The sequence below is a fragment of the Labrus mixtus genome, chromosome 1 (assembly GCF_963584025.1).
Source record: "Labrus mixtus chromosome 1, fLabMix1.1, whole genome shotgun sequence".
Taxonomy (NCBI): domain Eukaryota; kingdom Metazoa; phylum Chordata; class Actinopteri; order Labriformes; family Labridae; genus Labrus; species Labrus mixtus.
Window position 1 is genome coordinate 4635431 of NC_083612.1, and position 70404 is coordinate 4705834.

At 40.6% G+C, this 70404-nt stretch overlaps 6 protein-coding genes across 7 annotated transcripts in view; 2 read left to right on the top strand and 4 right to left on the bottom strand.

Annotated features, from left to right (window-relative positions):
* The window catches only part of zgc:162297 (uncharacterized protein LOC555865 homolog), a 5420-nt gene extending 893 nt beyond the window's left edge, over positions 1–4527 (top strand). The window contains exons 2-6 of the mRNA XM_061050254.1: positions 1465–1547; positions 1629–1809; positions 2119–2269; positions 3217–3344; positions 4190–4527. Coding sequence (XP_060906237.1) covers positions 1465–1547; positions 1629–1809; positions 2119–2269; positions 3217–3344; positions 4190–4380 — 734 coding nt within the window. The 3' untranslated portion in view covers positions 4381–4527. The remainder of the gene's footprint in view (positions 1–1464; positions 1548–1628; positions 1810–2118; positions 2270–3216; positions 3345–4189) is intronic.
* Positions 4528–4656: 129 nt separating this feature from the next.
* On the bottom strand, positions 4657–8174 carry si:ch211-260e23.9 (uncharacterized protein LOC555795 homolog). The gene is made up of 3 exons (XM_061051436.1): positions 8037–8174; positions 7786–7948; positions 4657–5741 (listed from the first exon to the last, which is right to left on the bottom strand). The coding sequence occupies exons 1-3, from the start codon at positions 8158–8160 to the stop codon at positions 5513–5515; spliced, it is 516 nt and encodes a 171-aa protein (XP_060907419.1). The 5' UTR covers positions 8161–8174; the 3' UTR covers positions 4657–5512.
* A 5852-nt stretch (positions 8175–14026) lies between these two features.
* Positions 14027–15857, top strand: LOC132985093 (protein C19orf12 homolog). Its single transcript, XM_061052677.1, has 2 exons — positions 14027–14237; positions 15243–15857. Exons 1-2 carry the CDS (start codon positions 14078–14080, stop codon positions 15506–15508), a joined length of 426 nt encoding a protein of 141 aa, XP_060908660.1. The 5' UTR covers positions 14027–14077; the 3' UTR covers positions 15509–15857.
* Positions 15858–20317: 4460 nt separating this feature from the next.
* Positions 20318–40839, bottom strand: LOC132988231 (AP-2 complex subunit alpha-2-like). Of its 2 annotated transcripts, XM_061055916.1 has the most exons (23): positions 40585–40839; positions 37525–37593; positions 35152–35294; positions 34843–35036; positions 34248–34377; positions 33744–33845; positions 33524–33632; positions 31092–31242; positions 30561–30729; positions 29491–29628; positions 29223–29405; positions 28993–29090; positions 28345–28576; positions 26938–27105; positions 26560–26649; positions 25390–25523; positions 24547–24629; positions 24340–24430; positions 23929–24051; positions 23725–23841; positions 23042–23111; positions 22235–22369; positions 20318–22102 (listed from the first exon to the last, which is right to left on the bottom strand). In XM_061055916.1, the coding sequence occupies exons 1-23, from the start codon at positions 40649–40651 to the stop codon at positions 22025–22027; spliced, it is 2874 nt and encodes a 957-aa protein (XP_060911899.1). In that variant the 5' UTR covers positions 40652–40839; the 3' UTR covers positions 20318–22024. The 2 variants fall into 2 exon arrangements, with proteins under 2 accessions (XP_060911899.1, XP_060912556.1); XM_061056573.1 differs by lacking the exon at positions 26560–26649 and having other exon boundaries at positions 40585–40838.
* Positions 40840–43553: 2714 nt separating this feature from the next.
* On the bottom strand, positions 43554–52729 carry LOC132991663 (apoptosis regulator BAX-like). Its single transcript, XM_061060887.1, has 6 exons — positions 52606–52729; positions 47092–47140; positions 46762–46920; positions 45538–45670; positions 44238–44342; positions 43554–44124 (listed from the first exon to the last, which is right to left on the bottom strand). The coding sequence occupies exons 1-6, from the start codon at positions 52673–52675 to the stop codon at positions 44026–44028; spliced, it is 615 nt and encodes a 204-aa protein (XP_060916870.1). The 5' UTR covers positions 52676–52729; the 3' UTR covers positions 43554–44025.
* A 1884-nt stretch (positions 52730–54613) lies between these two features.
* On the bottom strand, positions 54614–67460 carry LOC132990870 (apoptosis regulator BAX-like). Its single transcript, XM_061059741.1, has 6 exons — positions 67311–67460; positions 60722–60770; positions 60389–60550; positions 57905–58037; positions 56605–56709; positions 54614–56491 (listed from the first exon to the last, which is right to left on the bottom strand). Exons 1-6 carry the CDS (start codon positions 67378–67380, stop codon positions 56393–56395), a joined length of 618 nt encoding a protein of 205 aa, XP_060915724.1. The 5' UTR covers positions 67381–67460; the 3' UTR covers positions 54614–56392.
* Between the last annotated feature and the right edge of the window lie 2944 nt (positions 67461–70404).

Here is a 70404-nt window from a genome sequence, read left to right on the forward strand (position 1 = left end):
GCTGCCTTCTATCATCAAAATGGATGAGTTTTTAAAAATGATGTGCGGATAAAGAGATGAACTATTCAGACAAAACTCATTTTTTGAACCTTGTTTATTTCTTCTGTAACAATGGGCCTTTTGGAATGTGTGTGTGTGTGACCCGCCTCAGCTCCAGCACTCAGCCTGTTAGGTTGACTCAAAGTTAGGTTGAGACAGAATTTCCAGAATGGAGATAGCCATCAGTAGGACTCTAAAGCCCCCTGCAGTTACATCACTCAGGCTTCATCCTTTAATATTTACAGTCTTTGGTCATTCCTCACTCTCTCTCTCTCTCTTCCGCTTTCCTGCTCTGTCACTTCTGCAGCCAGCCTCAAGTAGACATTTGAGGAACTGCAATTTTTTTAATGCGCTTCCACATTGGCTTCATTTTTCAACACTGTAAATTGCAGCTAGCGTTGGCCACAGCAAATATTCATGGTGAGGGATACATTTGACTTTTAAAACACAGCAGAATTAGATCTTCTGTTAGAAAAAAACATTACTTAGAAATTTAGGACAAGATCAGCAAAAAAGTTAAGAGGTAGCTGTTTGTCCACAGGGGGCGCCAAACAACACACATGTAATGAGATGGAATGCAGGAAATAGGTCTCTCTAAATGTTGTATATTACATTATTGTATTTTTTTACGCCTGGATTTAAGTGTAAAAAGCAATTTTCTGATGCAGCAAGTCTAGGTAATGTTATTGTAAACTCTGTGACTGTTGGTGGCAAGAAAATGTCTCTCTGTCCCAAACACTCGGACAGAAATTGGGAAAAGGGCTTTTGGGTATTCTGCACCCTCAGCCTGGAATCTGTTGCAGAGTGACTTAAAGCTCAAAGAGCTGGTGTCCTTAAATGTTTTAAAATCTAAAATAAAAGACCTGGAAGCAGATTCTACAGGATGTCGATGTTTTAGCTCGGCTGTTTGAACAACTTATTCCCAGATATGACTCATAGACGGTTCTATTTTAATCCAAACTTTAGTGTTTTGTAAATTGTACTTTGTGTCTCTCTTTGTATTTCCGTCTGTAACTTTGTGTTTGTGCTGCTGCCTGTCTCGGCCAGGTCTCCCTTGAAAAATAGGTTTTTAATCTCAATGGGACCAACCTGGTTAAATAAAGGTTAAATGAATAAATACAACAAATTCAAGCAAAATATTCCCAATGTTGTCTGAATACAGTACTCTGATAAAGTTACCTAACTTACTATTGCCTGTAAGTGGCCATGCAAATGAACATAGTTGATAAAAATGTCTAATGTTCATTTTGAACTGTAGATGAGTCAAAGTGTAAATAGAATTAAACGGAAATTGCTCAGGTTAAAGAAAGATGTGCACAGGAAATGGTTTTAGTTAAATAGCACCTCTTCAAACGAGTGAGCTATAACTGTGATGCATCGTTGTCTAATCTAATGTATTGTGATTATGTCCCTCGTCCCACTCAGGCACCCCCCTTGGTTGTATGAAAATGTCCCAAATCAAAGAGGAAGCGTGCAGGGAGGCAGAAATCTACCGCGATGCAGGGATTGTGAGTTATCCAACGTTGTCTGAACCTCTCACATATTTGACGTCAGTAACCACGGCTTTACACCCGCTCTTTTTTTTTCAGGATGGTTTGATCATTGAGAACATGCACGATATCCCGTACTCTTTCTCTGTGGGGCCTGAGGTGTGTGCCTGTATGACTGCAGTGTGCTCTGCTGTGAGAGGGGTCTGTCCGTCCCTGCCGCTCGGAGTCCAGATACTGTCCTCTGCGAACCAGCAGGCCCTGGCTGTAGCTCTGGCTTCAGGTTCTTTCTGGGGTTTTTTTAACATACATTTTTGTGTTTTTGTGATGTGTACGATTCTTTAATAAGCTGCAATCTAAGCTTTTTAAGGACAGAACCAGGGAGGCCTCCAATCAGGTTTAATCAAAAGCAGCCAAATTATAAACCGAGTCTTTCTACCAAACAATACAGCAGCTGGTCACCCTCTCTGATTTCAGATGTATTTTTCAGTGTGTGTTTTTCTGCACACTATTGTTCAAAGGTCATACGTTCACTTGTATGTGACACAGGTAAGTCCACCTTGGTGTTACAATGTTTTGTGTTTGGTCGCAGGTCTGGATTTCATCAGAGCTGAGGGTTTTATTTTTTCCCACGTGGCCGATGAGGGCTTCCTGAACGCCTGCGCCGGAGACCTGCTAAGATATCGAAAGCAGATCGGAGCTGAGCATGTGCAGATCTTCACTGACATCAAAAAGAAACACAGGTGAAATCATCGTCCCAACAATTCACAATGCTTCACATAGAATCACTCCTATTGAACTGATATTATTACAAATGAATACAGTCCCATCCTGCTTGTCAATGATGATAAGTAGGAATAGTAGAACAATCTAACGTAGAGAATAAGATGTCTTTCGATCCGTCAGTTGCCTCAAAATTAATTACCTTGACCTTGTTTTTCAACTGAGCCTTTTCAAGTTTGGGAATTTTTAATTTTATAGGTTAAGCAAATCAAAACGTGGGCGTGTATTCATCACACTGCTGAAAGTAAAATCACCCTAGTTGAATCATTTAAGTGCACAGCCTGTTAAAGGAGAACCATCTAAATTGTATTACTGAGGAGTCTAACCCAGAGGATCAATAAGCCGGACCAGATTACTTTTACAAACAGATCCTTTGGGGCTCTGATGACCTTGCAGTGATGTCGTGCTCCATGCAGGCGTCCCCGGGTTCAAATCTGACCTGCAGCTCCTTTCATGTCATTCAGCACTCTCTCTCTCTCCCGATTTCCTGCTCAATCTACTGTCCCCCCCCCCATAACATAAAAGTCTAAACAAACACATTTCTAAAGCGGTCATGACATAGCAGTCAAAAACTGTTTGCTATTCCAGGTTCACACTTGACCTAGACAATGATGTTCCCGTCTTTAAAACCCACAAAACACCCACAGTACACTCAAAACATGACACGTTGGTGTTTGCAATTTTGAAATAATGTACATAATGAAATCTGAAGTTTTGATTGACAATCATAGAAAGATTTTCTAACAGTTCACTATATTTCTTGGTGCCAGTTTTCTACTTGTAAGTAGTTTCATTGTTTTTCTTTTTCTCTTAATGTGTGTGTGTGTGTGTGTGTGTGTGTGTGTGTGTGTGTGTGTGTGTGTGTGTGTGTGTGTGTGTGTGTGTGTGTGTGTGTGTGTTTTCTCAGCTCCCATGCGCTGACATCAGACGTGAGCATTGAAGAGACGGCGCGGGCCGCAGAGTTCTTCCTCTCAGACGGACTCATCATCACAGGGACGGCGACAGGAGTGCAGGCTGACCCGAGGGAGCTCCGAGGTAACGCCACAAAGAATACACACTTTATACAATCCACAGTCACATGGTGCTGACGCTTTGAGCATGCATTGCCAGGCACTTACGTATGTATTCTAAATGATCTTATTCATTGAAATCTTTAATGCCTTGAAGTACTTAATTTAAAATAAAATAGATCTGAGAAAAGGAAGTAACACCCAAAAAATATCTCAGAGTTTTGTTCCCCCTTCTGTCCACTAGAGGGCACCTTCACCAGTAGAGTCATTGATTGTATATAAAGATGGACAATGTCTCTCCATCTTCTTCCACTCCCCAAAAGTGAAGCCAAATTACCCACAAGACAAGCGCTGACATATTGTATCGAGGAGTGTACAATGTAATTAAAAAGTTAGATATGATATTAGGTCATTTCTTGTTGTTAATGACCAAAAATTGCAGTGCTGAACCGTCAAAGCTGAGTGTTTTATTCTGAAAATAAACCGGATGTTTGACTGTTGTTTCGGTGTCTGACTTGCCGTCCCGCTTGATCTTTTCTGTGGTAAATTGATGTGCCGTGCTCCGGCATCCGGCAGAAAAATAAGCCTTTTGCATCTGCTGCGGAGGGCTCGAGACTGCTGGAGCTGAGACGCATCGGAGCGGAGCCAGTGGAAGCAAACACATTGAATAAATGAAAACGCATCTGCTGGAATTTAGGCTTTAGACAGTGATCTTTCTTTCGCTCATTGCAGATTTGGATTTAGTATATGAATATTTAAATCTTTGGTACTTTTCGATATTAAACTGCCTTCATTAAACTGTCTTATGGATGACTGGGAACATAAACAGTGTGTGTTTTTAAGTGTTCCTCTTTGTCTTCGCTTTTTCAGAGGTTTCCCAGTCTGTGAAGATCCCAGTTCTTATAGGCTCCGGAGTGACTTATGAAAACATCCAACATTACATCGGATCAAACGGCATGATCGTCGGCTCTCATTTCAAGGACGGGGGTCGATGGGCCAATGCAGTCGACCCGGAGAAAGTGAAGAGGTTCATGGGAAAGATACGCGAGCTCCGAAAATGAGAGGGACGTTTTTCTGCCATCGCACAAAAAGAAAACAAATTCCATTAAACAACCACTGTATGTGTGTCGTCCCTCAACCACCGCCGCCCTCGTTCATGCACGACCTGCTCCGACCTGCACCTCAGCAGCAAGGAAGTGTGGACAACAGGAACGCAAAGAAATCCTTCCTGCATCTTATCACATTGTAAAGCGTCTCCAGATAACACTTGTTGTGAATTGGTGCTATACAAATATTGATTTATTGATTATGTTAAATAAACACTTTCAACCACAACATTAAAAAAGAAGATTTATTTGCCTTTTTTTTGTACATTTTATAAATACACACAAATAGAAAAAACATCACATTCGATCTTATTTACACTCTTGATTCTTCAGTGAACAAAACGTGTAACAGGAAATGATGAGCACCCACAGAAACGTACAAAATGTTCACCTCAATTAAAAAAAAACAAATGAACAGTGGTTTTGTAGTTAATACTCTAAAGCCACTTAGAAGCAAAAACATTTATCTCAAGAAATTCACATTCAGTTTTTTATGTTTTTCACTCATCATAAATGTAATACAGGTCAACATGGAGTGAGAGTAACTCTCGATACACAAAGAAATGTCTAAAGCTAATGCACACAATCAAACACGTGAATAAAACAAAAGAAGCATCACTCGAAATGTGCCAAAGTACAACGATCGATATCGGATCAGCAACAGCATCACAATAACGTTTACACAGCTCCAACTGCCTAAGAGCTGAACTCAAAAACAATCCAACAAATCAAACAACTCGACTGTTCTCGTTAATGTACACGGGCGTTAATATGGATGGAACTGATTCTGTCCTAACACTGTAAACAAACTTGTCATACAGCAGATGAAGGAGATGAAGGGTGAGTGGTGAAGGTAGCAGTGCAGGGTGCTTCTATTCAAAATGAAACAAACGCTTGTGTGGCTTCATTTGGCAGATATTTGAACACGTGAATCTCAAACATTTGTGGATATGCAGAAGTTACTGAGATACTGAGATGGTGATGGAAAACCTGAGTAACTGAAGGCACTGTGCTGCACACTGAGCAGTGATGATGTCATTAATGAGAAACACCCCCCCCCCCCTCCTCGTTGATCCAGCATATCTGCTCAGTAGTTGTAGAGGCGCTGGCACGGCTGCTTGAAGTGGCCGTAGCGCTTCTCTGCGGGAGAGAATCGTGTTTTAGCCAGGTTCTGTCTGTGGAGGGCGCTGCGGCTCAGCTTCCTGCCCTCATGCTGGACCCTGGCTCTCTGGGCGGCCAGCAGCTGGATGTTGCAGGGCAGAGGGATCCCCCAGGCGGCCAAACGCCAGGATATGTGCCGCCTCACTGCCACGGGCCTGGACAAGAGGGGGGGAAGGGGGTTACCACGTGTCATGGTTGGTTAAATTAAAATAAAAAATAAAAACAGTTACTGAACTATGGTTGTCAAAACCTTCAAAAAATCTGATATTTTTTAATACCACATGTTTTAAAACAACACAATCTCAGGCTGTTTTCAAAACCGCCTTCTATATAAGTAGTAGGCTACGTTTGTGATGATTGAGGGTCGAGTTTCTCTCATATGACAGGTGTGTAGGAGAGGAATGAATCATCATAAGTTAACAAAGACCTGCACACTGTCTGAAACACTGCCAATGTTTTTGTGAACATTTTGTTCTATTAAGAAAGCTTTCAGGTCTTTGCTAATTAAAAACAAAAAGTATTTAAATATTGAGTGACTGCCTACAGAACTTCTCAGTTGTTTCTATGGTCCTGAAACAGCTATCAAATACTTTGATTATTATTAGTATTGAAGTTTAAAATGTGGATATATAAGCTTTGTGTGAATGATGCAGCTCTATAACCCCTGAAAGCATATAGAAAATATGAGGATACTTTCAAGGGTCTTGGATGCTCTTATTCTCTCAAGATGTAAGAAAATCTTGAGATTACTGTGAATATCACCAGGAGGATTAAAATGGCCTACAGTAGATTCTTGTGTGCCCACTTACAGCAACCCCCATTTACTGCAATATCTCAAACATACAGCTCAGAAAAAAATGAATAGACCACTGCATCTGTTTTCTCTGGTTCTACTATTAAGGTAATAGTTTGTAGCTGTTATTTGTTGGTAGCCAATGGGTTTTGAAACAACTTGTTTCACTTGTTAACTGTGTTTCAAGTTTCTGCTCCATCAAGTTTAAATATTAATAATTTATCTGATAATATATTTAAGACTTAAAACCTGGAACACAGAGCGAGAACAGTGCGAGGCAGAGTCAGGTGACTTGTATCTGTTCCCTGCTTCAGTCAGATCTTACATTTCCAAACAGTTCTGTACATGAAGCATCTTCTGCCCTGTTTACTTGCATCCCGTCACAGTGTGTTCTTCTGTTCTCCTCCTTTCATAGTCTGTGCTTTTTTCCATCATGTGCTCCCTTCTCCCTGTCTGACAGATCCTGTCTGACACAGTATGTATGCACCGTATAGGCTGCTGTATATCCTTAGTCGTGATAAAATGACCTCTTCTCACTTGCTTCTACCTCTGCACCTTGCGCTGCCTGTTTTATTTTGAATGTGGGCGCTCTCAGTGCAGAACTTTTTTTTTTAGATTTATTTGTATTTTTGTATGACAGTGGACAGAGTCAAAAACAAGGGAGAGAGAAAGTTGATCATTTACTCACTTGTTTCTATTTCTTACCTTCTTATTGCTGTTATCTTTTTATTCGCTTTCAGCTCTTTTAGTTTCTTACATCTTTTTAAATCTTTGCTCCTCTTGGTCTCAGCTTGTGTTGTTGGGTTCTTGTGTTTCCTGGGTTCTTATGATGGTTCTTGTGATGGTCGGGTTATATATGTCTGCTGGGTATCGTGCACTTTGGGTTCTTTACTGTTGAATTGTATTTAATTATTTTTAGTATTTTGCTTTTGTTATGTTCTTGCTGTTGTTTATGTTCTTCTGTGTTTGGTTTAGTTTGTTCTTGTTTTTGCTGTTTGTCAAAGCACTTTGTAAACCTGTGTTTTTAAAAGGTGCTATATAAATAAAGTTATTATTATTATTATTATTATTATTAGTAGTATTAAAGTGGGGACGAAGGTCAAATTTGAACTCAGTCTGTCCATTTGGAGGACTACAGCACTAACCGCTACACCTCAGGCACCTCATGAGTGCAGAACCTTTGAACCAGATGCTGGTAAAACAGCCTCTGAATTTGGTATTGATCTTTCCAGTCATGGAGCACGTTACCAGTTTTTGACAGTAATACAAATTCAGACGAGCTTTAAAAAGGCTGACACGGATATCTTTACTTATTTCATACATCTAGTGCTGTGAAGTTTTTAAGAAAGTATAAATTGAGGTCAAGATCCAAGACAAATGTGCTGGAGGTGTTAATGTAAAGCTACCTCGAAGAATCCTCTTCGTCTCCATCAGAGCCGTCCTCCTCCTCCTCCTCCTCCTCCCCTGCTCGACTCATGCTCCGCCTCATCTGGTACACAGACATGCTGGGATGCTCGATCAGCAGGTTCTCCAGGGGGTCCGCCTCAGGGGCCGACAGCAGCCGGGTCTCTGTGTAAAACAAAACATCCCGGTTCAAACAGATTTAGAACTTCTTAAATTAGATTGATGAGAGTAACATCAAGGTCTATCTTTTTACCTGGGAGGTTTACAATGACCCATCCCCCCTCCTCAAACTCCATCAGCTCGTCAAACGCGTCATCTGCGACCTCAAAGTCCTCATCGGCGTTCCAGAGCAGGTGAGAGAGAATCTTTCCGAACATTGCTAAAGCTCTGTGGCGATCTGTAATGTATCACAGACAGAGTGGAGGGAACGTTAAGGTGATGACTTTAAATAAATATACTTGTTTTTTAGATAAAACATTATTTAATTTCTTTTTTTTTATTTGTTCCGTACATGTCAAAACACACAACAGAAAAGTAAAAAGAAAAAAAAAACAATTCACACTTTATCCCATGTACGGAACGGAGCAGGGAGAAGAATACATCTTGTTTTGCCTGCCCCCCCTTACTCAAAAAGCAAAAAATAAATGTCTGGATGGTTCTGTCCGAATTACAATCAATGAATGAATATCACGCCAACATAAAACAATCTAACAATTCAGTCTTCACTTCCTCAGAAATTAGAAATTAAATTATCTAACCTCATCCACTTGAACCTTCTCCCTGCTTGTCTTATTTTGCAAATTGATGATACCAATAGCTCCCTCTAGTGGCTGTTCCTTAGATAAAAAAAAACACGCCTAAGACCTGTCATGTCCATGGCTCTGTATCAACAACTGCTCTCATTACCTCCCATCAGAAACCTGATCTGAGTACCAACTAAGTTGTTACGCTGTTGTGACGGAGAGTCCTGAGGTCAATGTAGAAGTGAAGTGGCTGACAGAATATGATCATACAAGAGGATGAAATTACGACAGAGACATTATACAATCTGTCACACTGAAGATTCCTTCCATGAGGGAGAGAAGTAACTTTAATTAGCGACCTCGGCCTGCAGCTGCCTGACCTTTGGTGTCAAGCTGACTCATCCCCATGTTTAATACCCTTATTCCTGAGTTTTGTCATATTGTTATTACCGTGTATGAAACTGTATTCTCTACCTATTGAGTAATACATTTGAAAATGCAGTACAGCGTTGCCTTAGTAACACTAAAACTGACCAGATCAGTTGTCAAAGTAGTTTAAATCAGATACTGACTCCTTCCTGTTTATGTGAGTAACACCATAATTGAAGGTCAAACGAAGGTACTTAGAAGTCAAATATTTATGTCTGATTCTAGTTTCCATAAGACAATTTTTTAATCAATTATTAAAAATAAACTCTGGACATTACATTTATACAAAATTGTTTGACAAAAGTGCAAATAGGCTTCATGACATCTATTCTTACACATTACAGATATCAGTAGGCTTCACCACTGGAGCTGTGGTTTAACAGATAAACATATTTCCATAAATAGATCCGTGTTTTCCCCCGAGTGTCTACATGTCTTCTGTGCCTGCTTGTTGGTGTCTGTCGGGAATCTGAAGTAACCAGAACCCTCCCTGAGAAAACAGACATACTGTAGACCTACTGTCCCGTCACTCAGAGAACTGCAACAAATTCCCTGTCCATGACATAACACCAGCAGGACTGTTGCAACACTCACAGATACAAATCAGGGGAGGTTTTTTTCATTCTTTTTTAAAGTAGTTGTTTGCATCTGTTCATAGGCTTCTTTCGCGGAGGTTGTTAGTGTTAAATAAATCACAAAACAGATCAAAATCGGATCAAAAATCAAGCAAAGGCTGCAGAGGCACCACAAAGCCAAAAAGGGGGCTACAGCTGGAGAACAAAAGAAAAGTTGAATCCAGGCTCGTAAAAGATCAGTGACACACACAGTTTGATGTTTCTTACCGGAGTGAACCAAAGTGTTTTCCTTCGGGTGTGTCCGCGGTTCAGAAATGGAGCTTTGCTGATGTTCTCCACAGATTGTTTTGATCGGAAAGTTGTTTATCGCTCACGGTTTTAAGTGCGTCCTGAAACGTCATCTGACTCCGCCCAAAGAGGCGGGGGTCAATGTGCGTACCTGTTACGTCATAATGTCAACACACTTGCAACGTTTATGCTTGTCACGAGATTTAAGAGCAGCGTTTTGATTGGAAATATTATCCCGTTAACGAAACGGAACTCTGAATACGAGCTAAACACTTCCTACAATAATTATTCTTACATCTGTCTCATGTAGTTCCGAGGCTCTCAGATACAAAGGTCATGTAAAACACACCTTTTGAGTGTCACTGAGGCATAATAAACAAAGACAGATAAAACTTAGTTTTGTAATATACTGTAATGCTGTAAGATTCAGTCTATGGTTTTTTGGGAAATTGGGAAGTCAGTTCAAGTGCTAGACGATCCAAAAAACAGAGTATAGGATGACAGCAAAGACAAATAATAATAATAATAATAATAATAATAATAATAATAATAATAATACAAATAATTTATAATAAAATAAAAATAGGTAATATTAAAAATAGAAAAATACTGAAACATCAACTGACATAGACTACAACACTGTAACCAGCAAAGACAAAACTATATGAAATACTTAAAATAGGATAAAAGAAGGGAAAGAAGCGATAGAGAGAGAGAGAGAGAGAGAGAGAGAGAACTTATTTTAACTAAAGTGTCATAAAATCGGCCTTTATTTGTTTGAAAGAGTTCGTTATAAACAAACGACCGGACAGTGAACTTTGTTTTAAGAAACTGAATTTCTCCATCCTTAAAATTGAAGAGTTTACCGGTAATACTTTTTTGAAAACACCACTTTGGTCCAAGATATTACCCTGCTCCATATATAGTCTTTGCTTTGTGTGGTGCGCATGCGCATGCTTGTTTGGCATTTAGAAGTCGTAGTTTACTTTTTACTCGACTTGCACTGCCTTGATATTCATATATTTGGAAAAAAAACAATGTAGATTAAACCTGATTTATTACTACTCAAGTACAGAAATGTAAGTGTTTTTCAGATCAAGGAGACTGGCTTTTTTCTGTGTGTTTGTGTGTTGACTGTATCCTCACAAAGACAGGAAGCGTTAAGTACCATCATCTTGGATGTATAGCGACATTTAAACATGTTTCCTTGTGTCATAAATCCATAGACTGTAAATATTAACTCTACGTACTCTATAACTTATGTCAACGACTCTAAATTTGTGTTGAAGTGAATCATCTTGTCCCGGTTGTCTGTAATAAACTTTGTCCTATGACGTATGTATGAAACCCGGAAGTAATGCGACCGCCAATCATCACAAGCATATTTATTTACAGTCCATGGTGGAGACCGAAACGACCGAAACGATCGCTTTATCACGTATTTGAGGAGTGAAGGTAAGACTGAAGTACTTTGTAATAATAAGAGTAAGGCTGGAAGCTGTCTTTATTTTATTATCTGAAATAGAAACATTAAAGTTAACTCTTCGTGCTTTAAGTTTAATATAAGTTAGTTAAGAAGTTTTTCTAAAATTAAAAATAAAATAAAACCGAAACCAGAATGTCAATTAACCAACTCGTTTTTCTTTACAGTCTTCATTTCTTCATTTCCATCAGTTTATCCTGACTGAAAACATAAACACATGGTCTTAGAAAAGCTCATCATGTGTTTTATAACTCAACCTACATTTACCACTCGTCGTAAACAGATTACAAAACACAGACTACTTTTAAAATGTGCTTTCTGTACTCAAACAAAACAACACACTTCATCTCATTTGACTTGTTGTAATAAAAACACGTGTGCAATGCGAGAGAACACACTCAAATTGAAAATACATTTTGCTGATTCTGATCATTCTTTGCTGTTCAAATGTTGAACTTTGAGGGGAAAGTGAAACCACATGCATCAGTTACGTGATGCAACTTTATTTAACACTCAGTATTAAACAGTTCTAGAGGTGCTGAGAGATTATTTAGTCTTCAAAGTAATAAGTAAAGTTAAAGTACATGCTGTAAAGACTGTTTGGTTTTGGTCATGAGGTCACATCTCTTGATCTGTCAGTTCAACTTGTATTAATCATGCTCCATGATTATTTCTTTGTTTTTCTATTCAAAATAACAAAAACGAAACCAGAAAGTCAATTACTTTTAACCAACTGGTTTTTTAAATTTCCATCAATTTATTTTGTCTGGAAAAAAAACACAAGTCCTTAGAAAAGCTCATCATGTGTTTTATATCTAACCCTAGATCAGGGTTGGGCAACTGGTGGCCCGGGGTTCACATGCGGCCCCCATCAACCCTCAACGTGGCCCTCAGGTCAATTATGACACATCAATTAAATGGAAACATGAAGAAAAGATGACAAAATCTGCCATGAAATCATGAAAACCAGAAATATGTCCATAATAATATTTGATCACTGGTATATGTTATAAATGTAAAACAAAATCACAAATAAAAAAATAAGATTCACAAACGTATTTCTGATTCACACAAATATTTATAGTTTTGTATATATGGAATAGAAATCCACAAATGTATAAACCGTTCAGTCTGCATTTACAAACTGTTTGTCATTTGTGAACCTCGCTGCATTTGTGTGTGGGATTTTTGAGACTCCTGCCGTGGTTAGATTCACATATGCAATTTTTTTCAGCAGGCAAATGTCTGTAGCCAATCAGATGTCTCCTTCCTATTCAGCCAATAACAGTAGCGTAGATTCATGCTCCATACTTTTTGTTGTTATATTGATGACATGTGCAGAATCTGCAATCTCAGTTTTTTTTCCTGCCAGATAGTAACTCAACCTATTGATAGATCAGAATATTGAATAGGATTTGGTGGTTTGATATCTGCTGGACACTAACCCTATTTATCATCTTTTTCAATTCTCGACACAGGAAAATAATTTTGTGCCAAAAATGCAGGACAAAATATAATTGTTTTGTAGTTTGAAATAAGGCTAAAAGATAGTTTTTTTCCCCCTTAAGTTTAACATGAGAAACCACAACATGTGAAACCACAACATGTGAAACCACAACATGAGAAACCACAACATGAGAAACCACAACATGAGAAACCACAACATGTGAAACCACAACATGTGAAACCACAACATGAGAAACCACAACATGAGAAACCACAACATGAGAAACCACAACATGTGAAACCACAACATGTGAAACCACAACATGAGAAACCACAACATGAGAAACCACAACATGAGAAACCACAACACGAGAAACCACAGTAGATTTGACTTAGGATGTCAACTTTTTTTGATTTATAGATACTGTTCAATACTATGTTGTTGTTTTTAAACGATCCAATCCCTGTGTTGTTAATGAGACATAGTATTGGAAAGTACCAAAGCTTAAAAAAAACTAGAAATCTCTACCTTCTTTTTTTTTTAGCTAAAAGCTTCTGCTTGTGAAAGGTAGAGCAGAGGTGGTCCATTCAGATTCACATGTCAACAAGTAATGAAGTTTCAGTTCCCTTAATGTCTCCTAAACACGGAGCAGAGGAGAAGACACGGCCTAAATCAGGGCTGGGAACGAGTACTCGAGTACTTGTTGAGGTTATTACTCGTGTAACGTTTGTTACTTGTGCACAAACGATCACATTGTTGTTGTTCCAATGAGTTAGCGTTACATGTGCAATCGAAATGTCTGGCGGTTAACTAACGGTTCACAGACGTAGAACTTCTTCCCGCCACGACTTCAGCTTTAATCGACATCACACATTTGCACGGCGAGCAGGTCTACGGCGGCAACAACTGCTTTACGGCAGCTACGGTTACTTCTCAAGTGACCCGACACATTACTCCAGAAGGAGAGAGCGCACAAAAAAAAAAAAAAAAAAAAGAAGAGTACGTGCAAATGGAAGATATGTGGCTTTAAACGTGCATATCATAGAAATACGAGTTAGATGTTAAACCACATTAAGCACACATTAAGAACAAGGAGAAAGCAGCGGAGACAGACAACAGGCAGGCTCACTGTGCATCGCCCCGTTGGCACACGGCGTTGTGATGACACCCGAGCGGAGAAGAATAACCCACTAATAACCTAAGGGCTGTGGTGTGTTTGTGACCCATGGGACGTTCAATCAAAACGAACACATTGACGATGTTTCTGCTGCCAACCCAAAGACTCAACTGTCCCGACTTTCCTGTCCACGTCAGGGTCTCGATGCAGGAATGGCTCCTCGGGTGGACGATGTCATGCGTCTGTGCTGTGAAATATCAGCTCATGATCAGATCAAGGTGGCGGTGAGAAACTCCACCAAAGGGGCCGTGGTTGCAGGAGGAGCTGCGTTCGTATGCGGGATGCTGGCTGGACCTCCGGGGATCGCTGTCGGTAAGAAGAAGAAAAAAAAATGCTCGGACAAAAAAACGACTAATTGTGATATCTGTGGTTCTGAAGCTTTCTGATGAACCTCCAATACAGGCACCACCAAATGCTTCCTTTGAATGGTGGGACCACACGGTTCCAGCATTACGCCCATGTGACTTTTACATTGAAGGGGAGATTTTAAAGAGGTGTAAAATCCTGCCCTGATTTGAGCTTCTGTCAACATCAAGGAGAGGAGCAGTTTATCTTTGACTCAGACACGTTTAAGAGGGTACAATTAATATCCAGGTCCAGAGCTGCTGCTAATGTTAAATGGACTTGAGCTTGTAGAGCGCTTTTCTCGTCTCTTGACTCCTCAAAGTGCTTTTACACCGCAGGTCACACCTACACATTCACACACTGATGGTAGAGGCTGCTGGGTAAAGAGTCCATCAGAAGTAACTAATCCCATTCACACGTCGCAGACTAAGCAGCAGGAGCGACTTGGGGTTAAGTGTCTTGACCGAGGACACGTCGGACATGTCGCTGCAGGAGCTGGGGAATCAAACCCCTGAACTTCTTGTTGAGAGACAACCGACTCTACCAACTGAGCCACAGCCGCCCCTAATGCAAAAACATGATTCTATTGTAAATGTTCCTTCAGTAACAGCATAATGTTTAGTGTACAAAATCATTTTTTAAAAAGTAATTCTCAAGCAGAAGTGCTGCGAGACAAATTTTGTAACCTAGCAGCCGATATCAGAATCAGAATCAGAATCAGGGTTTATTGCCAAGTACATTTACACATACAAGGAATTTGACTTCACAAAATGTACAAAAGGTGCAATGTAGGAGCTGTGCAAAGACACACCGGTTGATTGGAGACTCTAAAGGTGTGAGTGTGAGTGGTGGTCTGGACTGGTTTCTCCTCCAGGTGTACTGAACGATTTTAAATGTGTAGTCTGGTGTCTTTTCAGTTTTTATCGGACGCTACATTTGAAGAACCCTGAACCTGTATCTGACCTCTTCCAGGTGGAGCAGTCGGCGGTCTGTTGGGCAGCTGGCTCACCAGCGGGCAGTTCAGACCTCTGCCTCAGATCCTGATGGAGCTGCCTTCCAACCAGCAGCAGAAGCTCTACAACGACGTCTTGGCCGTCATAGGAACCCTGGACTGGACCGATGCAGCGCAGCTCATCGCCCTGGTGATGGGCAATGCAACGCTCCAGCAGCAGGTCACCGCTGCGTTACTAAACTACATCAGCAAGGAGCTCAGGGCGGAGGTGCGCTATCAGGACTGAGGCATCGGTGCTCATGGACCTTTCTCCCAAAACACAAGCCCAGTACTTAAAACACATTTTAGAATCAATCGGAAGAAAGACTGTGAATCATGAATGTTATCTTTGATGGCTGAGCCAATCAGAGCAGAGAGCCTTCAGAGGGTCTGATGTCATAACAAGAAGGGAATCATCACTCAATCATTTACATCCTCTCTGCTTTTTTAAAACAAGTTTTAAAAAAAAGTGCCTGGGAAATCATTTATTCTGGATTATGACATCATCTCTTTTTCCCACGCTTGGAATCAGGTTGTGTTTTTGTACCTCCATTTTATATCTTTAGACTTAATAATTAAATTAAGTGTTGAAGCTATTGTGCTTTTGAGTCATTATTTGCTGGTGTGAAGTTTTTTAGGATTACAGGGTCAATTTCAGAAAACGCCATCGCTCTGGGTCAAAGGGGAGAGATGATTGGGGAACAACATGCGGGAAAGGAGCCACAGGCCAGATCTGAACCCGGACAGTCCGTCTGGAGGACCGCAGTCTCCGTACACGGGGCGCGCGCACCAACCACTTGTCCACCGTGCCCCCAACACATGTACTTCCAGACTTAAACTTGTTTTGGTCTCGTTCATAAGAATAACACACCCGTCTTGAACCTCCTGCTCTCAGTTTGAGTGTTTGAAGAGAAACTTCAGATTTATGAGACAGAAAGTCTCTTTAGTCCAAAGCAGGAAGCATACGTTTAAAACTTAAACCTCAAAAGTACAAACCAATCAAACCACAAATGAATGAAACAAGCAATCAAAAGCTGTGTGGAGCTTTACATTTCATTAAAATAAAACATTCACGACACACATTTCTCCAAAAGAATATAAATTTTGTTTCTTTTTCAAACACAAGCTTTTATCGCAATTTAGCTGTCCGCTTCTTTATTTCATGTCTTTCTTACAAAAAAATCCCTGCCCAGGAGTAATCCACATATGTTTGGATCATTAGAAACAAATCTAATCTTTGAATAAAGTACAGGTGATAAACATTTATAAAAAAAACATTCTCCTTCTGTCTTACACCCCCCACCCTGTGGTGCCTCCTCCACCAGCAGTATCCCGTCTGCAATGGAAGCTGGCGAGAGTTTCCAGCAGTTTAGTCCCAGGACAACGCAAAGCCTCCCTTTGTTAATTGATAATACGTTGGCCTACACATTTAATAATAAAATACAGTGTAAACACTATTTCACACCTTTAGCGTATTGATTTTCTTTCTAAATACATCAGTGAGTGATTATCTCTGTTTTATACACAATTTATCCTCAAGCATACAAACATCCAATGCCTGATATAAAGTTAGTAAAAAATCGTATTAATAAAACAGAAACACTTAGCTCATGGTCACGGTGATTTTGATGACCTGTATGTTTTTGTATGACCATCCAGACTCTTCATGAATGTGTTTATTTTTCTCCACCCGTCTTTGTAACCCAAGACATTGGAACTCAATCAGGGTTCATGTTGAACAAACGTGAGGGTACAACAGTGCAAAGGTTACTGTCACCACTCAAAGCTCTTTAGGTAAAAAGAAAGTCTGACAAAAAAAGAACAAAATGGCCCTGCTCTGTTTTATGCATCTTTGTCAGCTATTTGCAACCATAAGACATGTCAACAGTGATGCAGTTTTTAATTTTGGTTACCTCAAACAGGCGTAAATCAAATGTAATGATTCCTCAGTGTTTGAGTATTTTCACAAGATGAACATGTTGTATTTCAGGTCACCACAACATAAAATGACCATATTTTCAAACCGCTTTAATTTGACACAAACCCCCATGTATCCGTCTACTTCCTGCATCCTGTACCCACCGTTTGTGTTTGCTCATTTTAATAAGACTTAGTTCTTCAACATGTCCACGGCGGGTGACTGAAAATAGAGACGCAAACGCAGAATATTCATCGTCTGGTACTTTTCAAAGGAAGCTGTCCCTCTCTCGGAGCTCTTCAGGAAACAGCTATTCAGCATGACAGCTAGCTTACCTGTCATTACGCAGCAGGTCTTGTTAGAACGATAAGCTAGGCTAGCTGAGGAACAGCTGTAACCCCGGAATGAATGAAGCATGAACAGATAAATCAGTACTGAACTTTGACTTGAACATGGTGCATCAGTGATCGTTTTCTATCGGTTAAAACAGTAGAAAAACAGTTTTGGCAACAACATTTAAACAGACAAATCAGTGATGTAAGCACAGTGTTTTGTTTTGATTGGTTAAAATCGGAACAGGGACTGTTCAAACCTGGGACATTAGTGTTTTATAGATATTTGAGGGGACGCGGGACACCGAGTTTAAAAACGGAACAGCCCCTGTCATATCACGATGTATGGTCCCCGTACCATGACAGAGACTTGTTTATTAAAAGTTAGCCAAGCCCACAAGAAAATCCCGCTTGATGGTCGTCAATCAATGAAAGAGCGTTCACTGAGGTGATAAACTTAAGTAAAGTTATGCTTTTCTTATTGACTTCAATACAATCTGACTTCTTTTTGCAACCATTGCAGTCGCCCCCTGATGGTCATTAAAAATATGCAGGTTTAAGGCATTTCCTCATTGGTTTCACAATTAAGAACCAGCGTTTATCCAACAGGCTCAAAGCTATCGGACGGGATTAAACCTTGAAAATGTGTTTTTTCCAAGATAAACAAGGATTCTGTAATTAGATAAAATCTCCAGTTTGAGTTGTTCAGAACATTTAAGTAGGTTTAGGAAAACTTGATCCAAGAAAATCAGGATTATCTTGATCCCAGACATGTGTGCATACAGCCTGGATTAAAGGGGAAAATGGAAGAAAGTACTTAATTGTTCAAATAACATTTTTACACAGTAATGATATTTTGAGAATAATTAATGTGATAGCATTGTAAAGTTTACATTTGTAAAGTTTACATTTGTATTTCACCAAATAACCCATAATGTATCAAACATTTAATATTTTATTTAAATTAACTGTGAGGATATTTCAGTTTGTGTGGATTTTGGCGCCCCCTGTGGCAGATTAGTGTGAAGGCCCCTTTAAAATGGTACTGGTTGCTCCTATCCAGGTTCTTTGGGGGGAAAGGATGGGGGTAAGGGGAAAAAAAAAAGGGTATTACCAAATCTGGATCATTCTTATTGAATCAAAGCTTTTAAACAACCGAGCACTGGACCTGAAAAGTAAAAAGGTATCGACAGAGACTTTTGAAGGACGCAGTCCACTGGTCTTGAAAAAATGTAAATCCCTTAAATTTTCCATTAAAAACATCACAAGTAGACTTCTCTGGTCTAGTTAATGTCTAATTTTAGAATATAGACCAAACATTTCAACATATTGAAACAATGTCTTTTTGATTTGTACTTCTTAATGAAGTTATTCAGAGAACAGTTGGATGTCTCGGTGCATTACTTTTTGGCTTTCTTGTGGAGAGTTAAACCAGAGGATGAATATCCATTACTTATTCATAAACTAACGGTAGAGTAGGACTTATTTTACCATTAGTTCCTCATTTGTTCCATAGATTTGGTGCGTTCAGAGTTGCACAGTTGTAAACGATATATGTGTGTTAATCTGGCTGTATGAATGTGTCTTAATCACCTGATCACCAAAAGAAGAGCGCCGGTCAAAACGTTGATTGTGATGAATTGAAACTTTTTGTGGCATTTGAGCGAGTGTGCGGGGATATCTTCTTCCTCATTCTCTGCACCTACGTGATGTACATATAACTAGCTACTTCTTCTCGTGGTTTATAACAGGAACGAGAGCAGTATCAAAGTTGCTAAGTGTAAGACTTTTCTCTTTAGTTTTGATGTTGCACAGTAAAACTACAACGTGATGTTTTTACACTAGTGATGGTTTTCACCCCCGTACACAGCCGGTCTCAATACAAAAACAGAGAAGCCATCAATAATTCTGATAAACATACACTTTATAAAACAGAAAACACAACATGTAATAAAAACAGACACAGTTTGGCAGTGTTGTGAATAAAAGCATTGTGGGGAGGGTAGTGTCGTAGTGCGGCAGTGCTTACTTAAAGACGATTACTCTCGACTGTGTGTAGGACCTTTGTGTTTCTGACAGAGCGAGAAAGTGTCACAGGCACTATTGTGTTTGCTACTAAGATGGAAAAAAAAAAAAGTCAATAAAGAAAACAAGTTGTAAAAATTTTTGAACCAGACAGCTCTCAAATGAAGACTGTACACAAAAAGTGGACAAAGCCAGGTAACCTCGAGTTTTGACCGTCGCCATTTTGGAGCCAAAAGTGACCGTCTTTGGATGAAAAGGTTTGACAAACTTCAACTGTATCCTGACTCTCTGAGGGTAAAAATAAATAAAAAATATTTTTAAGATTTATACTTCCTGCCGCGCAAAACATTTCAATGACTAGTTTGGGTTGTTTTTCGCTACATGATCTTCTCAAGTCTGGGAGGCCTGTGAGACCGACACTCAGCCTTCATTTTTAATATGGCCTTGTACCGGCAGCAGAAGCCAGGCTCTCGAGTAGACAGAGCTCCCCCAACCTTCAGCGAGGTGTTCTGGCACTAATACCACCTGACGTCCCTGACGCCCAGCCACCACCATCGGACTGTGTCGTCCCCACAACCACCGCCGTCCTCATTGATGCACGGCCTGCTCCGACCTCCACCTCAGCAGCAAGGAAGTGAGGACAACAGGAACGAGAGAAATACAAAGGAGAAATCCTTCCTGCATATGATCCCATATGCTCTTTTGTAAAGCGTCTCCAGACAGCGTGGCTCTCTTTATTAAACACCATTGAACAGGTGAAGCTGAGGGCGAGATATCTTCATATATTTTTTTTAAGTTGTTGTGACGTCTGGTGAAGATTTACTCTCAGCCTTACATTAACCTGGAAGTCTTCTCGAAATGAACCCCAGTCATAACCTCGGCCCCCACTTTGGGAATCACTGGCTGTTTTTTGTAAAACCGCCTACTATACTCGTAGTACGTGCCGGCCAAAATGCAGTATGCAAACAAATACGAGATCCGCAGAACGCCAAAAGTACCAGGATGTCGTTCTGTATCGATTCAGTATGCATAAGACTAGTCTACCTCGCATACCATTTCCCACAATTCAAAGCGCCGGGTCAGAGCTTTTAAAGACATTCTGCCGAACAATCACCGACGGGCAGTCATACTACAGTCGAACATATCATCAATCTTTTATTTGTGTAGCGCTAATTCATAACAAATGTTATCTCAAGACAAGCGCAGTATACAGAACATACTGCACTCCTTAGTAGTGTGTAGTAGGCACTTTGGAAAACAGCTGCTGCCCCAGAGCATTCCCTTTGTAGACTTTAAAAATCTAATCCTGCTGTACTGAAGAAGACTTGAGGAGAGCTAAGGCCGTGTTCACATTGAGTTGGAGCTTTTACCCTCAGGTCGTCGTTTTAGAGCTCCTGTGAGGAGGACTCAAAGTCTCCAGGTCTCATCTGTCCCTGTTGTAATAGATTTATTAAATAGCAACTAGCCCTTTGGTTGTTCTTTATGCACACTTGCACTTTACTAACTTGGTAGGAATTCCCATTTTGGTCTGAGCTCTTGACTGATTTTAGTTTGATTTTTTATATTGTTTTTATATTTTGTTGTGTTTTCAGATTGTTGTAATTGAGATTTAGCGGTGATGTTGTCCTTGTGTTTTTTTGTCTTGGTTGTGCTCCGGCTGCAAATCAAGTTTCCTCTTCTGGGACAATAAAGAATCTGAATCTACTTAGTCATCTGTTTCATTACAAAAGGACTTTCTTTTCACGCCCCCTGCTGGTCATTAGAAAGAATGCAGCTTGAGGTCATCCTGAATTTGCTTCGCTTTGGAAACCAAGAGGCTTTAACCACTTTTTATATACAGTCTTTGTCTGTAACTCACCCAACAGAGGCACATTTGCAGCATGAAAAGTCTATTTTTTTTGCTAAATGAAATACCACAGTACAAAGCTGGGCTCTTCCTCCTGAGATCACAAGAGTCTAAAGTTGTTGAAATAAGTAAAAAAAATACTTAATGTGACAATCAAAAAGTTCTTACTAAATCTAATGATCTACTTTTGTGATTAAATTTTATTACCTAAAGTGCAAAATGAACTAGAGATCAGGAAAGCTGAAGTTCCCAGTTCTGTGCAAGATTTAGTGAAACACTACAAGAAGAAAAGTTTGATAGAAAAGCATCAGAACAACTCGATCACCTGTAGAGATCATTGCTTAGCTTACAAGAATTTCAACTGACTCAATCTCATTAAAGCCTCCTGAAAGTTTCATCAAAAGGTTTGCATAAATACCGAGGCAGAGGAAACGGCTCACAGCTGTTGAGGACAGGAGCAGCGTTCAGTGCCTCCTCCACTGTCTGCAGAGGACAAGGCAGGTTTAAAGCAGTAACATACGAGGAGAGCTCTTTTACATGTAGAGTAAGACAAATAAAAAAAACAATTTACACTGTACAAAATCATTTCAATCTACAGTGAGGCTAGGTGACTAAAGGGGTATAAAATGTTGAGTGTGGAGTCTAAAACTGTTCAGAGAGGAGATCACAGAGTCTCTGAGACACCGACTCCCTGCTGGTCCGAAGCGTCAGACGGTACATCTGAAAGGAAAACACACAGTTACACGGGCTCTATGATTAAAGACTGGGATTTATGTGTGTGTGTGTGTGTGTGTGTGTGTGTGTGTGTGTGTGTGTGTGTGTGTGTGTGTGTGTGTGTGTGTGTGTCTTTACCTCTGCCTGTGGGTTGGGCTCCAGTCGGAGCAGGCAGCCCACCTGAGTGCTTTTAGTGTGAATGACTCCAGCTCCAACAAAGTTTGTAGGGTTGGGATCCACACCCTCCAGCAGAGCTGCACCAAAACCTATGATCTGCAGAAACAACACAGAGAGGAGACATTACAAACGTTTAGGATTATAAAGACATACAAAATAAGCACATTCATGAGTAAAAGAACTCTTACACACTGTTTACAGCCCCAGTTTTAAGCGCCTGAGGTGATCAGATCACAGATTAACAGCCGAGATCAGCAGTTTAAACCAGGTATTGAAATTAATCTCCAAAAAGTGTTTTGTATGAATTAAACCAGAAAGATATTTTGTGTTTTGACAAGCCTACTGCAGAGAATCACATCGATGATTTTAACTTACTACTATATTCATTCTGGAGGATTTTTTCTCTCTAAGGAGATCTGTGTAGATCATAGACTGTATAGAACATAGACGTAGTTTCAGTAACATCACCCATCAGTTACTGAGGGTGAATTTTGAAAATGTTGTCTCAAACTAACTTTTGGTCAACCTAGAAAAAAGCCAAAGAGGCGGAGCTGGGGTGGGTCATAAGCCTCCTGACAACGCTCACGTTTGCACTCCGATCAGCCACAGCCCTAGTTATTTAGAACCTCATCTTTCATAAAACCAAAACGGATAAGATTTATAATATTTAAGTAAAGTATATAAGTTACTTCTGTGACACTTCTGAAACACGTTGCAGCACGTTGAAGCTCCTGCATTAACTTGATGCAGCCGTGCCTTTCTTTTTACCTTGGCCTTGGTGACCTCTGTGTCCATGGGGTGTTGGGCTTTGAAGATTTTCTGGACCTCTTGCTGAGGACTGAGGGCACAGAGGATGACACAGGATATCATGTTACAATCAAAGAATTTCAAACTGAAATCTGCATAACAAAATCCACCTGTGGAAAAAAAAATATTCCACTCATTCAGAACTTCCATCAACTGGCACTCCTGGGAAACTAAGAGATATCCATATTGAATAGCACAATCTGATGCGACTGAATGGGACAAATACAGGTGTGAAATATACTCCTGAATGGACGAATACAGGTGTGAAATATACTCCTGAATGGACGAATACAGGTGTGATATTTACTCCTGAATGAGACAAATACAAGTGTGAAATATACTCCTGAATGGACGAATACAGGTGTGAAATATACTCCTGAATGGACGAATACAGGTGTGAAATATACTCCTGAATGAGACAAATACAGGTGTGAAATATACTCCTGAATGGACAAATACAGGTGTGATATTTACTCCTGACTGGACGAATACAGGTGTGATATTTACTCCTGAATGGGACAGATACAGGTGTGATATTTACTCCTGAATGAGACAAATACAGGTGTGATATTTACTCCTGAATGAGACAGATACAGGTGTGATATTTACTCCTGAATGGGACAGTGGTGCAGAGAGAGACTTACGCTCCAAGCTGTTTCCAGCGTTGGAAGAAGTCCTGGGATGTCATCTCAGTGGGCTGAAAGAATTTGTTCAGCATCACAGGAAGTTTCACTCCGATGTTCTGAAGAGTTCCACCATATCTGTTTAAACACACACAGAGTCAAAAAAATTAGCATACATACAAAAGCTATAGGCATGAAAAGCTACGTACTTATTCAGACACCAACCTGAACGAGATGTCGAGTACTGGTGCATCTGTGAAATCTGACAGACACTCGATGTTGATGATCTGCTGGACTTGAGCCCCTCCTTCTATTACAGGGTCTACTGTCTTAGAGTGCACATTCAGCTGTGGAGGCTACTGTCAAGGATGATGATGAAGAATTTCAGTGTTCACATGCAGTCATAAGTGCAGGTTGAAGAGCCAATACTCTAGTACTTGTTGAAATAGTTAACTATTAGATATGGAAAAGGCAGCACCTCTGTTGGGCTGACATGAAAGTTATCTCGGTTACAAGGTGGGTGCCCCCCGAGCAGACAGCACAAACATGGTGTGTGACACAGGACGTAATGATCTGTCGTTTTGGTGAAATTTAAGGAGTCTTGTAACAAGAAGCTACAAAGCGGTGGAAAGGATATGAGTTGTGAGGGTGTCCTGACTGGTCACAGAGGAGGAGAAGCAGACGAACTGGGTGGATGTCTTGTTGCCATAGAACACATATATGCGACCTGTGGGACAAACAGCAGGTGAACTCATCAAATCTGATCAGTGTCCACACCTTTTTAAAATAGATTTAAAACAACAATCTCATTTGACAAAAAGCAGAATTAAAGGAGCGGCTCACCCAGGTTCTGTCTGTACTCAGACTTGAGGCCAATCTGCAACAGCTGGTCCTCGTAGATAACACCATTGTTCTTACAAACAAACCTGGAAAATTGCAAACACACAATTACAAAGAGCTTCCATTTTTTTTTTAAATTGATGATCATTTTAACATTTTAGACTTGGAGCCTATTTGCTTGGTTTATGAAGCGAGCTTTGTTCAACCCTTCTTTATCGCAGGTGGCTCAGTCCAAATTTATATATTTAAAAATTGTGTTCAAACTAGAACGATGTGAGTGTTTAGCAGTCAGTACATTCACATCACATTGGGAAATGTTAGACCAGGTGTTTGTGAAGTTTGTTCCTCTGAGATATGATAATTTATTTTCTTTTTTTTATGCGTGTCAAATTTTAACAGCTGGAGAGAAATTCAAATTTGAGAACTTGGAATCAATGAGCATCACCTGTGAGCTAGATCAGACAGACAACTCAAGCTGCACTGATTTCACAATTGACTTGGATCATTATCCTCCGTCACCTGATAACACATCATAACAATTTTCTGGTCAAGATTTCCGGTCTCTTCCTCTGCTTTGCTATTACCAGCTCTGACCTGCATCAGCCGATACATTTTTGATTAACTGTGCCCACCTCTGCTCTGTATCTAAAAGAAATCTGCAAGACGTGATGAGGTCAGAGCGTAGACTCTAAACACAAACTATGTTCTGCTGCTACAATAAACACTTCAACCATCACAAAAAAGAGAATGTCCGACTGAACTTTAAGTTTTACAACTATTCAACGGATGGCTTTTAACTCTATTTCTCTGCTAATGTCATCATCCAAGCTTACACCTTTTTCCCACCTGGAAAAGTTTTCCTCACACACTTCCAGAGCTGCAGGTTTGGAGATGTCGGAAAACACATCGACGAGCAGGCTGTTTGTCGCCGGAGGGGGGGAGCTTACATTCAGCAGGTCTGTGAAGGGGTGGGCGGAACCCTAGGAGAAAAACATCAGCAAAAACATCTTTAACAAAAAGGATCTTAATAAAAAAAAACTATAAAGTTTAAAATATATAAGACAACAGAGGTTTAGGGATTGTGTTTCATGTAGCATGCTGTTGGTTTACGTTAAATATGGACCTTAAAGGGATAGTTTGGTATTTTTGAAGTATGAGGTACTTGTGAATCGTAAGTGTTTAAGCCACAGGAGATGCCGATCAGCTCGGCATGGAAGCTAGGCTATACGTCGCTGCAGACCGGACCGTTTGTACCACGTTATTTGGATCAATTTAAGAAAAACCCACCGAAAAAAATAAATGGGGATGGAAGTAAGTGAACTCTTTAGATTTTTTCAGCGCTTTACTTTACTGTCCACAGGCCACTTTTTTTTAGCACTACTTTGGCGCACAATATATACGTTACAACATACCTATCCTATCAAAGGGATAGTTTGTATTTCATCAAAAATACAAACTATCCTTTAAGGTCACTTTATAACAGTCAGTCAAGCTGTTGAGTTTGTATTCAACTTGAAAAATGAAAGCTAGTTAGCCTAGCTTTCTTTTTAATCATTTTAATGACACTGTTGTTTTTTTGCTGCATTACTCCAACATGGCCGAGTCATTGTCAGCTCCAGGTGTGTTTGTACCTCTTTTTGAAGATGTGAGTATCTAGCTAATGTTAGCAGTCTAGCTTCCATTGGACCAGAAGCAGGAAGGGAAAATGACCAGATCGTCGGAGCGAAAGGCAGTCTGGAGGCTACATGACCATCTGTTCATTTCCCTTTAGTTACTTCAACACAAGACACCAGCAGCGTCCCTAACAGACTCTCATTCCTTTTTGTAAAAACATACAGTTAGCTTGTTATTACTAGTGTTACATCTGAGTGCTGTAACAAAAAGCTAAACCTCTCAGAGCTAGTTTATGTGAAAAATAAAAAAAACTGAGAGAACGGTGACAACCAAACATAATTTGGCAGTGGTAAAGAATCTTTAAGGACTTCAGTATAATGTGTTGTCTCTGGTTCTTTATACCATGGTCACAGCAGAGAGCATGATGGGACTAGAAGAGGCAGGGCGGGGTCTGTTGGTAGGGAGAAGGTCTGCCATCAGTGAAGGAGAAGACTGATGGAGAAAAAGAGAAGAAGGGCGGAGGGGTGAAGACAAAGACAGGAGGAGACAAGGCAAGTGGAGAGAAGGGTTAGGAAACGTTAGGAAAAGGCGGGAAATAAAGGCAAAGAGGCTGAAACCCTTCAATGAACAAAAACAACAAACAGAACCTGACTGCTTGAAGAGTTTTTGTTTTCAGAATAAAAGCTGAATGTTACAGTTAAGAAAACACTGGAAGAAAATCTGATTCATGAGAAACTAAAAGATTTTCCTTCACGATCAAACCAAACCCTCCAGATTTACCTTCTTCGAGGCTTCAGCATTCTCGCTGCTCTCCGTGCTGCCGTTGACATTCCTGCGGGCGTCGTCGATGTCAGGCAGGTGGCCCCCGGGACCCTTCTTCTTCTTTAGCTTGGCCAGGATTGAAGACTCTCTTTCTGGGAATGGAGGCATCTCTTCTAACACCGTGGCCTGTAGAGGGAGAAAGCAGCTTAAGTGTGGGCAATACAAACAGCTACAGCACCACTGTAGTGAGGCTATGAATAAATAACAAATACTATGATAGAATAAACTGATGCTACAGAGTGACCACTACTATCCTATGATGATGTGGTACATATCTCTCTAGAAAATAACAAAACACCTTTACAGCCTCACAGTTACACGTACAATATTTTTATTTTTTTCACATTGAAAAATCTAAATTCATTAAAAATGTACTAAACCCATGTTATATATATTTCTTTGTAATTTTATAGTTGTAACAGGACGTGTCTTGTCGTGGTGACCGCCATGACGGACAGAATGGTTATCGTTGCCGTGGAAACAACATGTTACATCAAATACCGCTAAATATTGAAGCGTGAGCTGCTACTGAAAGCTGCCGTTCTGTTGCTGTATGTGCTGCTGTGATAAAAACGTCATATAAAATATACTCAGATACATCGTCGGTAAACATATTCTCTTCCTCAGGTCGGTTTCGCTCGTTCATTTACACTACGGTCAACATGAACCCTTTTCACACATACGGAAGTCTCCTGAAAAACTCTAGAGATTAGGTTACCCGGAGGTGCTTTAGGCCATGTGTGAACGCCAGCAGCTGAATTTATCACACAGACTTTACCCGGAGTTTCTCCGGCCAGACCCCTAGTATTTTATCCGCAGAAAGTCAGAGTGAGCTGATGTCTGAACGCGGCAGCATATACTCCGGAGGATTCACCTTAAGCCAATAGGAAGAGAATGACGTTTATACAGTGACCGGCTAAAGTGTCTGCACGCGACCTCTACGATCTCCGTGCACGTAATTAAACGTCTGCATTCTGTTTTCTGTTCGTCAGTATGTTGTTCTTCACTCTTTAGTGGATGTTGTCATTCCATTGGATTTCACAAAGCATTGATATAAAGACAAATATTCTCATTATAACGTTGTGACATGGATAGTCTCCCGCTGTGAGGCGGATATGTGAACGGCTAGGTCAGGAGAATCTCCGGAGCAGTCCTCCTGTAATTATCTAGATATTATCCGGAGTGCATATGTGAAAACGGCTATGGAGTTCGTTTTCAATTGGCGGGGGGGGAGTAGCAGAGAGAACTCCCATGATTCTTAACATGATGATTTTTTAACATGCGTCAATTTAAAAAAACATAACAGACCCCAGTGTGCAATGGCCCTTACGCTTGCCAACATTCAAGTTGCGCTTCACCACTAACCAGTATATCAGTGCTGGCGATGCTGCTGAGTCGTAGGTACTCCACAGCTCTCTGTTGGAGCTCCACATCAGCGTTGCGCAGCTGACTGTCGGAGCGCAGGACGTCTTGGATCGTGGTCTTTATTTCTGGAAACAAGTTGATGAACTTGATGTAGGCCGACAGCAGCAGAGCCCGAGTTGGCACAGAGCACAGGTGGAACTTGGAGTGGAGAAGGTTAAACTGGACCAGAGGGCTGAAGGGAAAGACAACAACAACACACTTATGAAGCAATATGTTTCACCAGTGAGCCACTTCTGCTCAGGAAACACTACGGCATCTTTAGTTTTTATTTCAGACTCCAGCCTGGTCAAAGACTCCATGACAACTTTTAGAATTTAAAAGTTCAGAATAGAAAGCTGCTTTAGTAAATGGTTTTATGATTAAACAGAAGAGATAACCGTGTGGAGATACAGGGACACCTCACTAGAAGAGGCTTTTTTTAACTGTTGAGTGCTGTTAACTGTATTAAAGAGTTTATTTGATATAAATGAATGTCACTTAAGGCACTTATTTAAACTGGGCAAATCAACATCTGCTCAGGTCAGGCTTAGTTCAAAATGAATGAAATGAACAGAAAGGTGGAGTTTATCATATGGAAGCTGTTCGTACCTGGAGCGTGAGTCCCCAGCAATGAGGTTTCCAAACTCTCCCAGGATGTACCCCCCCACCTTAACCATGTTCTCATGGCAGGCAGGGGCCTGTAGCGCCTACGAGAGTCGACAAAGCATGACAGAGTGAGGTTAGGGACAACATAGAGGAAACCACACACTTATCAACTCTAAGTTAACTGCACATGGAAACATGCTTTAGGCTGATATGGTATCAACTTCTTCCCCCACCTCGAAGACTGTCTTGGCAGCGTAACCTTGCACTTCATCCCGGTTTATGACAATCTGGATGACACGATACCACACCTCCTCACTGACGTGGTCACCGGCCATGCGGATGAGGTTTAGGATGGTATCCACGTACCAGGTGTAGTCCACAGCGTATTTCTCTGCCAGGATAGCCACTTTGAGCACCTGAGGAAGAGAAGCAAGCGGCTGAAAAAGAGAGAGCAGCACACACAGGAACTAAACAGGGTCCATCTATGTACTGGAAACGTACTATCTCCTCTCTGATGGAGTAGTCGGCAGTCTCCAGGTAGCTCAGCATCTCGGCCACAATCTGCTTGGCGTTGCTGCGGTCACACATGGCATAGAGCAGATCCACGGCCCGCTGGCGAACACTTACATCTCGCTCTGTCTGCATGAAGAAAAAACTTTTAATGAAAAAACTAATTCCTCTGGCAGATTGTACTGTGGCTTCATGGATTCAACAGCAGCCTTTTATATGAGGACAGTTAATTTAAGAAAGAGACAATGACTGTACAACAACAGAACCAAAATTGTTTAGGTGATGAAAGAAAATGATGACGGGAGAATCAAACCAGAGACTACAGATACAACAGCTTTTCCACTAACCCCTAACATCCTGATATATCACTTTTTTCTATTCTTTAAGGAAGAATGAGATTGTCAAGTCTTTGGGCGTGCTTTTTATATTCAACGTTTCCTCAACTTGAAAAGGCTTGGAAGATCACAGAGGACGCTGTACAACTCAACTCATCTCCATGGATATTATTTTCCATGGCATTTGTTGACACATAATGCTGAAACAATCCATCAGGGGTTGTAAACCAGTGGTGTCTGCTGATTTCCCTACACTGAATTGAGCCACTGAAAGTGTCTCCACCACTCTCCTCTCACACATCACTGACCACCCCTGTCTGTCAATTAAAGCCACTCATCATGTTTACACACGTGGCTCAAATGGATGTGACCTGATTGCCTGATCTGCGCTCAGTGCTGCTCTCCAGTCTGCAATAAAAAACTTTCACTTAAGACTGACTACATAGATGAACTTTAAACACAAAATGAACAAATTTGAATATGAACCAGTAAATACACTATTGAAATGACTGTTTGTCATTTGATCTTAACAAAAGACTACTGCCCTATCAGGTCATTAGAAAGGTCCTTGATATTATTTTTAAAGTTACTTAAAAAGTATTAATCATGCATATTTCCTAGGGAGAAAGGATATGAAATTCTGGCTCAAAATACTACATTTAAGGTTTGAAAATCCCTTTTTTGAATGCAAATGTGTTCTGAATAACTCCAACTAAGGGGACTCACCTTTAGAGCATTAATCACAGTGTCTATGTGCGTCTTTACAGCCTCATGAGAAAACTCAGAGCTGGCCAGAGTGCACATGCTCTCTAAAGCCAAGTAACGGAGATTTGTTTCTCTGTGCTGCAGAAACTGGCCCAGCTGGTTGCAGGCTCGTACCAACAGAGTGGGTTCACTGGAAGAGAAGACATATGAGATAACACATGAGCCATCTCAGATGTGTTTACATTCTCAGATGTAAATACACGTTATGGCATCCAAAAACCCAGAAGAGCAGGTATGACAGCATGAACCTTCACACGTCACTGTAAAGTGGACCCATTTCTTGTGGGTTTGCCTGTACCTTGGGTGTTGAGTTAATAATAAATAAAGCACAAAAATGAAAGTTTGGCACTCTGTTCTTATTGTTTTTAATTCAGTGTTTCAGCCTCTGCAATATCCCGATAAAATTCCCCAAACAAAACAGACACTTCTGTATTTCTGTGTTATTCCATACATTCAATGACGAGCAGGACTGTGAGAGTGAATCAGACCCACCTGTCATAGAGGATGATGAGGGAGATGGCTTCAAACAGAATAGCGTTCTTTGCGTTGGAGTGCTGGACCTTCTTGGACTTGGGTGGCTCCTGGGCTTTATTGAGGATGGTCTCTAGACACTCTGTGAGACGACTCCGCAGCGCTGCATCCTCTGCAACAACAAAGCACATGTTCTGAACACCTTCCTGCCTTTTTTTTAAACCCTCGTCAAGATCATTTTAATATGTAGTTTGTATTTACAATGCATGGAGAGAAATTCAATCATTTCATTTTTTTTTTACTCTGGTGCCATCAAGTGTTAAAAACCACTTCATCTAGTGAATCCTATTCCAGAGCTTTGAACCAGCAACATTGTTTTCAATAAAGTTGATAAGTGATTATAATAATTATTAACGATTTGTGTAGGCTACTAATGTTGTCAATCTTTTCCATACTTCAATACTTTAGGATACCCCATGTTTAAAACAATACATCCTCTGTTAAATTAATGATTGATAGTATCACAAAATACCGAGGTTAAAGAGGACATATTATCCCCCTTTTCAAACAGTCCCCTGTGGTCTAAATGAAACATCTGTGCTGTGCTTTGATCAAAATATAACATGAATCAAGCACCAGAGGAGGTTTGTGACCCTGTATAAACCAGCTCTCTCAGAACGCTCCGTTTTGGTGTGTGTGTCTCTTTAAATGTAATGACCCCCCCCCCCCCCCCCCCCCCCCCCTTGGTTTTCCCGGAAGACATCACTCCTTCACTAGCGAGAATAAAAATGGCGGATCTGCACAAAAGTTTTGCTCTAGGCTGGGGGTGGAGATACCAGGGGACAGGAGGGTATTTTATTTTACCAGAATCCCACTGTGACATCACAAGGAGAGCAAATTTGAAACGCCGCATTTCATTTCTCTGTGTTGTAAGACTTATGCAGACCACTAACAAAGGACTGGATGGGTTAATTTCACATTTTGTTGGTTTGGTAGACACTCAGGTTACCCAAATATATGTTCAAAAACACTGTACAAGTGGATTTTTCATAATATGTCCCCTTTAAAAAAAACTTCAGATCTTAAGTTTTACTTCTTTACAAAAGCTCCTGAAGAGCGAGCACTGTCTTGATTGCACAACTACAGTGGCAACATTTGTGTACTGAAATGTTGTTAACATATTTACACAATTATGACACATCAATATAAATTCAAACAACATGGCTGTCTGACATTTTCCCGTTTGCACGTATTTCAACACATTTTAAACATTTGAATGAATTGTGTTTCTTTATGAATGATGTTAATTAAAAATGCACTATGTTAAGAAATAATGATGAGAAAAATCGATGAACATGACGTGATTCAATGTGGCAGAAATGCAACACAGGGCTAAAACTGACCCCACTTACAAGTATGGAAGCATATCTGTGTCATCTGATTTTTCAATTTAAAAGCCATTGAATTTCCAGCAATTCATATTCACACACTGAAATTATTTCAATGGTCACAAATTCCGAATTAAAAAGTAAACGGTTAAAAATTCAAAAGACCAAATTCAGATGCAAAATACGATGTTTCAAAAGTCAGATGCAAAAAGTGTATTGTTTAAAATTTCAGATCAAACCCCCGGGAATCCAAAGGATAGCAATCGATTCCCGTGCAAGTTAAACAAACATCCACCCAATCACATTAGACTTCATTGGTCACATGACGCCTGCTATCTTTGTCCAAACGCTGTCTTAATGCTAAGCTAGGCTACACACCGTCTTTAATTGCTGCTCTGTACTCGACACACACCGACACATATTGATCTTCACTAAAAACACACAGCTCAATGTAAGCTCTTGAGAAATGTATTTTTGTCATGGAGGAGAAATGAACTCTACATGCCTCTGAAGACATGCACAGAAGGGTGTTGTGGGTAATAGTAGAGATGAAGAGAGCTGCAGACGGAGTTATGAATTCAACTCCTGTCGTGATGTGGGTCCTAATAGAGACTACAACAAACTACAGGCTACAAACCTAAGTGCTATCCTAGAGGGATGGTAATGGGACTGACAATAGTTGCATCTGATGATAATGCGATCATTAATTACCTTATGCAGAAAGCTGATTATTTGACCTGGCAATAGAAGAAAGGGCAATTACAAGAATCAAAATAATAATATTAATACTAGGAAAGGTATTCTGGAGACCACAAAAATAGCAATAAGTAAAGATGTTTTTTATATGTGGTTCACTTAGATGAGGCAGACTGTTTCCTCTTGTAATGAAATTTGTCCTGGACACATGCAGGATCTGCAGTTAAATAATGTTAATTAATGCATGCACTGTTGTTATAATATTTAGTAATGGACTGAAAAGCTGTCAACATGATCGAGACTTAAGATATCAGCATTAGAAATGTCCTCTCTTTTATAAACTGTTTGCATGACTGTGTTGTACCATACCAGGTGGAGGGTAGCACTGCAGCAGGCGCAGCAGTTTCACGGACAACCACGGTGCAGCGACAAAGTAGTACGTGTAGTCCTGGAGGTCGATGGCCGCTGAAGTCACAATCTGTACAAAAAAGACAAATAAACACATCAATCACTAGGTGCTACGATAAGACATTATCTTTGGATGTGTGGAGATAAAGCTATCGTTGAAACATTTCAGGAAGACACACACCCTACTGAGCCTGGCCACAGACAGTGCGACGGCTGTTTTGAAGTCGTCAGGACTCTTCTGGGCCAGATTGGTGATGAGGCTGGTGGCTGCTGTCACCACTCCCTGAAAACAGACACACAAGACAGAAATACAAAACATCAGATCACACTGTAACACCTTCCTGGTTCAGCTTTAGGAGCACAGATGAGAGTGAGCGGGCCAAAAAAAGCACACTTATCCCTCATGATGTCATAAATGCTTTTCCCAAATAATTATTTTCAAATAATTTTTTTGGAGCTGCTTTAACACCAACACTTGAATCTACTTTGAAATGAAAAGAAGTTGGATTTGATTAGTGCATCGTAGGGGTAAAACAGTGTGGTGAAAGCTTAATCAAAGTTGATTATATACCCTTTAGTTTGAGTTAACTTTTCTTTGGCATTTCTTTATAGTAGATAGATAAATAACTCAAACCCTACTCTGATTCAGTGAGTAGTTCATACCTGAGACATTACATGTTCTTACCAGGTGTTGATCATTAAGAAGGTGGACCACTCGTGCTGTCCATTCCCCCATGGGAACCAGGTCAGGACACATCCTGTTGAGTCTCAGCAGACACAGAGCTGCACTCTGCTTCACACTGTCCATGGTGTCCCTGATAGAGGCAGGTCAAGTACAACTTCATTAAAACCCCATACATGCAGAATTACAAATTAAAAACATTAAAAACACAAATGTTGTTAAAAAAAATCCTTCAGATTTCAGCCATGATTCTTTGAAAGAAACCTGTGACGTGTGTACACATGGAGTGCACAGCCCTTAGAGCAGCTACTCTGTCAGATATTTGACTTTAAAGAACACAACAAAGAAACCAAATATACCTTGTACATGGGAGCAAATACAAATCAAAGATGGGCAGAATATTTTAAACCACCTGAATAATAATGTGGATAATAATGTCTCCTCGTAACAAATATAAAAAAAATCAAGATATTACACATTACACAGTGTGTTACTCTGACAGCCAAGAAAGGTCCATCAGCCCGTCATCTCGTGGCGATATATGCCTGACACTTGTAGCTGGTTAAAATCAACATGCACTGAGGCATATGGTACAAACCCTGCAACCAGGATGCTGGGAATCTGAGACGCAAAAGCCTCAGCCATCTCTCTGCTGCCCACGTTAGCGATGCAGTGCAGGGCCAGGTTCATGAAGGTGGGATTACGACTCGCCAGGTCATTCTTAATGCCATTGTTGATGAGACGGATCAGGTCACTGTTGGAGTTCACCAACACCGAGATGAACAGGTAACCCTGACAGGGGAGCGGGAAACATGTTATTAGAGGGCAGTTCCATGTTACAAAAGGAGAAATATTATACCACAAACTCGCTCTCAACTACTGTAGCGGAAAATGAGCACAAACTCACAATCTGTTTTTCTGTGTACTTGTTGGAGCTGAGCAGGTTGACAGCCTCCATGTGTCCAAAGTCGATGTCATGGCCCAGCAGAAAGATGAAGAGCAGCTTGCAGACATACTTCTTTTTACTATAGCCGTCTAGAGCCTTGTCTCCTGTCCACACGTACAAACACACAAAAACACATCCACACAAAAACACGGACAAAGAAGGATTTGAATGTCTGTACAATGTCAATACAGAAATTCAACACTCTGAAGTTAACCTTTGAGTGCAGCAGGCACTTAAGAAGTCATTTTATAACCAAAATGAGGATCTAAGGAGGATCTAAATCTTTATAGCCTGATAAGAAATGGTCAGAATGAATGAGTGGGGCGGCAGTAGCTCAGTCTATATTGGGACTTGGGTTGGGAACTGGAGGGTCGCCAGTTCAAGGACCAAGTCTGGGAAATTAGGTGCCAGTTCACTGCAGAGGTGCCCTTGAGCAAGGCACCAAACCCCCCCGTCCCCACCAGCTCAGGAGCGCTCGCTGTGTGCAGCCCCCCTCACTCTGACATCTCTCCATTAGTGCATGTGTGGGAAGCATGTCTCTTAAATCGAATTTCCCATCGCGGGAGTGATAAAGTATATCTTCTTCTTCTACTGATAAGCACATTCAGAGTTTATTAAGTTCAATCTCATTTTTTTTTTGTTATATTTTTGAGTTCATGTTTAAACTCAGATAGATATTTGAAGTTTAAAAAAAAGAAAATCAACATTCTTAGCTATAATTTGAAAACAGTTTTCAGATTGGAAATTCTGAGAGGCCTACGACCCGTAGACATACGACATTGACTGGTACCTATTTTGGAGATGTATAAATAGGCTCAGCTGTTTATGTTTGTGAAAATTGCCTGTTACATTCTGAAGAAGAGGGCCTGCTCGATACGTCCGTGTGGCGATTAAAAATACAATTTGGAGAGCTATACTCATCATTTTTATTGTCCTACAGATTAGCCATCCTGTAATGTCATGGTGATCACAGCTAACCAAAAAAAAAGCAGTCATTAGAATAACAGATATTTAATGTGGGGGCTTCTGTGAGATGATGTAAATGTCCAATAGTAAGTGGAAACAGACCTACTTGTGTATGAAACCGTTCAAAGAACTGTTCAGAAAGCTGGTCAGGAATCTCATTGGTTATGAGGACAACTGTTTTGTTGATTTTAGCCTTTCACTGTGCAGTCAGCTAGAAAGGAAGTTGAATAACCTCCATGTTTTCCCCTTGATGCCGAGGTAGGCAGTTTGAGGAAATTCTCACGAGTAAGCTAGACTTTTCAACATAACACCGGAGAAATGTTAAAGCCACCTAAAAAACACACAGGCTCACTTATGGTGCAGGACGAGTCGTCAAGCAGCTGTTGGGGAGGCGGTTGTTACCCCGCTACATTTCTCTGCTATTGGTGCTAGCAAGCAAGCTTTAGCCTGTGGAGGACTCAGCTCATGTGCAAAGAGTGAACGAGCAGTGTGTGTGTAATAAGGCAGATTAGTCTGTAGACATAAACAACTTATTACAGTCTGTCACAACCACAGATATGTATTTTGTTTTCCATGCAGGTAATTTGGTGATTTTGTTATTTGGATTATTTTAACAAAAGTACTTCTAAATTTCAACTACCTACCATTAATTTAAAGATAGCACATTTACTGGAATGCTTCCTCGTGATTTCAAGAAGCTGCACAAGATATCACATTTGACTGGAAGTGTGTGTTTCAGAACATGCAGATATTTAATCAGGAGGTCGCCTGATTTATAAAGCGACTTCCTTGAAACTACAATGGAAACCAATGTTTGCTGTAGTTGACATTTTGTTATCATTCATTGTGACACTTTTTTTGCACACAAAAAAAGATACAACAAATATTATAGTAATTAGTTAAACAAATGTTTATTGTATTTTTTGGTTTGCAAAGTCATGGAAGTACTTTGATCGAAGGACGATGGTCAGGACTCAGGTGCCATTGGAAGCTCTTTCTGATAACATCACACTGGATACTAAACTATCTGTCTATCCTTAAAGGATCTCCAAGACAAAACAATACAGATGCCAGCATGCTGGACAGTGCAAAGGAGGCAGCTTGTTTAGCAAACTAATAATAGTCAGTGAGTGAAGAACAGGTGGCTGCATGGAGAAACAACATCAACAACAGAGTGAGACGGAGACTTGTTTAACATTGCAGAAACTAAAGCAGTCCCTGAAAACCATGAGAGCGCACATAGCCAAGAAACAGTTCAGAGATGAGTTAGCCAGTGTGGGATCGATTAACTAATACGCCAGGTGTTATGAATCAGTGTTTCAGTCATCCATATTTACTTAGAACGGTTTGTCAGAGTTGAACACTTACCTTTAAATTTTGAGCGGATATTGGCCAGTTCTTTGTTTATCCTCTTGATCTCTGCCTCTTTACTTTTACCTGCAAAACAACCAAGATATAGTACATGTTAATAATTAATCATTAATCACTCTATTACTTGTTGACACTGCTGAATCTATTTAAGATAAGCTATAGATACAGACGATGCGCGTCATAGTTGGGGGCGGGGCGTACCGTGGGAGAAAATAATTCACATTTTAATTTTGGATCCAACTGGCAACTAAACTCGTCCTCTAGCTCGTCCTCTAGCTCGTCCTCTAGCCTCCCGTCTCTCCTACTCGGCTCTGTGCTTCGGTTGGGTAAAATATAAAACCTTAGACTTTTATTTTTCAGTGTATTTGTAGTGATGAAGCAGCCCTTCATCATTGTGTCTAAAGGGTTTGTTTTCCCCCTCAGCGCGAACCAGATGTGATGTTTTGTGGGCGTTCCCCTTGATGACTACTCTATAGATACGCGCCACTAGTGGCTAGAAGCCCAATTTTCCACACATAGAAACTGCTCCTTTTTTTCCTGTTTCTTTCTAATTTAAGGTGATGAAAATATTACTAAGATGTTCTGCTCAATGTGGACGTGACGAACAAGTTAGATTACATAAAATCAAGCAAGTAACAAATCAGATTATATTATCTGATCTACTTTGGATGAAAGTTCTAATTATTCTTTATTTTTCAGGGTCCAAGCTTATTTATTTAGAGAAATAATCTAACTTTAATCGTTCAAAGGGAGCGCCAATAGCCTAGCGCTTATGTTGGGTGCCCCATGTACAGAGGCTTGTCGCAGCGGCTGTGGATTCCAACCCGACCTCTGCCCTTTGCTGCGTGTCATCCCTGCTCTCTCCTCCCAGCATTTCCTGTTTTTTTGCGGCTTTCTTATCGAATAACGGCAAAAAGACCCAGAAAATAACTTATAACATGTTTTTATATTCTGTATATACCAACTGAGCCACAGCTGCCCAGCCTCTGCCCACTTTATCCTGAGGTTCCTGTTCTTAAAAGTCAGAAGTGAAAACCTGTGTGGTCTTCTGCTGTTTTACGACGATCTACATTTAGTGCAATGCACAAAATTGAAAACATTACAGAACCACTTCTTTAACCGAGGCATGCATGTTTGAATAAGTGTTGCATTTCTTTCAGGGGGAACTGTTCAAGCCAATCTCATCTGTCGTCTCGTTCACTCAAAAGCATTTTTTAGCTGGATAACTGCCTCACTGATCGTTTCTCTGTACGTGCAGGAGCGAGCAGGAATAAGTGGACTGATAAAAAAAACAAGTAGACCAATGTGAGCTTTGTGTGCTGTTGTGTCAGGACTTTACCAACTAACTACAGTGCTTGAGCAATGTTGACATCGACGAGTCAGGATATTAGTCCATGAAACGAGTGTATTACAAAAACCTCAAACCAAGTAAGAAATAGTTATGAGTCATCTCCATTATTCATTTTTCAATAGATGATAACTGTTACCATTCTCCTTAAAGGCAATGTTACATTTCAAAACAGGTCTACAAACAGAGACACAAATAATTAAAAACTGCATCAATGGAATTAACAGATAATGAACATCCTGAAAGTGTCTACGATCATAAATAGTTCACATTATTGCACCAAGTCCCGGGGTGTCAGCTGAGAAATAGCCGTTTGAACTTCTGAACATCGCAACAGGACAGAAAGGAGAGAAGAGAGGACGATTCTGCCCTGTAGATACTTTTGAATGTGTTTATCAAATTGATGTGTTTTATAAATGCTCAATGGATAACAGCTTGTATAGAGCTTTTCTATTCTTCTGACTACTCAAAGGGCTTTTACACCCTAATGGCAGACGTTTTTATGTAAAGTGACGACGTAGTAAATGTGGGAATGGAAAAATTAAAGTATTTGCATGGGGATACTAATGTTTAATTGTTAATGAAAGGCTTTATTGTTATGTTTTAGTATTTTTTTTCTGCATTTATTCATGTATTTACTTTGTTACTCCAACATATGTATGTATTGATAAATGTACACAATTATTCATCTTTTTATTTATTAAATCATTCATGTTTTTATTTCTACATTTCCACTTTTATTGATCCCACTTCAGAGTGACCACCTAAAATGGTATTTATACTTTTCCTCGTACAATATGGACACAGAAATACAGAAATAAATAGATGTGGAAATGTAAGAAGTGATTAATGTATAAATTCTGAAATAAATAAATAACTATAAAATATAGGCAAGGCGAGGCAATGTTATTTATACAGCACATTTCAGTTATAAGGTAATTCAAGATATAGAAGATATTGAAAGCAGGGAACCAGAAACATTAAAATATATATATTATTTTATTATTACTAAATCAGGCAATTAACAATCACAGAGACAATTACATGTAGAAATATGTTATCATAATTAAATAAAATTAAATAAAATTAGAAATAGAAATAACATTAACAAAATGTATTATTTGTTATTTTTATAGATGCATTAATTCCAGCATGTATTTATTTATTTCTACTTAAGTCATTTTATTCCCCTCATATCTTTAATTAAGTCTTTACTAAAGGTTTGTGATCATTGGGAACTATTGAAATCTATTCGTTAAAAAAGTTAAAACCACAGAAACCCTGGAGCTGTTATTCTTTTGACCTGTGAATGTCCTGAACCTGAAGCAGGAAACTGTCCTGTTTTTACAACCCACACAAGTTGTGAATTATGCGTTTTTGGGACTTTCTTCAAATAATCCATTTATAACCACCTCTAAACAAAAAAACAAATTTTACCACGAAGCCCTTGAACGCCACACAGATATGTGACAGTTAGGTTAGCGGTCCACGCCCTTCGAAATGACGTTAGCATGCGAAGCTAACGGCTAACGCTAATTAGCTAGCTGACTCAGAGTTGTTGATGAGTTAAAGTTGCCAAAATGTTTAATGAAATAGGGAAGAGAGGAACTGTTAGACATGTTCAGACCGCTGAGTTCGCAACCCTTACTCATGTTACACCAGCTTGTTTGTGAGCATGAGCTGTCTCTGAATGTGATAAACAAACTCACAGTTCCTGATGTCAGAGATGAACACCGCCAGGCCACGCATCCCATCCCCTTTAGAGACCGCAGGCATCTTGTTTACTCCCTCTTAACGGGCCGTTGTCACTTCCGTATATTAAAATAGCCTGACCGTGAAGGGCAACTTTGTTTAAAGTTCGCTAATCTACGAGCAGAGCCGTGTGTGGTGCTGTGTAGTACAACGGAGTCCTGTCATGTGTCTGAGACAGGAACCAGACGAGCTGCGGCTGCGTCCCATTACCCCCGCAAGGCACCTAGTACATAAAGAAGGGCCGCGTTCCATTCATGTGGAGGTGCACTACGCAAACAACCTTAGTGTTTCCTTTTGAATGAAAAACAAAATGTAACACGGAGTTGTTTTACAGACATCAAGAAAACACAATGACTGACAATAAGTGAATGTAACTTCAACGTAAAATTAAGTAAATGCTTAATATCAACCTTAGCAACAAAAGGAAAAAACTTAATCAGGCTCACTGTAACAAAAATAAGCCTATATTTATGATTATTGGCTATTATTGGCTTCCTCGAACTTTTATTGTGGTGCTTCCGGTGGGCGGTAGAGTAAATTTGCATAAATCTTAGCTAAATATTTAGAAATCAAAGCTAATATTTAGAAATCGTTGCTAAATATTTTGAGTCTTAGCTAAATATTTAGAAATCTTAGCTAAATATTTAGAAATCGTTGCTAAATATTTAGAAATCGTTGCTAAATATTTCGAGTCTTAGCTAAATATTTAGAAATCTTAGCTAAATATTTAGAAATCGTTGCTAAATATTTAGAAATCGTTGCTAAATATTTCGAGTCTTAGCTAAATATTTAGAAAATCTTAGCTAAATATTTAGAAGTCGTTGCTAAATATTTAGAAATCTTAGCTAAATATTTAGAAATCGTTGCTAAATATTTAGAAATTGTTGCTAAATATTTAGTTTATATTCTATATTTTTAGCTTTGATTATAAATATTTACAATCTTAGCTAAGTATATAGGATCAAAGCTAAATATTTAGAATGTAAACTAAATGTTTAGAAACATTATTATTTTTAACATTTATATATAACATTTAGATAAAACATTCAACATTTAGATATAATATTTAACATTTATATTTGCCAATGAAATTATCTCACATTTTTATTCACAAACGTTCACAAATATTTCTCTAAATGTGAATAAAAAGTTATTTTTTTAGGGCTAAATGTGGAGAAATGTTGTTGTTATTTGTAGTGTGCGCAACTTTACAATCGGCGCCCCATAATTTCTGTCTTCCTTCAACTCACTTTTTTTCGTCTTTTACACATTTTCTGAACTGTATGGAAGCCCAAGTCGGATATATATCTCAGTTTATTTTATTTTATTTGTTTTCTCGTCATAAGAAGTTAATTTCAGTTGTTTTCTTGAGATCTCCATATATCTAACGATAACAAAGCTTGTTTTTGCGTCATAACGGGAACCTCTCCATGTGGTATTGTTTGTTTGCGCAACTCTTGTGAATTTTTCATCATGTGCCTTCTCCAACCAGCCCATATTTAGGTATTCAGTGCCTTCCATCTCCTTTTCCTCTTTACCCTGTTAGCAGGTTTTGCTATTGGGTCTGGTTAAAAACAATCAAATCTGAAATCCTAACAGGGGACCTCATAATCTTTATCAAAGAAGTGGTTTAACTTCAGAATTTAAACTAAAATCAATATCCTTATGATTGCTCTAAACATTTTGGACAGAGTTAAAAAAAAAACATTAAATCACTTTTTCATGAACTTAAACCAGCATGAAACCAAAACAAACTGCTGTTTGGTGACACCTCCGACACACTGAATCCTCCGCTCTCCTCCAGCGACACACCTCCAATCCTTCTCCACTCGAGTTTGCACAAAGGAGTTATCAAATTAGAACGCACCATAATTAAGCGCTAAGGACAAGTGGCGGACAAAATCGTCCTTGTCTCGAGCTGCATTTTTGTTTTAGCAGGCTAATGGTAGCGCTCTTTAGCTCGTAGCTTCACATTGCATATAAATTTACACGGAGTGACCCAAAAACATCTACATAGGACTTAAAGTACTCCGGCACCATCTCCGGCGGGAGGCAGTGAAGGGAAAAAATATAAATAACAAAAATAAATACACGTGGGAATGAAAACACCAAACTTCGAACAATGTATTTTCCCGTTTTGTGTACCTGCTTGCTGCAGGTGTGGTTTGACTCTCTTTGTTTTTGCTCCCCTCGGAGCCAAAGTGGCTGCATTCCCAATATGGTAAAAGGGGCGTGACATTTCCAAGAACCGTGCTGAGCGACTGATGAATTTCGGCAGAGCCGACAGGCCGACCAATCAGATCAGACGTGGCACACGCGGGGACTCTGAACGTGGGCACTTCAGAGCCTTAGAGAGAGTCAGAAGCGAGCCGGTGCTTTTTTCAAACTTTAGCTATTGTGAACATACTTTAGTAGGTACATAGATTAAATATATGAACCCCAAAAAGGGCATAATATGACCCCTTTAAGCTATCTTCCACTGTGTCTTTGACCATCTACTCCAGCTTCTTTAGTTTTCTGCTGTAACACATTTTTGCTCTTCTCATCCTTCTGTGGTCTGCAGGCCTGTCCTCTGGTGTCTGATCAGCTTCACTGGAAGTGTTAAGTGGAAGCCCTGCAAAAGGTGTCCATCTCTCTCGTCTCGTCTTCTCACAAAAATCCTGTGTTTTTTGCTGCCTCTTCCTCTATAATTTTCTGACCTTCCTTTTCTCCCTAGAATCAGTCATGCAATGTAATGTGTGGAAACAAATGCAAACCAGCTGGTGGGTTCCTGAGAGGAAGAGGGGAGAGAGATTTTAGGAAGCCAATCAAATAAGGTGAGTCCTGATGGACTCAGGTGTACCCAGTTAACTAATGGCCTTCCTGACTCCGACTACTGTCTGTCAAGCCAGGAAGCCAAACAAACAAAACACATGCAGACAGAGGGCAGGAAGTCAACTCTGATTTTATGTGCAAAACTTCAGACACTAATGTTGCGAGACCCGAAACACCCAATGAACCCAGAAAGCATCACTGATCCGTAGGATGTGTCTTTTATCTACAGCAGCAAGATGAAATTAAATCTGACGGCAGACCAACTCCAAAACGAGTGTGAGTTATTTTTTCGAGTGTGGTTATTTAGCTTGATTTGCATTTCTTGCCTGGATTTATGAACGTGTTAATAAGTTCACTTAAATTGTTATTTTTTTGTGGTTGTTTGAAATGGAGCACACCTAAGGTTGGTTTAGATAGTTAATTACCTAAATAGATCAAATTGTGATTATTTATAGTACTGCATTAGAAGACGGAGGCTTAGGAGTGGTCGTAAATGTTTCTAGAAACTGCCTCTATTATGCAGTGGCTTTTCCCCAAGTGATGGCACTGCGGTCCTGGTTGTGAGGTCTGCAGGTCTGCAGCTCTCAGCGTGTTCTCCTGTAGTAAACAAAAGTTGCCACTAATACTACTGATGCTACTATGGCTACTGTCCTCCAACGAGAAATCCCACGGATCACCCCCTCCTGGAAAGGTACAGAGAGCAGGATTAGAGCTTTGGACCCTACTGACAGGTCAATATGTGAGAAATGAATTAAGCACATGACTGACAGGTCCTTACAGACCATCCATCACTCACCCAGCCTCCCTCCTGTACGAGCCAGGTGTGGAGCTGCTCTCTGATGACCTGAAGAAACCCGCTGAAGATGATTCCAATGTTCTCTTCATGGTTGCTGGTTATTGCCTTTAAAACCAAAACAAATTAATATTACCAACCTAAATGTTACACCTTTTTGATCCATGCTCATGACTCTGAACCAGTTGATTGACACTTCATTTGGCCAATTACGACCTTCCATTCACTGTTTCCAGCCTATATTAGCCAATGAGAGCATGAGTTGAAAGGAGATGCGTGCCCCTGTTCTGATGTATCTACAGTACAGCTAATCAATAATCAACCAATCTTCATTTGTATAGCACCAATTCAGAACAAATGTTATCTCAAGACACTTTACAAAAGAGCAGGTAAAAGATATTAATCTTTGTTATATCATCTACAAAGATCCAACATTGATCCATCGCCAGCCAATTGCAAGCGACTGTGCTGATGACTAATGTTCCTTGTAAAAGAGAAAATCAAAAGAAGATCAAAAGGTTCCCCTGTTTAAAATGAAATTGCTCATTGGGAGCTGAACACCTCTGTCCTTTTCGTTTCTTGTTCATAAAGGCTAATCAAATTAAGCCAATATAAATTCTGAACACACACTCACACTGCTCCAGGACTAACCGGGCCTGAGCACGGTTACCTCTTGTGCATGACGTCGTCATACAACACATGCTGGGCTTTACGTGAATATGAAGCGTGCTTAATTTACAAGGAACCAGCGGTCGAATCTGCGTCTGCACATCGGAGAACAACACAGAAAACATGACAGCTCCTTTACTGAATTTGTGTCTTATTTTGAGTCATGTTAGTCAGAAACAGCCAGAACACTCCGAGATTTCTCGATAATGAAGGCTGTCGACGTTGTGTACCGCCTTCATGCTTGTGCTCGTTCAGGAACTGTAACATGCTGAAGCACACCTCTTTCAACGGTGCTAGGGCCAAGGAAGTGTGCTTGAGCACAGATCGGAGCGCTCACACTAGTAAAAAAACTGGACTTTAGGGGTGAAGCGTGCTTAGGCACGGTATGGACTGCCTAGTGTGAGTGCGCTAACAGGGTGCGTTTTAGGAAATCAGAGATTTAGGAGAATGATTTACGATATTTTGGGAATTGCTTTAAAAGTATAAATAAGATGATATTTATACTTATACAGGCTATGAGTCATAATTTATTTGGATAAAACAGACAAATCTACGTCAGCTTAGACATTGAGCACCCCAACATGAATATGTGATGCTCTGTTGTGTTTGGGATTTGAAAAGTTCTGTGTATCACCTTGTAGATGAGTCTGTAGGCCAGATAGAAGAGAGCCACCACACGACCCCAGTTGATGCCATCAGCAAAGATGTTTCTGGCCACCTTCATGAAGATACCCTGGGCACAGTTGCCTGGAATCTGGTTGATGAGTCTGACATGACAGCAAGAAAAGACTTTAATGTCACAATGGATTCATTTTAGTGCTGTTAACCGAAATAATTGTTTGGTGAGCAGCACAGTGTTGTTGTTTGCTAAAAATGAGTTGTGTTTCAACATGGAGTGCCGAGGAGACACGCTGTCTCCTGGATATTTGGGCAGAGGACCATATCAGAAAGCATCGCATCATAAAACCGACGTTGTATGAAACGCTCTTGCTGCTCAAAATGTTCTGCAAACATTTATAACTGTATGAACCAAATCAATACCAGGACAACGAGTGCAGCACGCAAGATCTCCATGATTGTTTATTTTCACTTTGCGATTACCGCTTTACCTCGCCCCAGACCTTTTTGTCCAATGATTGAACGATCTTTGCACGTGTGGTTTTGTTTACAAATTCTGGGCCTCTTGTGAAAAGTGCAATGTGGAAACGAACCGCACCAAACCAAAAAGAGAAACATCGTATTTGGTCCGGACCAAAGAAAGCGTTTGAGGCAGTCCATCTTCCAGACGACTACTTCATGCCTGAGCCGACGTTCCGTCATCTTGTCATCTGTGGCCACTTGCGCACATGACGCGTGGGGGTTCCACATGATGGGAGGGAACGAAATTAAGCTTGTTATGGTAACACACCAGATATACGATATAAAGAGATTGGGCACAAACCTCGAGTTCAGGTCAAGTCTAAAGTCTCTGAGAGGGCGTGTCAAAGTGAAGTCTCTAGGTTAAATCTTTGTGCAACTTAAGAGCGACTCGAGTCCAAGTCTCAAACTTGAGTCCCCATCTCTGGTGTGTATGAAAGTTAAAGACTTATTATTCAGGCTGCAGCCTTGATGGTATTAAACTGACTTGTGCAGAAAATAAAACATAAATGAAATCGTCATTCTAAGCCGTACGAAGTATTACTTTTATACCTTTAAGTATAACCAATTCAAGGCTTTAATATTTTAATTAGTGTCTGCTGTAGGATGATATCAGTGAAAAGCTCAAAGAAATGTTTCATATTAAAAATCTTAATCTATCACAGGCCTCTGCTGACTGATCTGAGCCTAGCGTCTTTTTTTAACATGACGCTGCGCTTACTGTTGGAGCTCGGCGTTCCTGTTCAGCTCAGTGATCTGTAGCAGCTGTTCCACCATTTTTTTGACTTTTGGATCCTGTTGTTCACTCGACCTTCCTCCCAGATCCTCAGGCGACACGTGTCGACCAGGCTCCTCTGCGTTTATAAGTTCAATGACATACCTAGGACCAGTGAAGAATCAAGTCACTGGGTCTCCCTCAGGCAAAATATCCAAAAGGTCAACCTTGAGTTTATATGCGCTAATTAGCCAATGAATAATAACTTTGTATAGGAAATCTGTGATTGAATCGTTTTTATTTGGATCATTTTTCAATGTGTTAGGATGAACTTACCCTCTGAGGAGCACTGCAGCCAGATCCATGATGGGGTCATCAATGACATCTGAAGAGAAGAAAAGATTGATAATAGCGTACAGTTAGTTTAGAAACGTTTGAAAACGTATTTAAACAAAAGTATTAATATAAACTTATGCATATCTATACTACAATGATGCAGACCATGTATGAAATGAAGAAAACCATATCGGTGTTGACTTGAGCTGTTTAAAAAACGAGGAGAGACATAGGGTTGTGTCTTGCGAGAAATATGTACCGTTTTACGTAGCCCGTCTCTGTACTGTTTGATGGACTGTTTGATGGACTGGATGAAGCTAAGAGGAGAAAAAGTGAGCGTGATTGAACAAGAAGCCGGACCAGAAGAATTATTGAAAAGGCTTTTACACGTTGGAGAGAGCTTCAAGAAGTAGTGGGCTACAAGTCTGACACCGGGCTTGTAATGCTGCGGACTGGTGAATAATTTTCCCGTTTTGAATCCCCTGCAGTACTTCACACCTACGTGTGACGTAGAGGGGTGACCGGAACCTGAGGGAGACCCCACAGGAAGGAGGCCAGGTGACAAAACTCTGAGACTTCCATTGCTCTCTCTCTTTCCACGCACTGACTTCAAGTGTTCGGAGACACAAGCTCACTTCCTGTTTTATGCAACCATCTTCCTTTGTTTTAAGTTTTGGCGCGCAGGTAATCCGCGGCCGGCAGTGTTCTAAATTCCGAGCTCGGATTGTCCAGTGAACGCATCTCAGTTTCTCTGAGAGCGTCAGACTATAACAGATTATCAGAAAGATAACGGTCTTATTCCGCCCTGCAACGAAAGGACATAAACGGACATCTTTCCACTCGACGGAGAACCAACGAAGCCGCTCTTGACCTAAGGGACCCTCGCCGCCATCAAACGCCTCTGCACCAGAAACGGACAGAAGATCTGTTTTATCGCCGGACTCCTTTTTCGGGCAAAGCGATTCACAAGTGAGGCTTAATTAGGTCTGTGCAGAATTAGCTTTAGAGAGTGTTTTTAACAATTGTTTGATTGATGCAGAAACTGTAATTTTTCTCTTTGTTGGACCGTCGCGTCCTGAGTTTTACCTGTTTAAAACTCTTGTTGTTCCCGTTTCGGACCGCTGCGTCCTGTATGTGTTTAGCGTAACAGCGTTATAACCGGGTATTATTCTTCTGATCAGAAAGGCCAGTGTAAGCCTTATTAACTTGAATTGGGCCATTGGTTTGTTTCTGTAAATGAAGGGAATTACTCTGAGCTGTGGCGCGGGATTTCGGACTGTGATCCGGCCTCTTCAGGCATGGGTTTCTCTCTCTCTTTTCTCCTCCTCTTACTAACACACACACATACACACACACACATACACAGATTCCCGTGTAGACGCACATCTGGAGACTAACTCCACCACCACGCCATTACGCACATAGGCCATACACACACACACATAGAGATCTATACACTCGCGGCCATCCAGACGCCTCAGAGACACCGATCATGCAGGGCCGAACTCGGTCTCTTTTAGACATTAAGGCCACGTTAGGTCTTTGTTAGGTGTGTGCCATCGGAAGGGCGACCACGTGGGAAGAAGCAATCTCCCCCTTTTCCCCCTCCTCTCTCTGTTTCATTCACAGACACACACACACACACGCACGCACGCACGCACCCAAGTCTTTGTTAGGTGTGTGCCATCGTGAGCGACCACGTGGGTACGAAGCCATCTCCCCCCTCTCTTCTCCCCCCCCCCCCCTCTCTCTCTCTCTCACACACACACACACACACACACACACACACCTCTTCCACAAGCCTTGCTTGATAATGTTTGTTGCTTAGATTAGTTTATAATAGTTATTTGTTTGGTTAAGTTCATTGATTTTGGATTGATGTGGCCTTGTTTAAATAAATTCTGTTATAATTTAAGAGAGCAGTTGTTTGTGATTACTGGTGTATTTGCATTGTGATATAAACTGGGTGCGAGGGCTTTGTGTACGGATTTCATGCCTTCAATTTGTTAAATATAGTTATTAATTATTAATAATATTAGTAATTAAATAACTAATTTGAGACTGATTTGAGTGATATTTTGGTTATATTTCCCTGAGTACAGGGTGGTGCCACAAACGAGATTAAACATAGTTTAATGATATTTTTATTTATATTATTAATAATTAAATATAATTATTAAAGAATATAACCAAAGTTGACTTGATACAACCCCAACACCACTGTTTTAACAAACGAAGCAAATGCTCTGCATTTTAAATATGTAGATGAGGCAAAGGTAAACAAAATATTATCATCATTATCTAATTTGAAAGCAAAGGACACTTGGGGAATTGATACGGTTTTTCTTAAAAATGTTAGTGATGTTTTAACAGCCTCTGTCACTCAAATGATTAAACGGTCACTGGAGGAAAGTGTATTCCCTAGCACTCTGAAGACTGCTAATGTAACGCCTGTTCACAAATCAGGGGATAGACAGGAAGTGAGCAACTATCGTCCCATCAGTATATTGCCTGCCATTTCAAAAGTTATTGAAAAGGTTGTTGCTGAACGACTGGTAGCCCATCTTAATATTGAAAATCTACTGCACCCTATGCAATTTGGGTCTCAAGCAAACCATTCCACTGAAACGGCATGTTGCTACTTCCTTGAAGTCATTAAAGGTAGCCTTGATAAAGGAGGGGTGGTGGGTGCTGTATTTCTCAACCTGCGCAAGGCTTTCGATACAGTTAATCATTCAGTACTCATCTCCAAATTGTCTAAATTTAAACTCTCTGCTAATGTTGTTAATTGGATTCAGTCTTACCTACTTGGTCGCTCTCAGTGCGTACGGATAAATGATAAAACATCATCACTAAAAGCCTGCGTTATGGGAGTGCCACAGGGTTCCATCTTAGGACCGCTGTTGTTTAGCGCATACATCAATGATCTCCCATCTGTGTGTGATGATGTGGGGACCTTGATGTATGCAGATGACACGGTCCTATATGCATGTGGGAAAGACCCTGAACAAGTAGCTGCCAAACTGTCATTAGCAATGGAACAAGTCATAGAATGGTTACGTTATTCATGTCTGACTCTTAATACTGACAAAACTGTGGTCATGTATTTTGTGAATAAACACAAAAATGTTTTTTCCAAATATTATTGTAGGTGGGCAAATGATAAAAAAGGTTGATGAGTTTAAATACTTGAGTGTTACACTAGACCACAACCTTACTTTTAAAAGTCATATTAAAAAGATGTGCCATAAAGTTAAATATAACATAGCCAACTTTAGACATATCAGGAACTCACTTACAGTCGAAGCTTCTAAAATGTATTTGAATGCTATGATTTTTTCTTACTTTCATTCCTGTATATCATGTTGGTCTCAAGCAAACAAGACTGTCTTAAAACCCATAAGGTCACTTCATAAACAAGCCCTTAAAACTCTGGACAGGAAACCACAACAGTATCATCATTGTGATATTCTTGATAAATTAAAAATTCTAAGCTTTGACAATTCAATTTTTTATACCGATGTCCGTTTAGTGTCTAACATAATCCATGATGCTGCTCCCCACCATTGAAAAGCTTTGTGAAACTTCGCTCTGAGCTGATAAGCAGATCTTCAAGGTCTGCCTCTAACGGAGATTGCAGTATTCCTAAACGTGGCTCCGCTTTAGCACAATCTGTTTTTTTTTCTTTTAAAGCCATTAAAGAATGGAATAGTCTTCTAGCTAGTCTTAAACTTTGCACAAACGTCTGCACTTTCACCCGGGAAGTCAAAAAATGGATTTTAAGTAACTTGTGTCATCAGGGAAACTTGTACATAATGCTTTAATATCTGTACATTGTTCTATGTCTTTCTTCTATCTTGTGATGTGTGTGTGTGTGTGTGTGTGTGTGTGTGTGTGTGACTGGTTGATTTGTATTTTGCTGTTGCCATCATCTGCCCAGGGACAACAGATGGAAATTAGCTAGCTAGCTAAATCTGGTACAAAGCATCTCTTCTCTTCTGAGACTAATGTTTTTTTTTGTACACTGTCCCTGATTCAAATAAACGATAAAAAAAAAAAAAAAAAAATCTAATTGTATGTCTTTTTATACTCTGGTTGCAGCATGCACTCCCTGGATGAGGAGGAGGAGGCTCATTCTTGAGAAACAGCATGTAGGTGGCTGTCACTGAGCCATTATTTCACTGACCTGTCATTCCGGTCTATAGTGTTTATGTTTGTTTCTTTGCAGTATTGATGGGGAGGATCTTGTTCAGAAGTGCTGTGGAGATGATGTGGGCAGCTCTGAAGAAGAATTCCTTCCACTTCTTCAGTTACGCTATGTTTAATTTACTGGTAGAGAAAGCTGATGTCTACATGTAAATATAATGGAAGATCATTTGTATACACAACTTTTCTGTGACCTAGTCCATAAATAGAAAACATTTAATTGGAAACAGGGTTTAAAAACAATGATGTGATCACATGAGCATGTTAGCATCACTGCAGAAATGTTCTCTCTGCTAAGTTTACATTTGATCTAGCCCCTGTTATTAGCTATATTTGATTATATAAATCAAACTTTTACAATTCAAGATCCAGAGCGTGGATCTGTACAAGGAATGGGGTCTCAAACGTTTACTCAACATCTCGCATGCTGCAAAGAAATTGGGTAAAAAGCTACATCAGGTAAGGCTTTTCGAAAACTTGTTCTTACACTCATATCTGTTCTCTCATTTGTTTTCTAAAGATTGTATTTTCACATTCAAACCTTATTGTGTAAGGAAGAATAATTTTTCTGATCTTCTGTATCTTATAATTAGGCTGACACGGTGAAAGACCAATCATCAGTCATGGCCTGGATGAACCTCTTCTGGTTATAATACATAATGATTTTTAAAAATATATATTTTGCAGATGTTACAAAGTTCATCATCTTCAGGTATGACTCTAGTCATGCAAATGCTTGTATTCGTAATGATTTTTATACAAACACATTTTGACTTTTTCACATCAACAATGGCTAAATCATTATTATCTAGGACCATTACAAAATGTATTTAAAATGACACACTTGGCATTTATATTTTGACTCTTTCTATCTCTCCAGCTGATTTTCAAGCTGAGGACTCTGCTCACCATTATGTTATTTGGTGCAGTATGAAGAGGAAGTGAGAAGTATGTCACTAACAGAGCAGGGGTTTTCCTTCTGCCTTTTCTACCCAACCACTGCTAAACTTTACTCACATTTCACAGGGAGAAGCTGCTCCTAAACTTTCTGCCAGCTGAATGTGTAAATAAGTTCTGCATGACAACGTTAAAACATACTAGGCTAATGGTATTCAAGGCTTTGAATTACTTGAAGTTTCACTCTCGTAAGGATGCTGTTTCCACAGCAGAGGAAAACTTTCACAGAACAAAGGTGCCTCCTTTGTTAATAATAATTTTACCTAAAGAATAGTACTTTTGAAAGTTGTGTTCATATTGGAGAATAAGAGCTGCACAGCTGGACTGTAGAGCAGACATGGCTTCACATACCTTCCCCACCCACTGCGCCCAGAAGCTCCTGGCCTCCTTCTCTCTTCTCCTCTTCTCGTCCGTCAGCCATGGCTCCAAACTTTCTATCAGCTCGGGGGAAGTGAGAGGCAACCTCTGGAGTTGAAGCTGAGCTGAATAAATGAAACCAAAAATTTGCAGAAATGCAAAAGAATGCAGTTCACCGAGTGTCAATATTTATTTGTATAGCGTCAACTCATTACAAGTGTTATCTCGAGACACTAAATATCTTACTCTTTGTCTTTTTTTTTTTTTTCACCAACTTTTTATTTATTTTGAGAACCTTTACAGGTGTATATCATCCAATAAATTCATTAGGTAGTAATTCATACATCCATTTCATTGTCATAATTACAATGCAAAAATAAAATAAATAAAAAAAGAAGAGGATGACAACACAACCCTGCAAACCTGGAGTTTTCACAGTGTGAGCCAGGCTTAACTCTTAGTAGCCAAGAGGCTTTGTGAATATGGCCCCAGATTTTCAGCTGTACTCAACTCACTGCTTGATGGACGTATACCCGTTTTATGGCGGTCGGCATATTATTGTATTTTGTTTTGCCTCCTTTTCGCTGTAGGTTACGCAATTGGTGAAGTAGTCTCAATGCATGCACCTGATTGGATAGACGCATGGCTAGTCCGGGCGGCTGCTGTATTCATTTACATAGAATAGACTTCAGGTCTATTCTTGTCCGGCAAAGATCCCATAATGCATCGCGCGACTGCCTCTCCGGCTCTTCATAGGAAATGAATTTCTTCTCTCTCTCTTTCTCGACCTGCTCACTCTGGCGCACTCAACTTTGCCAGTACGCTCGCTCAACATTGCACGCTGTAACAAATGTGCCACAAAATCAACCAATCGGGAGTCAGGAAAGCTCAATTATGATTTATATTGGCCCTCTTGGCCAGATCACCCTTGTGAAAGACATCTTGGTCTCATCGGGTTAATTACCTGGTTAAATAAAGGTTAAATGAAATAAATGATAGGCTGCTTCTTCTCCAATTAGATCGCTTATTCTGTTTGAATCATTCTCTGAACAGACAGGCAGTGTATCAGAGATAACAGAAGGACTACAATACCTCTATCATGCTGTCCAGAGGGAAATAAGTGCCAGCTCTGTTCCAATTGTGGAACAGGAAACAGAGGCTGGTCCAGGATCTGGACACCCCAAAATCATCATAGAGAAAGACAAACTAAAGTCTCCTGCATTGCAAAGCGCCTTGGTGTCTCAAGAAGAACAATTTACAGGAGAATGCAAGAATTTGTCTTGTCTGTACGAGGATCACACAGCACAGTGACTGACCAAGAGCTGGACGACATTATCTCAGTTGTTAAAGCTCAGATGCCAAATGCTGGGTATCAAATGGTACAAGGCCGTTTGGTTTCAATGGGTCTCCGCGTACAGCGGTGGAGAATGATGGCATCCATGCATCGTGTTGATGCTGCAGGGATATTCTTGCGGCTCATACAACTGGAGTGTTTAGTCCAAAGAAGTTACTCTGTGCATGGCCCTCTCTCCTTGGTCCAAATTGAAACAAATCATATACTGACACAGGTACAGGAAAATATCATTTTTCAATAAATGTACATGCAGAATGTTTGTAGAAGGAAACATGTTAAAAGGAAAAAATCCAAATGAATCAAGAACAGCCTTCAGTATGTTGAAAATGTTCCCCCTTTTGAACAGGTACAATATTGTGGTCTTTGGAGGAGTGGATGGTTACTCAAGGAAGGTAATTGATGTGTTGCCATTTCTTGTTGATAATGTTATCAATTTCAAAGAGCTTATAATGAATTTAATTGATCACTACCATAGGCAGATAATCAGCTGCCTGAGATGTATAGTTTTATCATTGTAAATTTGAACAAAAAGATTATCTTTTATTCTTTAGAAAAACATGAAGAAGTGGGGAATGGTAGTCGAGTATTTTAGCAACCACTGAAAAAATGCCAAGAGTCTGAGTGAATAGACACAATGGTAGTCCAATGTTACGCTGCTAACAGAAAAGTTTAATTGGCCAGCAGAGGTCAGTGTGGCATTCCTGTATGGATCACATAAATATCACATCTAATTTAAATGTCCACCAACAAAACGCCTTTGAGGATCATTGAAATTCTTCTGTTGTGCTGAGTTAAGTCTACTTGCCTTCCTAACAGTGGTTAATAATTCAGGTGCTGCTGGATGTCTGCTTGTGTATTTCAGATACAATTTATGTACGAGTCATATCTTGATCAACTGAAAAATGTGGGTGTTCAGCACATGTAGCAGTAGTATTTGACAAGTTTTATGATATAAATACAAAACGCTGTAAAAATAAATCTGTTGCAATGCCCTATTGGAATATGAAGAAACTGCCTGTATTTCCTTTCATGGTATTTTATAAACACTCAGCTCTATGACCAGCTGAGTCGTATCCAAGACATTACATTGAAGTTCAATATATATCATGTTTTATTGCAGATCTTGCATTTGGATGTTACAACAAATAATAGAGCATCAACTGCTTTCTCATTCTTCCTGAGATCAACCCCAAAAAAAAATAAGAATTTAGTTAAGAATCTAAGTTAAGAATTAAGAATCTTTAGTTTCTGGACAGTCAATTAGAAAATCATTGGACTTAACTTTGTCTTTTAAATAAATTGTCAAATTTTCGTCTGATTTTATGTGCAAAACTTCAGACACTAAAATGACACAATCAAGACAATCTGAGATTCTTATGTTTGTATTATTTTAGTCTTCAAGACAAAAATGAGCCATAGATATTAGAACTATTGGTTTCAATGTGATTGAAAAGAAATGACAGGAGACAGTCTGGCTTTAGACCGTCAATAACAACAACTACTCTATCATTCATCAAGGCAGGAGAGCAGCCCAAACTACATCTCAGAGCTGCAGCTGGCCTTCTCTCCACCGCACAGGACTGGCAGCTAACTGGTTGACCTGGGAAAGCAACTGAAGTTTCCAGCACACATCGCAGAAACATCATTACGACCAGATATCGTCATTTTATCGGAGGCCTAAAGACAGCTTGCCCTGAGAGAAATGACTGTGCCCTGGCCAGATACCAGGGACTTCCTGAGTGTAGCCGGAAACGAGGGCGGAAAGCGAACTGTTACCCATTTGAAGTAAGCTGCTGAGGCTTTGCAGGCCGCTCTCTCCACAGAGTCTACACCCTGCTGGGTATGAGAGGGTCACTGAGGAGAACAGCCATCAGGACTGCAACGGGGGCAGCAGAGAAAGTCTCCAGGTGGCTGTGGATAGAAAGGGGGGATTCATGGCCTAATGCTGCTGGGACGCAAGTCGGGGGCTTGATCAACACGCCTGGGCGAGGACGCATGATGTTGCGAGACCCGAAACACCCAATGAACCCAGAAAACATCACTGATCCGTAGGATGTGTCTTTTATCTACAGCAGCAAGATGAAATTAAATCTGACGGCAGACCAACTCCACAACGAGTGTGAGTTATTTTTTCGAGTGTGGTTATTTAGCTTGATTTGCATTTCTTGCCTGGATTTATGAACGTGTTAATAAGTTCACTTAAATTGTTATTTTTTTGTGGTTGTTTGAAATGGAGCACACCTAAGGTTGGTTTAGATGGTTAATTACCTAAATAGATCAAATTGTGATTATTTATAGTACTGCATTGGAAGACGGAGGCTTAGGAGTGGTCGCAAATGTTTCTAGAAACTGCCTCTATTATGCAGTGGCTTTTCCCCAAGTGATGGCACTGCGGTCCTGGTTGTGAGGTCTGCAGGTCTGCAGCTCTCAGCGTGTTCTCCTGTAGTAAACAAAAGTTGCCACTAATACTACTGATGCTACTATGGCTACTGTCCTCCAACGAGAAATGCCAAGGATCACCCCCACCTGGAAAGGTACAGAGAGCAGGATTAGAGCTTTGAACCCTACTGACAGGTCAATATGTGAGAAATGAATTAAGCACATGACTGACAGGTCCTTACAGACCATCCATCACTCACCCAGCCTCCCTGCTGTACGAGCCAGGTGTGGAGCTGCTCTCTGATGACCTGAAGAAACCAGCTGATGATGATTTCGATGTTCTCTTCATGGTTGCTGGTTATTGCCTTTAAAACCAAAACAAATTAATATTACCAACCTAAATGTTACACCTTTTTGATCCATGCTCATGACTCTGAACCAGTTGATTGACACTTCATTTGGCCAATTACGACCTTCCATTCACTGTTTCCAGCCTATATTAGCCAATGAGAGCATGAGTTGAAAGGAGATGCGTGCCCCTGTTCTGATGTATCTACAGTACAGCTAATCAATAATCAACCAATCTTCATTTGTATAGCACCAATTCAGAACAAATGTTATATCAAGACACTTTACAAAAGAGCAGGTAAAAGATATTAATCTTTGTTATATCATCTACAAAGATCCAACATTGATCCATCGCCAGCCAATTGCAAGCGACTGTGCTGATGACTAATGTTCCTTGTAAAAGAGAAAATCAAAAGAAGATCAAAAGGTTCCCCTGTTTAAAATGAAATTGCTCGTTGGGAGCTGAACACCTCTGTCCTTTTCGTTTCTTGTTCATAAAGGCTAATCAAATTAAGCCAATAAAAATTCTGAACACACACTCACACTGCTCCAGGACTAACCGGGCCTGAGCACGGTTACCTCTTGTGCATGACGTCGTCATACAACACATGCTGGGCTTTACGTGAATATGAAGCGTGCTTAATTTACAAGGAACCAGCGGTCGAATCTGCGCCTGCACATCGGAGAACAACACAGAAAACATGACAGCTCCTTTACTGAATTTGTGTCTTATTTTGAGTCATGTTAGTCAGAAACAGCCAGAACACTCCGAGATTTCTCAATAATGAAGGCTGTCGACGTTGTGTACCGCCTTCATGCTTGTGCTCGTTCAGGAACTGTAACATGCTGAAGCACACCTCTTTCAAGGGTGCTAGGGCCAAGGAAGTGTGCTTGAGCACAGATCGGAGCGCTCACAGTAGTAAAAAAACTGGACTTTAGGGGTGAAGCGTGCTTAGGCACGGTATGGACTGCCTAGTGTGAGTGCGCTAACAGGGTGCGTTTTAGGAAATCAGAGATTTAGGAGAATGATTTATGATATTTTGGGAATTGCTTTAAAAGTATAAATAAGATGATATTTATACTTATACAGGCTATGAGTCATAATTTATTTGGATAAAACAGACAAATCTACGTCAGCTTAGACATTGAGCACCCCAACATGAATATGTGATGCTCTGTTGTGTTTGGGATTTGAAAAGTTCTGTGTATCACCTTGTAGATGAGTCTGTAGGCCAGATGGAAGAGAGCCACCACACGACCCCAGTTGATGCCATCAGCAAAGATGTTTCTGGCCACCTTCATGAAGATACCCTGGGCACAGTTGCCTGGAACCTGGTTGATGAGTCTGACATGACAGCAAGAAAAGACTTTAATGTCACAATGGATTCATTTTAGTGCTGTTAACCGAAATAATTGTTTGGTTAGCAGCACAGTGTTGTTGTTTGCTAAAAATGAGTTGTGTTTCAACATGGAGTGCCGAGGAGACACGCTGTCTCCTGGATATTTGGGCAGAGGACCATATCAGAAAGCATTGCATCATAAAACCGACGTTGTATGAAACGCTCTTGCTGCTCAAAATGTTCTGCAAACGTTTGCAACTGTATGAACCAAATCAATACCAGGACAACGAGTGCAGCACGCAAGATCTCCATGATTGTTCATTTTCACTTTGCCATTACCGCTTTACCTCGCCCCAGACCTTTTTGTCCAATGATTGAACGATCTTTGCACACATGTTGTTATGGTTCATCCTTAGCAGCCCCTCCCTTCCTCATGTTTGTTGTTAGTTTTCGGCTGTTTGTCTCTACCCTCTGTTTCTCCTCCCCTGTGTTTCAGGTGTGTGTGAGTGCTGGTGGGCGTGGTTTTCTCCCCAGGCAGCCCAGGTGCAATCAATCATCCTCATCTGCAACAGTTTATCTACTCCGGTCCTTTCACCACTTATACAATATCTCTCTGTGGTATTTACCTTGTTTTTGGCCGACATCGCTGAGTATCGTTCTGTGTGAACTACTAGTGTGTTGCTACCCTCTACCTCTGTGTCTCTCTGCCTCAGTGCCTGGTGTTTTGTGCTCGTGCCTGCCCGCCTACTCGTGGAAGTCTCTACCTTTGTGGATTTTGTTTTTCTCGCACTTTTGGCATTGTGTTTTTTTGTTGTCGCTCATTAAAGAGTGTTTGGATTGTGCCTCTGTGTCCGGAGTTTTGCTTTTGGGTCCGTACTCTCGTGCCGAGTCATAACACATGTGGTTTTGTTTACAAATTCTGGACCTCTTACAAAAAGTGCAATGTGGAAACGAACCGCACCAAACCAAAAAGAGAAACATCGTATTTGGTCTGGAAAAAGACAAAGAAAGCGAACTAAAGGACTTGGTGGGGGAGATGTACAGGGCTTCTACTACACATTATGAGTTTGAGGCAGTCCATCTTCTAGACGACTACCTCATGCCTGAGCCAACGTTCCGTAGCAGCTCCAGGTGACATGCTCATCATCTTGTCATCTGTGGCCACTCGCGCACATGACGCGTGAGGGTTCCACATGATGGGAGGGAATGAGATTAAGCTTGTTATGGTAACACACCAGATATACGATATAAAGAGATTGGGCACAAACCTCGAGTTCAGGTCAAGTCTAAAGTCTCTGAGAGGGCGTGTCAAAGTGAAGTCTCTAGGTTAAATCTTTGTGCAACTTAAAGAGCCCATATTCTGCCCTTTTTGGGGTTCGTATATTTAATCTATGTATCTACTTTTGTACGTTCACAATAGGTAAAGCCCTAAAAAAGTGTCTGTTTTCATGTACTGCTCCTCCTTGCTCCCTCTACGCTCTGAGTCCGTCAGCTACACTCTGCTGAGCCCACACTGTTAGACCCCACGTGGGCCAAGTCTGCTCTGATTGGTCTGCCGATCCGCTCTGTCGTTATTGGTCAGTTGCTCAGCATGGTTCTCAGAAATGTCCCGCCTCTTTTACCATATTGGGAATGCAGCCACTGGCTCCGTCCGAGGGGAGCATAAACATTAGCACCTTAGCTCTACTGTGCTACCGCAGGCTACGGCATATCGTGGGCGTGCTACAGAAGTTAACGGGCATGCAACATGAGCTGCTGGGCTTACCACAACGAGCCAATGGGCTTAGATCAGTGATATCACACTGACAATGACGCCGGACTGACAAATATTTATCGAGGGGGGCTAGAACCGAGCGTTACATGCAGCTAATGCTACAGCTAACAGGAGGACGTAGGAGAAGGCGCGTTTCCGCGGACTTTGAATTTTTGCAAATAGATGTGCCTAAACATGCACAGGACACATGGAAAACACACTAAAGAGCATATAAAACCAGAAAAAGCATAATATGGGACCTTTAAGAGCGACTCGAGTCCAAGTCTCAAACTCGAGTCCCCATCTCTGGTGTGTATGAAAGTTAAAGACTTATTATTCAGGCTGCAGCCTTGATGGTATTAAACTGACTTGTGCAGAAAATAAAACATAAATGAAAGCGTCATTCTAAGCCGTACGAAGTATTACTTTTATACCTTTAAGTATAACCAATTCAAGGCTTTAATATTTTAATTAGTGTCTGCTGTAGAATGATATCAGTGAAAAGCTCAAAGAAATGTTTCATATTAAAAATCTTAATCTATCACAGGCCTCTGCTGACTGATCTGAGCCTAGCGTCTTTTTTTATCATGACGCTGCGCTTACTGTTGGAGCTCGGTGTTCCTGTTCAGCTCATCAGCGATCTTTAGCAGCTGTTCCACCATTTCTTTGACTTTTGGATCCTGTTGTTCACTCGACCTTCCTCCCAGATCTTCAGGCGACACGTGTCGACTGGGCTCCTGGGCGTTTATACGTTCAATCACATACCTAGGACCAGTGAAGAATCAAGTCACTGGGTCTCCCTCAGGCAAAATATCCAAAAGGTCAACCTTGAGTTTATATGAGCTAATTAGCCAATGAATAATAACTTTGTATAGGAAATCTGTGATTGAATCGTTTTTATTTGGATCATTTTTCAATGTGTTAGGATGAACTTACCCTCTGAGGAGCACTGCTCCCTGATCAATGATGGGGTCATCAATGACATCTGAAGAGAAGAAAAGATTGATAATAGCGTACAGTTAGTTTAGAAACGTTTGAAAACGTATTTAAACAAAAGTATTAATATAAACTCTTCACTTAGGCATATCTTAACTACAATGATGCAGACCATGTATGAAATGAAGAAAACCATATCGGTGTTGACTTGAGCTGTTTAAAAAACAAGAGGAGAGACATAGGGCTGTGTCTTGCGAGAAGTATGTACCGTTTTACGACTACAGTCAGCAGCACTTATGCTATTAAGATACGTAGCCCGTCTCTGTACTGTTTGATGGACTGTTTGATGGACTGGATGAAGCTAAGAGGAGAAAAAGTGAGTGTGATCGAACAAGAAGCCGGACCAGAGGAATTATTGAAAAGGCTTTTACACGTTGGAGAGAGCTTCAAGAAATAGTGGGCTACAAGTCTGACACCGGGCTTGTAATGCTGCGGACTGGTGAATAATTTTCTCGTTTGAAACTGTGTATCATAGTTACAGAGTTGTTTCACCAAACACCCATTCAATCTATCTCGACAGGTAGCTGACGTTATCACATAACGACCAGAATAGCGTTAGTGTCCCCTGATGAGTAAGCAACGCATGCTAACATTTTTCAGGCAGACTTTGACTGATGCAGGGCGAGAAAAGTTGTCGACCTGTTAGTGAAGTTTAGCCCGTAGCATGATCATAAGGACAACAAATTGTCCCGGGTTCAGGTCCTGTTGCTACTTATCTGAGCAGCCTTTGGGGCTACGACGGAGGATTAGGGTCACATTAAAGAAAATAAAATCTTAATTTACGAGATTAATCTCTTAGATTTACGAGAATAAAGTCGTAATTTTACAAGATTAATTTGCAAATTTACGAGTTCGAGACCAGCCTGCGCGAAAGTGACGAAAGGAGAAACCTTAACGCCTTTAAAGAATAAAATAATAAAATCGTTATTTTAGTCTATATCAGAAGAGCAGCAGCATCCTGTTCTCAAATGACAAACATGGAGCATCTTGTCCAAAAGGTTTCACTAATAAGGAAATAGGATACTTCCTTGTGTAGTCGGTAAAATACAGTTAGTTCAAGAGAAGTTTTCACTACAACTTGCGAGACCTTGTTTATCTGTGAAATGATGAACAGGACACAAACTGGCTCTGCACATGAGACACTTTAACAAGGCAGACCGATAACAGACACAAATAGTTGTGTTGGGGCTTCACTCATGCAGATATGAAACTACACACGCTTTTGACACATCATCATCTTCACATTGTATTTACAATATCTGGACCCTGAAAAGAAACTGAAAGAAACTGAAGAAAGAAAAACACTGACTTGGAGGAAGTTGTCTGCAGAGGACAAGACTTTAAGAGTTCTACTTTCATCATTTTCACGCAGGCTTGTCTCAAACTCGTTAATATACAAGATTATTCTCGTATATTTACGACTTTATTCTTGTAAATGTACGAATTTAAACTCGTAAATTTAAAGGGGTCATATTATGCTTTTCTGGTTTTATGAATCCAAGATGGCAGCGCGCACGCATGCTGCGGCTCACGCCTCTCCCTTTTTGTGCTATTTTCTGTGTGCAAATTGCTGCTATAGCCGCCAGGACTTACTCGACATTGGTTTCCGGCACAAGTTACCTATCACAGGCGACTTTCAGCGCACTCACAGTATACCCGACGACGTCGCGAGACCACCGGGCTCTCCGTGGATTGTTATCGGGTCCAGCAGGCGGTGGAGACAGCGGAGGGAGTGAAAGCAGAAGCGAGGACGCCGGTCAGGCCTTCTGGTGAAACTCAGGACACAGCCACACCAGCCTCCTCTGCCCAGTATGTTCCTCACAAACGCGAGATCAATGGCTCACAAGATGGACGAGCTGGAACTACAAATGGCTGGGAATCGCTATGTTCGTAACTGCTGTGTTATGATTATAACTGCGGATATGATGATCACCCGCGGATCCCCGACGCTGCAGTACAGCTAGCAGGCCCCACTCTCCACCGCTGGGACAGAAACAAAGACTCTGGTAAGAGCAGAGGGGGGGGGTCTCTGCATTTACGTACAGAACGACTGGTCCAACAATAGCATAATCATAGATAAATACTGTTCCCCGGACATAGAATCCATGTCAGTTGAATGCAGACCATTTTTCTTACCCAGAGAGCTAACGGTAGTGATTGTTACGGCTGTGTATATACCTCCGGATGCTAATGTTAGCACAGCTCTCTCCACCCTGCTAAACACAGTAAACACACAGCTGCGTGCTCACCCCGGTGGAGTTCACATTATAGCTGGGGATTTTAATCAGGCAAACCTTAAGACGGTTCTCCCGAAATTCTTTCTGCACGTTAAGTGTCCAACCAGGGGTGCAAACGCACTTGATCATGTTTACTCTAACATCAAGCACGCATACAGAGCCATACCTCTCCCTCACCTAGGCCAGTCAGACCACCTCTCTCTGCTCCTTACCCCGGCATACGCCCCTCTCAGGAGGAGAACCACACCCCTTACAAAGACTGTAACAACTTGTCCTGAGGATGCACTTTCTCAGCTACAGGACTGCTTTGCTAATACCCAGTGGGATGTATTTGAACATCAGGACCTGGCAGAACACACAGAGACAGTACTGACCTACATCAAGTACTGCATTGAAAATGTCACTGTTGAAAAAAGCAACCCGGGTTTTTCGCAACCAGAAACCCTGGATGACCAGCCAGGTCCGAATGCTGCTTAGAAACCGCGACTCTGCCTTCAGGTCAGGTGATAGAGCGCTGTACAGTGCTTCTAGAGCCGACCTGAAGAGAGGAATCAAGGATGCTAAGTCGGCCTACAGGAGGAGGATAGAGGACCACCTCTCTGACAACAACCCACGACAGGTGTGGCAAGGCATACAACAAATCACAAACTTCAGGGGCTGCAACATCACACCTGGGAACTCAGACGCCTCGCTGGCAGAGGAGCTGAACTGCTTCTTCGCAAGGTTTGAGAAAACTGAGCGCCACACAGCCACACCACCTCAGCCTCCACCAGCACATAGCACCGTCACACTCACTGTACAGGAGCACGAAGTGAGACGGGTGCTAAGAGCAATAAACCCCAGGAAGGAAGACCAGCTCTCACAAGTCTTCACCTGCATCTTCAACCTCTCTCTGTCACAAGCCACCATTCCATCCTGCCTGAAATCAGCCACAATCATCCCAAGAAATCAACCACGGACAGACTCAACGACTACCGTCCAGTTGCTCTAACACCGGTCATCATGAAGTGCTTTGAGAGGCTGGTTTTACACCACATCAAAGCCAGCCTTCCTCAGACCTTCGACCCACACCAGTTTGCTTATAGAGCAAACAGATCCACAGAGGACACCATAGCCATAGCTCTCCACACTGCGCTGAGCCACCTGGAACACCAGGGGAGCTATGTAAGGCTACTTTTCATTGACTACAGCTCAGCCTTCAACACAATCATCCCGGACATTCTGGTTAAAAAACTGTCGGACATAGGCCTCCACTCACACACCTGCTCATGGATAAAAGACTTCCTCACAGACCGTCCCCAGACTGTTAAACTTGGCCCCCACGTCTCCTCCACCCGCACACTCAGCACCGGCACTCCACAGGGGTGTGTGCTGAGCCCACTACTGTACTCCCTCTACACATACGACTGTAGCCCAACCCACCCCGGTAACACCATCGTCAAGTTCGCAGACGATACCACTGTGGTTGGACTAATCTCAGGGGGAGACGAGTCTGCATACAGGGATGAGATCCTGAAGTTGACAACGTGGTGTTCAGTGAACAACCTGGCACTGAACACCACGAAAACAAAGGAAATCATCTTCGACTTCAGGAAGCACCGTGCAGACCCAGCTCCCCTCCACATCAACGGTGTTTGTGTAGAGAGGGTCCAAACCTTCAAGTTCCTGGGCACCCTCATCTCTGCTGACCTCTCCTGGACTCCCAACATCTCTGAGATCACCAAGAAGGCACAGCAGCGCCTGCACTTCCTGAGAGTGCTCAGGGAGAACAACCTGAATGAGAAGCTGCTGGTGAACTTCTACCGCTCTTCCATCGAGAGCCTGCTGCTGTACTGCATCACAGTGTGGTACGCCAGCTGCACTGAAGCAGACAGAAAGGGGCTTCAGAGAGTAATAAACACCGCACAAAAGATCATCGGCTGCACACTCCCCTCACTTAAGGACATGTATAACTCCTGCTGCCTGAACAGAGCAAAAAACATTGTAAAGGACAGCTCGCACCCCGGCTTTCATCTGTTCGACATGTTGCCCTCTGGCAGACGCTACAGCTCTGTCAGAGCACGGACAAACAGACTCAAGGACAGCTTCCTCCCCAGAGCCATAACCACACTGAACCTGGACATGCGTTGACCGTCCCACCCTCACCACACATACTGTGCAATATTTATTTTATATTTCTGCAATATCTTACACCTCATACTGTGCAATATTTATTTTATATTTCTGAAATATTTTACATTTCATACTGTGCAATATTTATTTTATATTTCTGCAATATCTATTTATATTCTGTTATGCTACTACCTGTAAATAACTCCAACCATACATTGCCCATCTTACCTTTCTTCTTGTTTTTAGCTGTGGATGCTTGTATGTGTGTGCACTTTAAGGTGAAGCCAAATAATTTTGTTGTACAATTGTATAATGACAATAAAGACATTCTCTTCTATTCTATTTATATGCTCTTTAGTGTGTTTTCCAAGTGTCCTGTGCATGTTTAGGCACATCTATTTGCAAAAATTCAAAGTCCGCGGAAACGCAGCTTCTCCTACATCCTCCTGTTAGCTGCAGCATTAGCTGCATGTAACGCTCAGTTCTAGCCCCCCTCGAAAGAAATTTGCCAGTGTGACGTCATTGTCAGTGTGATATCACTGCACAGTAGTGCTAAGGTGCTAATGTTTTTGCTCCCCTCGGAGCCAAAGTGGCTGCATTCCAAATATGGTAAAAGGGCCGTGACATATCCGAGAACCGTGCTGAGCGACTGACCAATCACAACAGAGCCGACAGGCCGACCAATCAGATCAGACTTGGCACACGTGGGGACTCTGACCGTGGGCACTTCAGAGCCTTAGAGAGAGAGTCAGAAGCGAGCCGGTGCATGGAGCGGCAGTACATGAAAACAGACACTTTTTTAGAACTTTAGCTATTGTGAACATACTTTAGTAGGTACATAGATTAAATATACGAACCCCAAAAAGGAACTAATATGACCTCTTTAAGAGAATAATCTAGTAAATTTAGAAATGTCTTTAACGTGGCCCTAATTCTCTGCGTATGGGGCTAACGTTCTCGCAGGTCAAAAGTTTTGCCCTCATGTTGCTGTTGAAACTAACTATACATACTCTGTACAGTTGTATCAACTAGCATACTGACTTCGAACTTTATACCAGCTTTCTAAAAAGGCGATCAGCATGATCTCCAGCGAGGGACAAATGAAACCTCCATCCCTGCCACAGTCCAGTCTTACATAGTCAGACAGGGGACAGGTATGTTTTCAAGGAGTAACGTTATCTAATCCTTTACTGTCACTGAATGGTAAAATGGAATATTCTACTTTTCAGGATTCAGGAAAGATGTGTATGCTGCCTGAGGTGTTCAGCCACTGAATGAGGAAGATGAGGAGGCTGATGTCTTAGAATATAGGTTTGAATAAAAAGTTTGACTTAAATCTTGAACGTGCAAACACATTGTTGTGTTGACTGAATAGTAAGAATATAATTGAATCTTTTTATACTCTGGTTGCAGCATGCACTCCCTGGATGAGGAGGAGGAGGCTCATTCTTGAGAAACAGCATGTAGGTGGCTGTCACTGAGCCATTATTTCACTGACCTGTCATTCCGGTCTATAGTGTTTATGTTTGTTTCTTTGCAGTATTGATGGGGAGGATCTTGTTCAGAAGTGCTGTGGAGATGATGTGGGCAGCTCTGAAGAAGAATTCCTTCCACTTCTTCAGTTACGCTATGTTTAATTTACTGGTAGAGAAAGCTGATGTCTACATGTAAATATAATGGAAGATCATTTGTATACACAACTTTTCTGTGACCTAGTCCATAAATATAAAACATTTAATTGAAAACAGGGTTTAAAAAAAAATGACGTGATCACATGAGCATGTTAGCATCACTGCAGAAATGTTCTCTCTGCTAAGTTTACATTTGATCTAGCCCCTGTTACAAAGTTCATCATCTTCAGGTATGACTCTAGTCATGCAAATGCTTGTATTTGTAATGATTTTTATACAAAAACATTTTGACTTTTTCACATCAACAATGGCTAAATCATTATTATCTAGGACCATTACAAAATGTATTTAAAATGACACACTTTATATTTTGACTCTTTCTATCTCTCCAGCTGATTTTCAAGCTGAGGACTCTGCTCACCTTTATGTTATTAGGTGCAGTATGAAGAGGAAGTGAGAAGTATGTCACTAACAGAGCAGGGGTTTTCCTTCTGCCTTTTCTACCCAACTTCAGATTTTGGAGAACTCTACAGACATGGCTTCACATACCTTCCCCACCCACTGCGCCCAGAAGCTCCTGGCCTTCTCCTCTCTTCTCCTCTTCTCGTCCGTCAGCCATGGCTCCAAACTTTCTGTCAGCTGGGGGGAAGTGAGAGGCAACCTCTGGAGTTGAAGCTGAGCTGAATAAATGAAACCAATGCGGAAATGCAAAAGAATGCAGTTCACCAAGTGTCAGTTATTATTTGTAGGGCGTCAACTCATAACAAGTGTCATCTCGAGACACTTTACAAAAAGCAGGTAAAATACCTTACTCTTTGTCTTTTGACATTACAAAAGAGCAGGTAAAATGACCATACTTATTGCTATATTACTGTTATACGAGCAGGGTATGTCTGTCTGTGAATGGCTCAGTGCGCATGTGACTGCTGTCAAGCCAGCCGCTCCTCGCGTTTACCTGGTGAAGTGAGCCGCCCCTAAATTTGAAGTGCCCACGTATTCTGATCTTTATGGTAAATGCTCCGGACTCCAGAGCGAGCAGGAGTAACAGACAGAGAGAGCGATTTTGAGATACACGTGTATGAAACGGGAGCAAACAAAATACTGTTCAGGGAATAGCTTCAGAGGTCGGTGAAATTAGTTTGAGATTAATACTGCGAGTCTGCAGTAACTTCCGTTTTTCAAAATAAGGTGTTTTCCTTGGAAAAAATATAAAAAAATATGTTCTTACATTTAAGTAGACAATGATGACAATGATTCTGATATGGTTGGACTTAGTACTTCCTAGACTACATGCACAGGTACTATGAAGTACTTTTACTGTGTACTTTTTGAGACATCCACTGTCAAAGTCCATAATAAATCACTGTAATGAGTCTTTTTTTCTGACTTTGATGTCTTGTTAAAAAAAAAATCTTCCATAAGTAGACAATGATTCTGATATGGTTGGACTTAGTACTTCTTAGACTACATGCACAGGTACTATGAAGTACTTTTACTGTGTGCTTTCGGAGAAATCCACTGTCAAGCTCCCTTACACAGCACAGCTCTCTGCAGTGTTTTGAATGTGACAGTACCAATTTGATTCGCTCTTTCACAGCTACATGTTGCACTTTTAATATTTTGCAATAAACACACATACAAGCATTTTTCAAATATTAATAATCTTTCACGAATAAAAAAATACTATTGACATTTTTTTTACATTTATTATAAACTTTAACATTTTCGTAGATGAAATTACAAAGACTATGAACATCAACAACTACATCTATCTAACAGTTGGGATTGCAATAAAATCCAACTCCTTATAATGTAATTGTATTATCTACTCAACAGCTGAGCTCCTATCTCCCGTGAGAAGACTTAATTCTAATATCATTATTGAGCATATGCATTTATTTTTTAATTTGTGGGGGGAATGATGAAGAAGAGGTTGGTTTTTGAAAGAGTACAATCTCTGGTAACACATGACAGCTTCTTTTTTTTGATTTTGTAAAAATCCTTGTAATTTCAAGCATTCTTTTTTTCCTTATGTGCCATAAACTTGCTTACTTTCTATATTTTGAATTATTTAAAAATATTTTCTTAAAGTATCAAGGGGTTGAGGCTGGACTGAATTTCATTGTGTAGTGATTTGCAATGACGATAAAGGATCCATCCATCTATACCTAACAAAGACCTTGGCCCTCCAAATCCTTCATAAATACTGAACGAGAGGTCTCGTCCTTACCTATTTGAAAATAAATTATTTTAGAATAGCAGAATTTAATGTGTTTGACTCTTTTGAGCATGTGTATTCTAAAAGGTATGATTTTTTTATGACATTGCTTATGTTTATGATACTCATAACGTGAAAGTCAGAAAAAAGACTCATTATAATGGGACACAGTAAAAGCACACAGTAAAAGTACTTCATAGTACCTGTGCATGTAGTCTAGGAAGTACTAAGTCCAACCATATCAGAATCATTGTCTACTTATGAAAGAAGACATCAAAGTCAGAAAAAAAGACTCATTACAGTGATTTATTATGGACTTTGACAGTGGATTTCTCAAAAAGTACACAGTAAAAGTACTTCATAGTACAGGTGCATGTAGTGATTTATAAGCGACTTAACAGACTGTTAACAGAAAAGTTTAATTGGCCAGCAGAGGTCAGTGTGGCATTCCTGTATGGATCACATAAATATCACATCTAATTTAAATGTCCACCAACAAAACGCCTTTGAGAATCTAAGTTAAGAATCTTAATCTTTAGTTTCTAGACAGTCAATTAGAAAATCATTGGACTTAACTTTGTCTTTTAAATAAATTGTCAAATTTTCGTCAAATTTTATGTGCAAAACTTCAGACACTAAAATGACACAATCAAGACAATCTGAGATTCTTATGTTTGTATTGTTTTAGTCTTCAAGACAAAAATGAGCCATAGATATTAGAACTATTGGTTTCAATGTGATTGAAAAGAAATGACAGGAGACAGTCTGGCTTTAGACCGTCAATAACAACAACTACTCTATCATTCATCAAGGCAGGAGAGCAGCCCAAACTACATCTCAGAGCTGCAGCTGGCCTTCTCTCCACCGCACAGGACTGGCAGCTAACTGGTTGACCTGGGAAAGCAACTGAAGTTTCCAGCACACATCGCAGAAACATCATTCTGACCAGATATCGTCATTTTATCGGAGGCCTAAAGACAGCTTGCCCTGAGAGAAATGACTCTGCCCTGGCCAGATACCAGGGACTTCCTGAGTGTAGCCGGAAACGAGGGCGGAAAGCGAACTGTACCCATTTGAGGTAAGCTGCTGAGGCTTTGCAGGCCGCTCTCTCCACAGAGTCTACACACTATAAGTGTGTGTGTTATTTTTCAAGTGTGGTTATTTAGCTTGATTTGCATTTCTTGCCTGGATTTAACAGCGTGTTAATAAGTTCACTTAAATTGTTACTTTTTTGTGGTTGTTTGAGATGCAGCACACATAAGGTTATCTGGTTAAGATGGTTAATTACCTAAATAGATAAAATTATTTATAGTGTCAGGAGTGAAAAATTCACCACCTGTTCATTGTGTGCAACTAAAAACACGAGTTATTTGTTTGTTGTTTTTTTCTGCTTTAAAAGTTAGCTTTTTAATATGGTCGCCAATG

Coding starts and splice junctions, on each gene's coding strand:
- LOC132985093 (XM_061052677.1), top strand. CDS start 14,078: ATGGCTCCTCGGGTGGACGATGTCATGCGTCTGTGCTGTGAAATATCA. Junction 14,238..15,242: donor ACCTCCGGGGATCGCTGTCG/GTAAGAAGAAGA, acceptor GACCTCTTCCAG/GTGGAGCAGTCGGCGGTCTG.
- LOC132991663 (XM_061060887.1), bottom strand. CDS start 52,675: ATGGCTGACGGACGAGAAGAGGAGAAGAGAGAAGGAGGCCAGGAGCTT. Junction 47,141..52,605: donor GGGCGCAGTGGGTGGGGAAG/GTATGTGAAGCC, acceptor TCTTCTCTTCAG/ATGTCATTGATGACCCCATC. Junction 44,343..45,537: donor CCTACAGACTCATCTACAAG/GTGATACACAGA, acceptor TTGGTTTTAAAG/GCAATAACCAGCAACCATGA.
- LOC132988231 (XM_061055916.1), bottom strand. CDS start 40,651: ATGCCTGCGGTCTCTAAAGGGGATGGGATGCGTGGCCTGGCGGTGTTC. Junction 37,594..40,584: donor CATCTCTGACATCAGGAACT/GTGAGTTTGTTT, acceptor GTTGTTTTGCAG/GTAAAAGTAAAGAGGCAGAG. Junction 30,730..31,091: donor CTCATCATCCTCTATGACAG/GTGGGTCTGATT, acceptor CTTCTCTTCCAG/TGAACCCACTCTGTTGGTAC.
- LOC132990870 (XM_061059741.1), bottom strand. CDS start 67,380: ATGGCTGACGGACGAGAAGAGGAGAAGAGAGGAGAAGGCCAGGAGCTT. Junction 58,038..60,388: donor AGGAACACCGAGCTCCAACA/GTAAGCGCAGCG, acceptor CTGTCATGTCAG/ACTCATCAACCAGGTTCCAG. Junction 56,710..57,904: donor CCTACAGACTCATCTACAAG/GTGATACACAGA, acceptor TTGGTTTTAAAG/GCAATAACCAGCAACCATGA.
- si:ch211-260e23.9 (XM_061051436.1), bottom strand. CDS start 8,160: ATGTTCGGAAAGATTCTCTCTCACCTGCTCTGGAACGCCGATGAGGAC. Junction 7,949..8,036: donor GGTCATTGTAAACCTCCCAG/GTAAAAAGATAG, acceptor TGTTTTACACAG/AGACCCGGCTGCTGTCGGCC. Junction 5,742..7,785: donor GACGAAGAGGATTCTTCGAG/GTAGCTTTACAT, acceptor CCTCTTGTCCAG/GCCCGTGGCAGTGAGGCGGC.